The sequence below is a fragment of the Papaver somniferum genome, chromosome 8, assembly GCF_003573695.1.
Source record: "Papaver somniferum cultivar HN1 chromosome 8, ASM357369v1, whole genome shotgun sequence".
NCBI classification, from domain to species: Eukaryota; Viridiplantae; Streptophyta; class Magnoliopsida; order Ranunculales; family Papaveraceae; genus Papaver; species Papaver somniferum.
This window is the reverse complement of record NC_039365.1, coordinates 115,985,435-116,057,523: the sequence shown is the minus strand read 5'-3', so window position 1 is coordinate 116,057,523 and position 72,089 is coordinate 115,985,435.

The window sequence follows — 72,089 nt, the reverse complement described above, 5'->3', positions numbered from 1 at the left end:
TATTAGCTTGAGTCTAATCAGGTTTTCATCTGACGGTGAATATTGAATACTTTGTTACCAAGGTAACATTGATTGCAAACCCTGATTTGAAGACTATATAGTGGAGAACTCTAGAAACTGGGAAACCTAATCCCCACCTCCTGTGTGATACTGGTTGCGACTAGAGTCGATTCTCCTTTAACCTTAGGTTTTTCCAAAACCCTGTAGGTTAACAACTTGAAGCCTGCATTGGGATTGTGAAGCCAGACCCAACTATTTTCTCTGTAGTTGCATGTTATGATCTTGCTGTTTTCTATCGTGATTGAGTACTATCTTCTCTAATATTTTCTCGAGATTTAATCTCTGATACGCAATATAAAAAGTAGTCACAAACATCTTCATCTCATCGTTTGTGATTCCACAATATCTTGTTTCGCTACCATACGATTAAGATTATTGTGAGGTGATTGATATTTCTAGGTTGTTCTTCGGGAATATAAGTCTGGTATATCAATTGGTTCCTGTTCACCTTGTTTTATCAAAAGACGGAACAAAACTCATAGGTATATCTGTTGGAGACAGATTTATCTATACAATAGACTTTTCTGTATAAGACATATTGGTTTATCAAGTCTTCGACTTTGGGTCGTAGAAACTCTTAGTAGTGGGTGAGATCAGCTAAGGGAATCAAGTGCATAGAGTCCTGTTAGGATTCAGAGACGTAAGGAGCGCAGCGGTACCTTGATCAGTGTGAGATTTGTTAGAGCTCAACTACATTCCAGTACGAAGTTAACTTGGAGTAGGATAGTGTCTGTAGAGTCTTAATACAGTGTGGTATTCGAATATGGACTAGGTTCCGGGGTTTTTCTGCATTTGCGGTTTCCTCGTTAACAAAATTTCTGGTGTCTGTTATTTCTTTTTCGCATTATATTTGTTTATATAATTGAAATATCAAAAGTTGTGCATAAGTTCAATCAATTGTGAATCCAACCTTTGGTTATTGATTAAATTGATTGACACTTGGATATTGGTTTTTGATATCGTGCAAGTTATTTCTTATATTCAATCGGGCTCGCAAATTCTTATTTGTTTGATTACAGATTGAATTGAGAAATAGAGATATAACTCTTTGATATACTTTTATTAAGCTTGAGTTTGACTGTCTAGTTGATTCTCTTGAAAGTATATTGGAGTTAGTCCATACAGATTGCTAAGCGAAATATTGGGTGTGGTTGTTAGACCCCCGCTATTTTAATTGGTATGAGAGCTGGCAAACACGTTTAACACCTTATAAGTCTGTGTTTATAGTCTATCTGACTATATGGACAATAGTGTTGTCTCTGAAAACGCAACACCAGTTCAGAAGCACTCTGATTTGGTTTAAAGTCTTGCCTATCCTGATAATTCTCTCATATCTTCTCCATTTACTGAAACTGTTGTTGATGGTGGTTTTTAGTTTAGGGATAAAATTGTAAAACCATGTATTTAATGCGTCGTCATTCTGCAAAGATGATTGAGCCATTTAAAAGTGATGAGTGTCCGAGTCTCTTTACTTACATATGTATTGAGAAATTCAGCATATTTATATGAAATTTATTCAGAATGGTGCATGTAGCAACAACCCCAAATATTCTGTAAATTTATGAGTATTTATTTTATGCCATGTTCTCCAGTTGAACTCTTAATATTGACATGACATGACGACTAATGCTCGCTCCAGCCGAATAGCATGAATCTCCCGAAGTGTCAGGATTAAGATGCGTGTGGAAGTACTCAATCAGAGGCACGCAAAGTTATGCTACCCTTTGATATTAAATTAGTGATTTTTTGTATAAGTATGAAAAATTCACCCAAAATTGATTGATTTCGCGGCAACTCGCAAAATTCAGTTCTTTAACCTAATTTATCAATTTGCAAAAAATTAGGTTTTTGCACCCTGCGCAATATCTCGAACCGTATTGGTCGAGACCAAACCTAGGTAAGCTAGGAAACTGATCCACCATGGAGCTAGTAGGAGCAAAGTCCTACCAAAAAACAAGAAACAAAAGAGGAATTGTGGCAAGTAAGAGCAGTGACAAAAGAGGCGCGACCACGCCACATAGCCGGACAATGCGCCCCAATGGGAGCCGCCTGTGGCCGTTGGCCACGCTCCATGTTTCTCTTGCCGGCCCCCTCTCCCATCGACCAATCAGGTCGCTCTAAATGCGCCACACACATTTAGAATGAGGCTGGCCCCATGCTGCTTTCCGACCCCCTTTCCATCGACAATTCAGGTCGCTCTAAATGCTCCACACACATTTAGAATGAGGACGGGCCCATGCTGCTTGTCAGCCCTCTTTCCATCGACCAATCAGGTCACTCTAAATGCGCCACACGCATTTAGAATGAGGCCGGCTCCATGCTACCTGTCGGCCCCCTTTCTATCGACCAATCAGGTCGCTCTAAATGTGCCACACGCATTTAAAATGAGGCGACCCGATGATGCTTTCCGGTCCCCTCTCCATCGACCAATCAGGTCGCTCTAAATGCGCCACACGCATTTAGAATGAGGCCAAACCGCGCCAACACCTAGTGGTCATCGCGTCAACATAGCCGCACACACTAATTAGGGATTTGACATGACAAACCCTAATTTGGTTAAGACCGCTATGTCGTCCCATGCCAAATAACATCACCTAGGCATTAATTTCGATGTGGCAATTAGATCTAATATCATTGAGCCGCATTTGAGTCTAACACCAATATGCCAAGATATAGTAGGCGCTACTTCGACACTATGTCACTGGAAGGTGCCACTTTGTCGTTATGCGCAGGCGCCACTTTGCCACCTTGCCACCACGCCATTGGCAGGCGTCACCTCGCCACTTGAAGACGCCACTTTGCCATTATGCCACTATGCAGGCGCCACTATGCCATTGTGCCACTATGCAGGTGCCACTATTCCATTGTGACACTATGCATACGCCATTATGCCATTGTGCCACTATGCAGGCGCCACTATGACATTATGTCGCCTAGCTTGCGTGCGATTGGTCATAATAACTAGGTATTGAACATTAGACCCACTCAGCAACTTGTTACACATTTTCCACGAAACACTCGAGACATCAAACATGTCACAAACTGGGGGATACTCATCAGGGTATTGGTCTGGCGGTTTACAGCGTGCGGCGTGCAACGCGGCCATTATAAGAAAGTGTCAGTAAAGCACAGACAGTTAAATAGCAGTAAGAGAATAGTGGGTGTATGGATGACCAGTTTCCCCTCACATTGGGAACGTGATGGTGAACCGCTTCTACACAACCCCACATCTCCACTACTTAACTGTCTCCACTTCCTACGAGATCAAGGGTACTCAATGACTTGTATAAATAGGTTTTCAACCTATTTCGACCAACAACAGAGTTTTGGTGTTAGAGCATAGCTCGGTTGAACCCACAAAGCGTTGGTATATCAAGCTTGGTTGTCATATTTTAGTGAACCAAAACTCATTTAAGAGTCGCTTGATTGAATGTACTAGAGTCAACTTCATATAGGTTAGCTTGAAAGTATCAGGGTATGAGACATTACAAGTATTGCGAAGACTTGAAGAAGTGAAGAAGTACGGAGATACAACCACAACATCATCCTTCCACTTGAGGTTAGTGATATTTGACTTGAACTGTTTCATTCCCTAACGTATCTTTCAAGTCGTGCATATTGGAAAAAAAAACTGTGAAGCATGAACACTCTAGATAGACATAGTATTAAGGAATACAATACGAGGTTTATTGCTTAACCATTAAACTTTGTAGATAAGACATCAACATAATCGTATGAATTCTATTGTAATTATGCATGGATATGAGATGAGGATTTCATCCTAGGAAATAATGTTCTTACATGTGTTCTAAGGAAGTAAGTTCATGAACTTTGTTTGTTAACCGAAAAGGAAATCGCCAGGCGTTATTGGGGATGTTCTTCATTGCATATCTTATGAACGACCAATATGTGTGATTAGTATAACCGCTCATGACTTGTTTGTGTTCTTGGTAAAACTATTCACATGAGGCCTGAATTTTGTATTGGTATGACTTTTATTAGTGAAACCGATCTTAAGTAATCACCTGATGGTATGATCGAGTTTGTGTAGTTTGTAAGGCCTAACACCGGGTAAAGGGGAACCGATCCTAGTAAGAGGTGCAACACATCACAAAGGGGAATCGATCCTTGTATGGGGTGCAACAAGGTTTATAGAACAAAGAGGAACCGATCCTATGGACATGTGCAACACGTTTTTAGGAAAAGGGAAACCGATCCTATGGACATGTGCAACACATATGAGTTAGATACCATATATTTGTGGGGAACCGATCCTAGTACCTAGTCAACCAAATTTTGGGAAGCTAGTGTGACTATGCATAATACTCACATGGAGGTAGAACCGAAACTTGTTTTGGTAGAACCGTTAAACCCATGATTTGTGATTGAGTGTTACTTGATCAATCACATAGTTCTTGAAAGTCAGATGAACAAATTCTAAACTTGTTTGGAAGTGTGGTAAATCGGTTTCAAGTGAGTAAGTATGAAACAGGACTCATAAAGAAAGGATGTCGACACACTTTGAACACGTGCAATAATGCGTATGTTTTTTATTGTTCAAAGATATTCCTTAACGGCTAAGAAGGAAGTAAATCCCAGGATCGAAATTAAATAAGTTAAGAATCTTTTAATTAAAGTTTTTAATTATATATGGAAAATAATAATTAGTAATGTGCATTTGCTAGTTAAATATTTTCCAAGGAGATTTTCGATCAAATATTTTGGACAGAGCATTCTCAGGAATTATGAAAACCGAATATGGAAATTATTATAGAATATCTTGAGAATATTTTAGGTTTTGGAAATTCCTTGGTGTCCAAACTTACTTGTCTATAAATACTTGAAGTTTGCATTTCGGGCAAACTAATCCTTCGTGACTGTAAACTTCCTCTGTTGTACTGTTATTGGTGAAGCCGCCTATTCGGAGAGAAGAGTAACCTAATTAGGCGAAATCTCTTACGGCCGCTCAGCTTAAAGTCTTCTTTGGGATTGAGAATCTCTAGCGCGTACCATTGGTGAGAAACTAGATAATTGCGGTTTATCTTTTGTTTTCATATTGATTTGATTGACTAATGGTGGTTGAACTTTGATTGAACCTACTTTGTTTATGCTTGAGAATCTTCTCTTCTGATATAAGATTCACTCAAACTAGTTCAAGGTTTGGACATGGTTCTTTAGACTGTTGTTAGTGCTATAGACGATCTTGTGATAATTCATTGTTAACAGACTCCGTTCAGTGCGTGATTGATCACAAGAGATTCAAGTAGTTGTGTGCAGGTGTTTATTGAATATCTAAGAAGATTTGAATACAAAGAAGAGATAGAAGATTTCTGACTTGGTTATATAAATCTTTGGTGTGCACAATACTTGTTTCGGTAAAAGAGGATCCAACTATAATCGATTTATCCTTGTGGTACTTTGATATAATAGTTGTGTAGATAGGCATCAATACGTTTCCTTGGGATTAAAGGTATTGATTGCAAAATCTTAACGATTACCTTTTGGTGATTGAACATAAGATAGATCTTAGAACCTGGCAAAGGAGTTTATGTTAAGATAAACAGAAGATCCTTTGTCCAACTCATATCACTTGGTTGAAGAGAGTTGATACCAAACAGATTTGTTGTTCCCTTACTGTTTGGAATACGAACCAAAGGAATTGGTCCAAGTACGTGACTTGTTTACAGGTCAGAGGAGTGGGAATACAAACGGAACTAGGTGAACTATAGGTTTAGTTGTTTGGTCTCAATTATACAAAGTTGGTTTATTTTGTATAGCGGCTTAATCCTGAGAGTATTCAATTTTGGACAAGGTCCCGGGTTTTTTTTTGCATTTGCGGTTTCCTCGTAAACAAAATCTCGTCGTGTCATTTACTTTATATTTCCGCATTATAATTGTTTTATTATAATTAAAGTAAATTACACAAACTTTAATTCCTATTTACTTGATAAGCAATCATATTGTGTTTGGTTAAGTTCGAACCTTTGTATCAAGTAAACACACTTCATCAATGTATTGTCTCGATCTCGTATCCATAGACGATCACACGAAGTGTGAACCGATTTGTTGTATTGTCTCAAATCAGTCCATAGACAATCACTTTCGGATAAAGGACTTATATGAAGGAAAATTTTTAGCTTGAGGTATATTTGGGTACCCTCGCCTTTTCAGTTGGTATCAGAGAAGGCAAACATGAAAATATCTAACAATCTGTGTTTGATGCGATCCAACCTATAAGATATGGGCCAAGGAAAAGTTAAGCGAGAGCGAAAACTAAAGAAAGGCTCAGTTAACGTATCACAAGACTTTGAAAGTTTTGATTTTAAGAAATGCTTAAAAGGAGCTTCTTCATCAAGTTCTACTTGCTCTTCTAAGAATAAGTCCAAGGGTTCTCTAGAGGAGATTAAGTTAAGCCCTGTATTCATAATCAATGATCCAGACTCCGAAAAATCTCTTTTTGATAACAAGATATCCTTGAGTTCTATGTTGGATATTTCTGAAGAAAGATCAATTGTAAAAACATCTAAACTAAAGGAATTGAGCAAACAATTTCTTATTTGTTCTAATGATCTTCTTTCAACACTTGAAAGAGAACGAGATTTAACCTTAAAGTTTGAAAATCTCAATGAAAAGCATAACTTGCTGGAAGAAGAATACTCGCAACAATTGCTTATTTACAAAAAGGTATTTGAAGAAAATCAGGATGATTCTAAAGCAATTAAAATTGAATGTGAAAGGATGTATCAAAATCACAAGAAGTTTAGGGAAGATACTTCTCAACAAATACAGGGTCTTGAAGAAAAAATTGCTGAATCTGATGCAAGGATTAACTCTCAACAAAAGAGTTTCAAAGACAAGGAAGGGGAATATGTCCCACGAGAAAAACGCCTTGAGGCTGATCTAGCTAATGCTCTTGATAAAATCAAGATGTTGGAAGAAGAAAATTTGGAACTGAAAAAATCCAATGAAATCTCAAACAAGTTAACCTCAATGTTAGAAGCAAGTAGAAATCATCGTGATACACGAGGATTGGGCTATAAGGGAATAGATGCTTCAAATATTAGCAAAGAGGTAAAATTTGTTAAACTACAAATTCTTCTCAACCAGAGGCTTCCACTGATGACAAAGATGCTCATATTTCTTGTAAATAAGAAAAGTTTGTCAAGCCTAAGAATAGTGTTCAACCAGCAGTAATCAAAGAAATCTTTTCTACTAATGTGAAGGAAGCAACAACGTTGAACAAAGAGAAGAAGAAGAAGAAGAAGAAGAAAACTCGTCGAGCTTCAGTGCAAGGGGATCCACAAAAAGGTAACATTAAAACTCATACTTTGTATATTTATACTAAGCATTGTTTTTATTGTGGTAATAAAGGACACTTGCAATGGGGATGAAAAGTTCGTAAGATGAAAGATGAACTTTCTTTTGTATCAAACGAATTGGATAAGTTTTATCCACATAAGAACTCAGATATTTATTGCCCTAAATTTAGGCAAGAGAATTATTATAATGATATTCAAATTTTTCATATCACTCGACAAGGTCATCTCATGAAATACCTAATTATAGAAAGAGAGATGACGTTTCAAATGAAAAGACAAGATCGGATGTTCCAAATTGGAGAAATGATGTTTCGCAAAGTATTCAAAAGGACAATCGTCCTAATGGTATGAAGGAGAAAGCTTCTCCTCCGAAAACCAACTCTAAATGGGTCCCGAAGTCCTCCATAGCCAAGAAGAGACCAAAAGTTAGTCACAAGAATGACTCTCAGCTGTTAATTGTTGGTGACAATAATTACAAGAGTCTTCTTGAAAGGCTAAAGAAAGACATTATGTCTGAAATCTCTTGTACTAGTAAAGGTTGTGATAATAACACTCTACATCACAATTCAAAGAAGAAAAACAAGAAATGGAACAAGAGAAAAAAAACCACGCAAGAGGTCAAGAATGATGATTCAGTGTTAGTCACTCGTGAAGAACAAGACAAGGATCAACTCAACACAACCTAGTTGTGTTAGAATGTGCATACTCACCTCGGTGCTCAATTTTGAAAGGTGAGGAAGCACATGAAACTGAGAACATGATCTCTCAATTATTATATGACTAATTAACATCTTTAAGAGATTTCTTTTCTTCTATACTCATACTTTCTCTATCTATATTTGGGTTTTGAAAGAAACGGTAATTGAGAGTTTATGATGTTGATATCTACTGATCATATATGCATAGCTCTTGTTTTACGGTTAAAACGAGCCAAAAATCACTGAATTCGGACATCGTATGCAAAAGTTATGTCAAAAACAGTTTAGTGTTGTGATCTGTCACAAGTAACTCTTGGGAACCGATCCTAGTACCCTGTCATAGTGAGGGAACCGACCCTAGTACCATGTCATGGTGAGGGAACCAATCCTAGTGAGAGGTCCCCTTACGAAGATGTGTAAAAACTGTTTTGCGCATAAATTCTTCGTCCGAACTCGGAATGACCTCATTCTTTTTGCGTTGGTTTCGTAATTCAATTTCCTAAAAGATTGATATAATTGCAATACTTTATTTTATGTTGAATATTTATGTTGTATTGCAAATTGATTTATCGGATGTTTGATTTCGGTTTTACTACCTTAATATTCGATCTCATATATTGTGAACCCTTATGGTTTGGGTGACTTTTTGATTTAGCAGGATTAAGTTCCAGCCCATGTTGGTAGGCTTTATCAAAGGATCATGAGGGGTTCTGATAGAAACAATATGTGAAAAAGTCACAATATTTTGAATCGGTTTTGGTTTAGCATAAAAGCATATGTGTTTCGCAGGTTTTCAACTTTTGCTTGCAATAGTTAAAAACCGATTGTCAACTTTTCTCTGGTAAAGGTTGGTTTTTTTTATTTTTTTGTTTTTGCATAAGGATGACAACATAATGGTATTTCGATATCAACTCTCCCTGGAAGAAGATTATGCGATTTTATTGGAGAAGTTGGATGCGAAATTGAGGTAACAATCTTGTTAGTTAATTGTTTTCCTGTTTAAGAAAAACCTAATGTTATTGCTTATATTTTTTTGCTTTGCTTAACAAAATTTCGGCACAATTGATGTTTTTATTCCATTATGTGTGTATGGATGTGTGTGTGATTCAATTGGTTCCGGTTAAGAAAAACTATTGTTACCTTACTTTGTTGTGTGGTATCAATTGTTTAGGCTTACAAAATTTTACGGTGCAATTGCAGTGCTTTAATGTTTATGTTGTTTCAATTGCTTCCAGTTGAGGTGAATAATTATGCAAGTTGATTTGTTCTGATTTTTATGAATTATTTATGGCTTGACAAAAGAATATGTTGACGGGATGAGTTGTTTAATCCAATTCGATTCCGGATAAGAGAAACTAAGTTAATTATGATCTTAGTTAGACTTATCAAAGTGGAGGTTTCGGTTATTCAAGTCTAATCGAATGCCTAAATAAGAAATGATAGTTAACTAACCTAGTATTTGGCTTGTTTAAAAATTAAAGGCCCAAGTTATATGGATAATTAGAACCTGATGAGAAAAATAGAGTTTATATTTGTTTTGGTATTATAGAATGAAGTGATTGTATTCATACAACCGGTTTAGCAAAGGAACTAATGTGATTAGTTGATTTTTGGTTTGCTAAACTAGTTGGGAAAATTGCTTCGGGCAATTGTTCCCATGATAACATATCAAAACATAATTACTTTGTAGTTTCGGTTTTGATATTGGTTATCAAAAATGGTGTGTGGAACCTTCATGCTTGACTCAACAGGTTGCAAGTCTATTTTGAGATTTGTAAGATCCTTTTCGTGTTTTCCTTTATTTTTTCGTTTCTTTGTCATTTTGTGACAAAAAGGGGGAGAAATATATGGAGTAAACAAGTGATACCGGTGTCAATTTATATTGATTGGTGTCACTATGGAAGAGGACAATGGTGCTTGAACGTTTATCTAACGAAAGAGGAAAAGCATAGACTAAGGGGGATTAACATATCATATGATTTGGTATAACAAAGACGTGAGGATTGCAAATCTACCTATCTCACCTTTATGGGGAGTATGAGCTTTGTTATTATAATGTCAACAGCTGTTGCATTTTTAAGGATTGAATGTATGCAGGTTATGTGCTGTTGAATTCGGGAATCAAGCGTATGTGTAATGAATTCTTGTAATTTGTTTATCCATATGATTGTAAGAGTTTTGTCACTGAAATTGACAAAGGGGGATATTGTTAGAGCATAGCTTGGTTGAACCCACCAAGCGTTGGTATGTCAAGTTTGGTTGTCATATTTTAGTGAACCAAAACTTATTTAAGAGTCGCTTGATTAAATGTACTAGAGTCAACTTCGTATAGGTTAGCTTGAAAGTATTAGGATATGAGACATTACAAGTATTGCGAAGACTTGAAGAAGTGAAGAAGTATGGAGCTACAACCACAACATCATCCTTCCACTTGAGATTAGTGATATTTGACTTGATTGTTTCATTCCCTAACGTATCTTTCAAGTGGTGCATATTGAAAACAAAACTGCGAAGCATGAACACTCTAGATAGACATAGTATTAAGGAATATAATACGAGGTTTATTGCTTAACCATTAAATTTGTAGATAAGACATAAACATAATCTTATGAATGCTATTGTGATTATGTATGGGTATGAGGTGAGGATTTCATCCGAGGAAACAATGTTCTTACATGTGTTTTAAGGAAGTAATTTCATGAAATTTGTTTGTGAACCGAAAAGGAAATCGCCAGGCGTTATTGGGGCTGTTCTTCATTGCATATCTTATGAACGACCAATATGTGTGGTTAGTACAACCATTCATGACTTGTTTGTGTTCTTGGTAAAACTATTCACATGAGGCCTGACTTTTGTATTGGTATGCCTTTTATTACTGAAACTGATCTTAAGTAATCACCTGATGGTATGATCGAGTTTGTGTAGTTTGTAAGGCTTAAAACTGGGTAAAGGGGAACCGATCCTAGTAAGAGGTGAAACACATCACAAAGGGGAATCAATCCTCATATGGGGTGCAACAAGGTTTATAGTAGAAACGGGAACAGATCCTATGAACATGTGAAACACATTTTTAGGCAAAGGGGAACCGATCCTATGGACATGTGCAACACATATGAGTTAGATACCATATATATGTGGGGAACCGATCCTAGTACCTAGTCAACCGAATTTTTGGAAGCTAGTGTGACTATGCACAATACTCACATGGAGGTAGAACCGAAACTTGTTTTGGTAGAACCATTAAACTCATGATTTGTGATTGAGTGTTACTTGATCAATCACATAGTTCTTGAAAGTCAAATGAACCAATTCTAAACTTGTTTTGAAGTGTGCTAAATCGGTTTCAAGTGAGTAAGTATGAAAGAGGACTTACAAAGAAAGGATGTCGACACACTTTGAATACGTGCAGTAATGCGTATATTTTTTATTGTTCAAAGATATTCGTTAACGGCTAAGAAGGAAGTAAATCCCAGGTCGAAATTAAATAAGTTAAGAATCTTTTAATTAAGATTTTTAATTATATATGGAAAATAAAAATTAGTAATGTGCATTTGCTAGTTAAAGATTTCCAAGGAGATTTACGATCAAATATTTTGGACAGAGCATTCTCAGGAAATATGAAAACCGAATATAGAAATTATTATAGAATATTTTGAGAATATTTTCGGATTTGGAAATTCCTTGATGTCCAAACTTCCTTGTCTATAAATACTTGAAGTTTGCATTTCGGGCAAACTAATCCTTCGTGACAGGAAACTTCCTCTATTGTAGTGTTACTGATGAAGCCGCCTATTCAGAGAGGAGAGTAATCTAATTAGGCGAAATCTCTTACGGACTCTCAGCTTAAAGTCTTCTTTGGGATTGAGAAGCTCTAGCGTGTACCGTTGGTGGGAAACTAGATAATTGCGGTTTATCTTTTGTTTTCATATTGATTTGATTGACTAACGGTGGTTGAACTTTGATTGCACCTAGTTTGTTTATGCTTGAGAATCTTCTCTTCTGATATAAGATTCACTCAAACTAGTTCAAGGTTTTGACAGGGATCTTTAGACTGTTGTTAGTGCTAAAGACGATCTTGTGATAATCCATTGTTAACAGACTCCATTCTGTGCGTGATTGATCAAAAGAGATTCAAGTAGTTGTGCGCAGGTGTTTATTGAAGATCTAAGAAGATTTGAAGACAAAGAAGAGATAGAAGATTTCTGACTTGGTGATATAAATCTTTGGTATGCACAATACTTACTTCGGTAGAAGAGGATCAAACTATAATCGATTTATCCTTGTGGTACTTTGATAGAATAGTTGTGTAGGTCGGCATCAATACGTTTCCTTGGGATTAAAGGTATTGATTGCAAAATATTAACGATTACCTTTGGGTGATTGAACATAAGATACATCTTGGAACCTGGCAAAGGAGTTTATGTTAAGATAAACAGAAGAGCCTTTGTCCAACTCATATCACTTGGTTGAAGAGAGTTAATACTAAACAGGTTTGTTGTTCCTTCACTGTTTGGAATACGAACCAAAGGAATTGGTCCAAGTACGTGACTTGTTTACAGGTCTGAGGCGTGGGAATACATGCGGAACTAGGTGAACTATAGGTTTAGTTGCTTGGTCTCAACGATACGAAGTTGGTTTATTTTGTATAGCGGCTTAATCCTGAGAGTATTCAATTCTGGACAAGGTCCCGGGGTTTTTCTGCATTTGCAGTTTCCTCGTTAACAAAATCTTTCCGTGTCATTTACTTTATATTTCTACATTATAATTGTTTTATTATAATTAAATTAAATTACACAAACGTTAATTCCTATTTACTTGATAAGCAATCCTATTGTGTTTGGTTAAGTCCGAACCTTTGTAACAAGTAAACACACTTCTTCGTTGTATTGTCTTGATCTCGTATTCATAGACGATCACACGAAGTGTGAACCGATTTGTTGTACTGTCTCGACTCAGTCCATAGACAATCACTTTCGGATAAAGGACTTATAGGAAGGAAAAGTTTTAGCTTGAGGTATATTTGGGTACCCTCGCATTTTCATTTGGTTAATAACACAAGTATCCAGAAAAACACCAAGAACTGATAGCTTACATTTCGCAAGCCAGTTCCAAATTCTGATACAAGTCATAAAACAACCACACCCTCAAAATTCAATATTTTGATCTCAACACCTTCTTCGCTTTCCTCCCTAAGATCAACCCTTCTCCTTCACTTTGTGACCGAAGCAAGTCTGGAACAACCATTTTTTGGTTTAGGTCATAATTATATAGACTGATCTCTCGAATCTAAAGTACTCCCATGCAGTGCATTTGTTTAATGTTTAGATTCGTTTCTCGGCAGCACACCCAAATTTACCAATCCCAGCAGAATAAATTTTACCTCAAAACAACTGTGTACAACTGGGAAAAATGCCTAGATGAACAGTTGGATGATCTTTCAAATGAAAGTGATTCAGAAGAGGGACAAGGTGATGATGAGAAAGTCTCACAATACCAAGCTTTTTGGCCATCTCTTAGAGAAAAAGAAGTCAACAACTTGCTTGGTTGAATATCTGACACCTCTCTGTCAAGAAAATAGGAAATTGAGAAAACTCTTTAAGGGATATGACTGTGGTTACAAACTCTTACAATCTATTCTTAAATATCGTGAAGAAGATGTGCGTTCAAAAAATTCTGAATGTGATAATATTCGTCGAAATCTCTTTGTGTTGAAAGAAAGACTTGTAGAAACTGAAGAAAGATATGACTCTCAACAAAAATGTTTTAACGACAGAGAAATCAGCCTTCTTGCCAGAGAAAAACATTTGGAGGTTGATCTAACTGATTCTCTTGAGAAGGTCAAATCATTGGAAGAGAATCTGAAAAGATTCAATGCTAGCTCTACAAAATTATCCATTATGTTGAGAGCATGTAAAAAACATCGTGAAACACGTGGTCTGGGCTATAAAGGAATAGACGCTCTAAGTACTAGTAAGATCAATTTTGTTTGTGCTAATGACAAGTTCCTGAGTGAAAATTTCACTGACATCAAAAGTGAAAAACTTCCTTCAGCAGCTAATGTTCCTATGAACAAAGATTGTCCACCTTCGAAAATCGCTCATATGAGAACAGTCAAAAACATTCCCTGCAACTGTTATTATTGCTGGAACAAAGGTCACCTTGAAAGGAGATGTCGTTTTCGATTGCGGAATGAAAAACTTCATAACATTCTTGTATGGATGTCTAAAGAAGTAATCAAACCTGCTTCTCATTTTGCTGGAGTAAAAGGTCTTCTATGCAATCAAGAAAAGTGTTGTGATGAGCCAATTCGTAATTGTAAATATGACACAAAACTGGTTTACAATTGTAAAGGAAAGAATGTCATATGGACAACTGACTCTATAAATTATTCCGTGAAGAAGAAAAGTCATCGAAGGAAGAAGAAATGTTCAAATTCTTTGCCTCTCACTGAAGAAAGTCTTGAATCTAAAATAAGTGATCTAGATTACATTCACATCAATAACCATGTCTCGGAGCTCAATACAAGTATAAATAGACTCAAATGCAACATTAAGAAGGCGGGGAAGGTGGCAGTTTCAGGTATCTCTTGCCCTCATCTTGTTAATTCTTCTTTGACTAACCCTATTGGTTTTTCTGAAGATCTTCAAGAAAGTAAAAGGGAAAATGTCAATATCCTTGATGAGCAATATGCTCGTCAAAATGTAACTTGACTGCTCAAAAGAGCATCCTCGTTGAAACTATGTGAGGATGCTCATAATTCTCAAAAAGTTCTTTTGTCTTGAGAAAGTGGTCTTTGTTGTATTTTTATTGTTTTTATTAGCTTTTTTCTTGTTAAAATGATATTATTATTGTTGAGCCACGCTCCAGTATATTATTACATTTTGTAATATATTTGATCAATAACCCTTGAGAATATTTTCTTTGTTGCTTACCTTTAAAACTCTTGTGTTCTTCCCATTGACGGGTGAGTTGTTGTTTATCAACAATTATCTTATGTTCTTTTGAACTAAGATTTTCTGTCAACATGTTTATAATTTGTTTTTGATATTTTATAAAAACTACTTTTAAATTAGGCTCCATGCCTCTCTTGGTTTTGAACCTGGTTCGCAACCATGAGCGTACGTGCACCCGACCCTTACCGAACGTAAACGAGTAACCCTAGGGTTTCCCTATGAAGCACTCATATATATGTATCATGGTTTTCCTTTTTCTTGATACATACACGTTCAGTAACGTCAAAAAATTCTCTTAATCTTTGTGGTGTACACAATGGATGAATGCAAAAAGGAAGAAAAAGTTGAAAATGGCAAGGTTATTGAGTTTCACGAGAACCCTGTTTTCATAACTTGCTATCATGCGGTTGATCATGAAAACAGACTTCCAGTTCATATGTCATCTCAATTGGCAGGAAATCTTCTTCGAGATTTTTAAGTCGTAAGTGAACAACTTGGAATTGCAACAAAGAATCTTGAATTTTTGAAAAACGAACTGATGAACTTGTTTATGTTCGATCTCTGGTTGTTGGTCATGTCTGATGACTCTCGGTTTCGTTCTTCCTAGGAGTTATTTTTTTTTTGTCTAGGAAACTTCTTATGAGAACTTATTCTTGTGTTTTAAGAAGGATAACTAGGGTTTGGAATAGCCATTATTGTGGGTGCACATAGCTACTTCCAACGATTTTCATCTTGTAATGTTTTTAGATTTATTTATTTAAATTATAAAGTTTATTTGGAAGATGATTTTGAAGTATTAATCTTTATAGTTTTATATATTACAAATTGTTATGGGATATGTGTATTTGCGTCCGTGAACTATGATTGTCCCATATTTGCTCAAAAGTTAAGTCTATCATATGTCTTTATGCAAATATTGATAAAAGATTGAATGAACTTTTGACAACGAAAGTTAAGCCTATTATGTCATTATGCAAATATTGATGGAAGACAGGATGAACTTTTGAAAGATTAAGTCTATTACATGTCTCTATGCAAATATTGATAAAAAATAGAATAAATCTTTGAATATTCCGCAGTACTGGTGTTTCCCTGATCCACCCTATGTGAAAGTACCGTGTGGCTCCATAAGTTCTCTTATGTCGAGCATTTCCGATTAAATTAATCATGGGTTCTCTTGTGGTTAATTTAATTGAGTATTTTGGATACAAATTCATGTTTCATGTGATTTTTTAATGTCTAAAGAAATCCTTCTTTTCGTGAAACAAAGGTCGCTCTTGTTGTTCTTTCGGGAATGACATTTTATGGGGAGGTGGGTGGGGTGGGTGGAGGGGGGGTAGGTGGGGTGGGGGAAGGGGGGAGGGAGGAGAGAGTCCTTTTTGAACTTGTTCTTAATTTCCAAATCTTTGTGGGGAGTGCAGCTGTGGAATATTGTAGGAGTTTTCTTGTATCTTTATAAACTCCTTGATGAATACACTAGTTTCGAATATGTGAAATCATCGAAACAAAGTTGATATGATCTCTTTTGGTCATGAAGTATCTCTATGGAAATTTCATTAGGATCCCACTAGTTTCGTACCTTTGCCAATTTATATTGACAAAAAGGGGGAGAATTAATGTGTAGTTCACACTACAAATACATATGGTTTACGGATCATTATGTAAGGGGGAGCGGTTTTCATGTGAGATGAACTATTGACTAAGGGGGAGTGATAATATCAATATAGTATTGTTGTCAAAGTTGTGATACAATTGGACTTTGATGCTGTGTAATAATACTACGACATTGTATAACAATGATTAAGAGCTATTGTTTTCTCATTGTTATAGTTATGGATCTTCAACAAATATGATGCTGAGTTGAACACATTCAAATCACTGGAGTACTTGCAAGTGACGAAGATTTCGAGTAATGGTGAAGAACCAAGGAAATCAAGCATTTGGATTGAGAGCTACAAAGTTTATTTATTTTGTATTCCATATGTATTGATAGTTTTGTCATTAAAATTGACAAAGGGGGGGGGGGGGGGGGGGTGGGGGGGGATTGTTAGAGCACTGCTCGGTCGAACTCGCAAGCGTTGATATCTCAAGCTTGTTGTCAAGTTTAGTTTTCAAAACTATAAGTCTTGATTTCTAGTCTACTTATAGCTAAGTCTCGGATTATGATAAAAAGTGTAGTTGAGATTTAACCTACACGGCGTTCATTGATCAAAGACGAAGAACTACTAAGGGGAGCTTATGGAACTTCATCAAAAAAAGGTATGTGGAGACTTGAAGTCATATATCACTCAAAAGTCTATCTAATCTATCTCCTAATTGAGAAAAAAGTCGTATAACTATATAGACTTCGATTATACACATTTGATATTTCGAGCTGAGTTTAACTCGCTTACATATTTCTCGAAATATGTGTTCCTAAGATTTAGATTTAACCAAGTTCATCTTATATTCTTGACGAAAGTCAAAAGATGATCATGTGAAAATCACCTGGTAACATTTTACATGATTTGTGTGAGATAGTCATTTGATGTAGACTCGGAATGTTTCTTATTGATCATTCGATCACTTGAAAATTGCTTTTAAGCTAATAGTTTGTGTGAGACAGCTATTGTCGTCTTCCGAGAATGTTTCAATGGTTGAAATGAGAGTTTAAAACAATTGGATATAAGCATTGTATGTGTACTTGCATATGTGTAATCCAAGTCCGAGAACCATGGTATGCATACCCGTATACGTACTGATTGGTTTAGTTAGGTCCGGGAACTAAGTACGCATACCGGTACGCGTACTGGCATGAGGCTCAAATTCCGGGACTTTACTGAGTTTGGTGGTATGCGTACCCATTCGCGTACCGGCGAACCCAAACTTAGTCCGACCACTTAGGTATGCGTACCCGTTTGTATACTTGAGTAGGTTATGTTCTAAAATCAGTTTGTTCATGAGCTAATACATTTATATAATAATGAATGCAATCTTTTGAAAATCGTGGCTATAATGTTCATGAATTGATTCGAGTGAATCAAAATCGATTTTGCTTCAATTGTGTCTCGTATACTTCTATGAGAATATAAACAATTGAACAACTCTAGAACTAGTTTCATTTGAGTCATTTGAACTAGTTATGGTTAAGATGAATAAGGTTGATTGAAAGTGTTCATATGTCTAACTTCGGTTAACTATTGTTGAACCAACAAAGGTGCACACGTTTAGGTACAGTTACTCATATCTAAATTACGTCACTTTTCATTTGTGTGTAACAAGATAAGATTTGATCTAACGGTTGAAAGACATTAGCTTGAGTCTAATCAGTTTTTTATCTAACATTGAATATTGAATGCTTTGTTACCAAGGTAACATTGATTGCAAAACCCTGATTTGAAGACTATATAAGGGAGAACTCTAGCAACTGGGAAACCTAATCCCCACACCTCCTGTGTGATACTAGTTGCGACTAGAGTCAATTCTCCTTTAACCTTAGGTTTTTCCAAATCCTGTAGGTTAACGACTTGAAGACTTCATTGGTATTGTGAAACCCGACCCAACTATTTTATTTGTAGTTGTGTGTTCTGATCTTGCTGTTTTCTATCGTGATTGATTACTATCTTCTCTAAGTTTGCTCGAGATTTAATCTCCGATAGGCAGAATAAAAAGTAGTCACAAACATCTTAGTCTCATCGTTTGTGATTCCACAATATCCTGTTTCGCTACCATACGATTAAGATTATTGTGAGGTGATTGATATTTCTAGGTTGTTCTTCGGAAATATAAGTCTGGTATATCAATTGGTTCCTGTTCACCTTGATTTATCAAAATACGGAACAAAACTCATAGATATATCTATGGGAGACAGATTTATCTATACAATAGACTTTTATATGTGAAACAAAGTGTTTTATCAAGTGTTCGACTTTGGGTCGTAGCAACTGTTAGTTGTGGGTAAGATCAGCTAAGGGAATCAAGTGCGTATAGTCATGTTGGGATTCAGAGACGTAAGGAGCGCAACTGTACCTTGAACAGTGTGAGATTGGTTAGGGCTCAACTACATTCCAGTCCGAAGTTAACTTGGAATAGCCTAGTGTCTGTAGCGGCTTAATACAGTGTGGTGTTCATATCTAGACTAGGTCCCGGGGTTTTTCTGCATTTGCAGTTTCCTCGTTAACAAAATTTTTGGTATCTGTGTTATTTCTTTTCCGCATTATATTTGTTTATATAATTGAAATATCACAGGTTGTGCGTAAGTTCAATCAATTGTGAATCCAACCTTTGGTTATTGATTAAATTGATTGACACTTGGATATTGGTTTTTGATACCATCCAAGTTATTTCTTATATTCAATCGGGATCGCAAATTCTTATTTGTTTGGTTGCAGATTGAATTGAGAAATAGAGATATAACTCTTTGATATACTTTTCTTAAGATTGAGTCTGACTATCTAGTTGATTCTCTCGAAAGTATATTGGAGTGTCCATACAGATTTCTAAGCAAAATATTGGGTGTAGTTGTTAGACCCCCGCTTTTTCACATTGGTTGGGTAAGGCTATATATAGCCTTGAACTGAAATTTAAGAAACAAGAAGAAATTGATACAACTTCCTCTATTTTGATTTCCATACGTTTATTGTTGAAGTATCTAATATGTTGAAATCTTGAACAGGAACAAACATAGGAATTACCTTTGTTAGAGCATAGCTCGGTTGAACTCACCAAGCGTTGGTATGTCAAGTTTGGTTGTCATAATTTAGTGTGTAAAAACTCATCTAAAGTCGCTTGATTATAAACTAGAGTCAACTTCGTTTAGGTTAGACTAGAAAGTCTAGGAATGTTGAGACATACAAGTATTACTATGAAGACCTGAAGATTGTGAAGAAGTAGCGAACTACAACGACGACATCATCCTTCCACTTGAGGTTGATAATATTGACTTGAACTATTTACATCCTAACGTATCTTTCAAGTCGTGCTATATTGAAAACATAACTACGAAGCTGTATATAATATACATATTGTATAATACTCTAGTAATGTGACATGCTCATATTTGTATGATCATAGTATTGGGGAATTAGACTACGAAGTATAACGTTTATCTTTTGAATTTCGTAGATATGACATCGACATAATCTTGTATATACTGTTATGATTATGTGAATGGGTTATGGTGAAGATTTCGTCCTAGGAAACAATGTTTTACATTTGTTTAAAGGAAGTACATTCATGAACTTGTTTCGTGAATCGAAAGGGACATCATTAGGCTTATTGGTTCGGCTATTCGTTACAAATCTTTGGATTACCAATATGCGTGAGATGGTAGAACCGATCGTAACTTTGTTATGTATCTTGGTATAACTAATCACAATGCCTGACTTATGATTTGGTATGACTAGTTTTTATTAATTGATGTAACCGATCCTAAGTAATCACCATGAGATGGTATGGTCGATATTTGTAATTGGTGTGACCGATCCTAGTAATTGGTGTAACGATCCTAGTAATTGGGATGACCGATCACAGATTATTGTGTAATCGATCCTTGTAATTGGTAACCGGTCCTGGTAATTGGTGTAACCGATCCTGGTAACTGGTGTGACTTATCACAAGCAATACCATGGGAATATGGTAACCGGTCTGGTAACTGATGTAACCGGTCCTGGTAACTTGCGTGACCGATCACAAGTATTTCCATATTGAGGTATAACCGATCCTAGTGATTGGTAGAACCAATTGAACCCATGTATGTTGAAGAAGTTTTTTGCTTGTCGTTGTTGTAAATAAAGATTCAAACTCTAAGACTTGTGAAGATTAAATTTAAAGGTTTAAATAAAATAATAAACAAAGGCGAGAGCTACTGGGACTAGGATTCCACCAAATATTCAAATTCATGCGATTCACCTATTTATTCTAAACCATTATAGCTCATTCAATAAGAATTTTGACTCTAATTCTTTGACTAAGGTAGATTCTTAAAATATTAATTATAAATCTTATGCATGGCATATCAAAAGAATTAATCGTAAGCATAAACCATCAAACGAAATGACAATTAATTAAGAAAAATCTTTTTCTAATTTTAATTTAATGCAAATAGTCATATAAATAATTAAATGAATTTACCACATGACGAATTTTTGTTTCCTCCGTCGACCCAGTGTAGGGGTTTAGCTCCACATGGTGAAAACACTCTCAAAATAATATTTCATTGCTCAAATGGTGTTTACAAAGAAGAGAAAAAGAGAAAATCATTAAAACAGGGATTCACAACGTTTATAAGCGTTTCAAACCCACTGACACAAAGAATAACGGTAAACCGTCGTAATGGATAGTCTTATATCTTAAGCATAAACGACAGAGTTTAACGACTGTCTTTGTCTGTCTATTCTTCGTGTTCTTCACTATTTTTCTGCTGCTGCTGCAGAGAAATCTGCAGCAATTTTCTCCACTTTGTAGCCTCCCCAAACACTCGATGTCCTTATCTGCTCCCAGGCAACTCTATTTATACTCACATGACTTCAAAATCTTCGTAATCACTCCACAATATTCTTCCAATACTCGGAAGTAAAATAAAATATTCCCGAGAAGTTTTCTTCCCATTCTTGTCTTTTTCATGCGTCTGTCATAGAAGAACTTCATCCAAACACGTTTTTACGTGTCCCAAATGGTATTAAACACTCTCAGGCCGCACGCAGATCCCTCAAATAACTCAACAGCTCGTGACAGCAAAAGTATACCCGTGATATTCTCATGTTTTTACTCTTTCCGTGTGTTTGCACGTACCATTCCCTTTTATCTCACTGCATGTTCCGAGTCTCTCAATCAGTGCAGAATACAATCCCAGAATCTTGATGTATTTTATAGATAGTGGTATAAGTGGTTCGATTCTCAGACTTGCGAAGGATATAATATAGACTTAAATTCTAAAGCTAAAATAGAAAACTCACTAATAATTGTAGCAAACACAGACAAAGTTGATATCAATATTAAAAGACAACTGAGGCTAAGATTCCACTATTTTCCAAGTTCAAAGTGATTTAAATCCAATATTTATATTTATTCAATTTTTCCGTTTAATTTGATTCTAAGATGTTGCAACAAGTAGATTTTTAAAATAACAAGTGCAAATCAAAAGCATGGGATATCAAAAACCTAAGTCCAAGCATATACCATCAATGGAAATCATAATTATTGAATAAAAATCATTAAAACAATTCTCAAACAAGGCAAATAATTGTAATAAATAAGATAAATAGAAAATACCACTCTTTATTGGAAAAATAGCTTCGTCTATCGCCTCAGCAATGGGGTTTAGCTCCTCATCTCAAAAACAGGTTCAAAATATTTTTTCCATTGCTCAAAAGGTGTTTCAAAGGTGAAGAGACTCAAAGGGAGTAAAACAGTTCAATCGCAACGTTCATATGTGTTGCAGATCGACTGTTACAAGAGAAACAGAAGGAATAAGACTGCTACAGTAACGATAGAAGCGAAGTGCTGTAGAACAACGAGAGTTGGGCGTGGGTTGATGTTCTGCGTGTTCTTCAGCAGCACCAGCAGAACAACTTTCCTGCAACTCGTGATTTTTGTCTCCTCTGGTTCTCTAAACTACCACAAACTGTTCGTCCGCCTCTCTGACTTGCAACCAACCTATATATAGCCAACAGTCCCCAAGTAAACCCTAAACAACTCGAGTTTATCTTCATTCTTCTTTCACGACAAGTCACGGATTTTTCTATTTCTTCTCTTTTGTACGCATCAACTGGGTCAATCCCACCTCTACAATATTCCAGCAGGACCCTATTAACTCAATCCTGGGCGTTAAATTCTTTCCTAAATCTTCATGGATTCTAAAATCTCGATAATATTTCTCCATGACTCTGTTTTGGTCTAACACGATGGAAACTCCTTCTTTCTCGAATCTGGCCGCCATACATTCCCTGTTTAGACGAAACAGGGTTATACTAATCCATAACGCGAGAAAAATCCGACCAAATCTCTTCCAACTACCGAATCAGGATACCCGTGAAACTCCACACCTCTGTTTCCTTTTTTCGGCTTATCTAGCCAAATTCGATCGATCAAAACGAACATTCCAAGCCTGTTACGCTCTAGGAAGTCCAGCCCCATGAAAATCAGCGCTTGAATCTCTCTAAAACTCGCTTGAATCTCAAACCCTAAATCTGTTCACTTATGCCAAATATTCCCGCCAAAATGAATTTGAATTTTGGGGAAGAAGCTGGTTGCCCCTATCCAGAGTAGGGGGAGCCGATAGTAGGTGACTTGGGTGATGTGGACAAATGTGGGTGCTGAGGATAATTTTGGGCTATACATAGCCTCGATGCTCCTTAGCCAATTCTGGGGTCCGTTTAGCAACTGTCCTCCGGGGGTGCCCCGCGCAACTTTTCGAGCCGATTTTTCCAAAAATGTTTATTGGCCAAAAATACCTACACACACATAAAACACCATAATAAGTACAAAAATGAGCAGTATCAATATATAGAACCGAGACAAATAAGACACAAAATTGTGTCTATCAAATCTCCAAATCATAACGTATCTTGCAAAAATAACACCAACAGAATCTCCAAATATCTCCATCCTCTGTTTTCTTCACTGCCGATTATCTAACCAAATCCAGCTGATTTTGAAGACCATACCATTCCTGTTACACTGATTCAAGTTATCCCTAACAGTTTCAGCCATTTAATCTCCTTAAAACACGATCAAAACTTCAACCTTAATTCTGCCTGTGTATACTCCAAATTCCCGCCATTTTCTAATTTTGAATTTGGGAAGAAGATGTACTCCCCCTAATCCTGTACGGGTGTCCCTTTAGCACTTTCCTTATGTGGGGTGTAAATAGTAAGGAATATTCCCCTTATCCGTTAAGGTATCCCTTAATAATTGAGGTGCCCTTTATCCAAAACTGAGAGTCCGAATAACATGTGTCCTTCGGGGTACAAAAACCACTTTTCGAGCAACTTTCTCCATAAGAGCTTATTTTCACAAAAACACCTACAAACAAGTTTATTAGTGATAAAATGAGTCTCAGCTAATGTATTTATGGGTGAAAATGCGTCGCACGTGCGTGCTCATCAAATTCCCCCACACTTACATTTTGCTAGTCCTCGAACAAAACAGAAAACTGACCCTCTACACCGCTGGTCATAATTTATTTTTATTTTCGACCCGCTACACAGCTTGTCATAACATGCAAGAAAAAGAAAAGACTCGCTACACAGCTGGTCATAGAAGAAAAAGAAAAGACCCGCTACACAACTAGTCATAGAATAAGAGAGAGAGAGAAAGAGAGAGACCCGCTACACAGTGGTATTATAAAAAAATTTTAATTTTTAATTTTTTTTAAGACCCGCTCAACAGCTGGTCATAAACTACCTACAAACCTTCAATAGACCCGCTCAACAGCTGATCATGATTTGCAATAAAACTCCTGAAATAATAAAGTAAAAAGTTAACCACTCCCCCACACTTAAAAAATTACATTGTCCTCAATGTAATTGAGTTATCCAACGCAAAACTTAAGATGGGAAATTCATAATGCAAAAAGTAAACGAAAATATAAAAATAAATAAAATAAAAGTACACCTACTGGAATGTACAAAAAGGATCCCCATAAACTAACAACCTGAAAATTTGGGGATCAACCCAAAATACAACATTTACAAATGACAGCTTCACACTTATGTTATGAAAACGTGGAAACGTTGAAACTATCAAAAACCAAGATTTACCCCTAAACCAAGTTTTTACTGCACAAGGAAGTGCGTAAAGAACAAAATATGGGGATTCTATTGAGACTGGGGAATTATCAATCGGCTCATGCACTGTATCAGGAATAGGCAAGTCCTTTGGGTATTTAGATGCAAAGTACTCCAATAAAATTTTAGAAGCACACAATTCTAACCCTAAATTAGGTAACTTTTGGAAGTCTAGGGGTCTAGAAACAACCTCTAAGTTTGGTGAATTATCTTGTGAGATAGATTCATCTATGGAATTAGGCAAATCATCTACACAATCATCCACAGGGTCATCTACAAATTCCGTCTGGAACGGAAAGTTACTACAAGACTGATCATCATCATCATTAAATAATTTTTGGCATTCCAGAATTCTCAATATTTGTTCCAAACTAGGTGGTGTGTATTTGTAATACTTCTCATATATCATTAGAGGAGATTCTTTACTTACCTTATGTGGAGCAGAAACTCCATACCATTGCCTATGCTTATATTAAGCAAGCGTCATCTCAGATGAGGTTTCCTCATAATTTGACTTTCTACGCTTATATTCCGCCAGCGTCATCGTAGTTGACGTATCCTCAGAAGAAGTCATCATCCTAAAATAGTCCCTGAACATAATTACAAAAAGAAACGCATAAGAAGGAAAAAAAAATCTAAAATGAAATGAAAATACTGTAAAAAATAAAAATAAACCTAAAAATTAATCTAAAAACAAATCCGCGTCGGCGGCGCCAAAATTGATGAAGTTTTTTGCTTGTCGTTGTTGTAAATAAAGATTCGAACTCTAAGACTTGTGAAGATTAAATTTAAAGGTTTAAATAAAATAATAAACAAAGACGAGAGTTACTGGGACTAGGATTCCACCAAATATTCAAATTCATGCGACTCACCTATTTATTCTAAACCATAAGAATTTTGACTCTAATTCTTTGCCTAAGGTAGATTCTTAAAATATTAATTGTAAATCTTAAGCATGGCATATCAAAAGAATTAATCCTAAGCGTAAATCATCAAATGAAATGACAATTAATTAAGAAAAATCTTTTTCTAATTTTAATTTAATGCAAATAGTCATATAAATAATTAAATAAATTTACCACATGACGAATTTTGGTTTCCTCCGTCGACCCAGTGTAGGGGTTTAGCTCCACATGGTGAAAACACTCTCAAAATAATATTTCATTGCTCAAATGGTGTTTACAAAGAAGAGAAAAAGAGAAAATCAATTAAAACAGGGAATCGCAACGTTTATAAGCGTTTCAAACCCACTGACAGAAAGAATAGCGGTAAACTGTCGTAATGGACAGTCTTATATCTTAAGCATAAACGATAGAGTTTAACGACTGTCTTTGTCTGTCTATTTTTCGTGTTCTTCACTATTTTTCTGCTGCTGCTGGTGCAGATTTCTCTACAGCAATTTTCTCCACTCTGTAGCCTCCCCAAACACTCGATGTCCTTATCTGCTCTCAGGAAACTCTATTTATACTCATAGGACTTCAAAATCTTCGTAATCACTCCACAATATTCTTCCAATCCTCGGCAGTAAAATAAAATATTCCCGAGAAGTTTTCTTCCCATTCTTGTCTTTTTCATGCGTCTGTCATAGAAGAACTTCATCCAAACACGTTTTTACATGTCCTAAATGGTATTAAACACTCTCGGGCCGCACGCAGATCCCTCAAATAACTCAACAGCTCGTGACAGCAAAAGTATACCCGTGATATTCTCGTGTTTTTACTCTTTCCGTGTGTTTGCACGTACCATTCCCTTTTATCTCACTGCATGTCCCGAATCTCTCAATCATTGCAGAATACAATCCCAGGATCTCCAAATCATAATGTATCTTGCAAAAATAACACCAACGGAATCTTCAAATATCTTCATTCTCTGTTTTTTTCATTGCCGATTATCTAACCAAATCCAGCTGATTTTGAAGACCATACCATTCCTGTTACACTGATTTAAGTTATCCCTAACAGTTTCAGCCATTTAATCTCCTTAAAACACGATCAAAACTTCAACCCTAATTATGCCCGTGTATACTCCGAATTCCCGCAATTTTCTAATTTTGAATTTGGGAAGAAGATGTCCTCCCTCTAATCCTGTACGGGTGTTCCTTTAGCACTTGCCTTATGTGGGGTGTACATAGTAAGGAAGATTCCCCTTATCCGCTGAGGTACTTCTTAATAATTGAGGTGCCACTTATCCAAAACTGAGAGTCCGAATAACATGTGTCATCCGGGGTACAAAAACCACTTTTCGAGCAACTTTCTCCATAAGAGCTTATTTTCACAAAAACACCTACAAACAAGTTTATTAGTGATAAAATGAGTTCCAGCTAATGTATTTATGGGTGAAAATGCGTCTCACTTTCTGCTCATCATATGTGATTTGATATTTGATCAATCACATAGTTATTTTGGAATACTGGTCAACCAATTCTAAACTTGTTTGGAAGTGTGGTATAACGGATTCCAAGAATGTAAGTCCATGTAAATATGAATAAGGATTTACAGTGAAAAGATGTCAACATACTTTGAACATGTACAATAACTCTTCATTTATTGTTCAAAGATATTCCTTAGTACTCAAGAAGATCATGTGCCGAAATAAATTGAGAATCTTTTAATCAAGGTTTTTGGTTTTATATGCTTTAATTACCAGCAATTAAATGCATATCTCTATAGAATAAAAATTAGTAATGTGCATTTACTAATTGGAGATTTTCTATTGAGAGATTTTGGAAATTTTGGACAAGCATTTTTTGGAATTAAAAAAATCGAATTTTTCCATTCATTGCATATCCTGAGAATATTTTCGGTTTTGAAAATTCCTTAGTGTCCAAACATCCTTGATCTATGAATACCTAAGTTTGGATTTCTAGAAAACTATCTAAGAGCCAGGCAAACTTCATTTCTTGTTGTTTCTGGTGGAGTCATCTATTCGGAGAGGAAAGTACCCTAATTAGGTGAAATCTCTTACGACCGCTCGTTTAAAGACTTCTGTGGGACCAAGAAGCTCTATGAGTACCGTTGGTGGGAAACTAGATAATTGTAATGTTATTAGTTTCGATTGATTAACTAACGTTTGTTGAAACTTTGATTGCACCTAGTTTGTTTATTCTTGAGAATCTTCTCTTTTGATATAAGATTCACTCAAACTAGATCGAAGTATCGACGGGATCTTTAGAACTGTTTGTAGATCTAAATACATCTTATGATAATCCATTGTTAACAGACTCCGTTCTGTATGTGATTGATCACAAGAGATTCAAGTGGTGTTGTGCAGGTTATTATTAAAGATTAAAGAAGATTTGAAGACGGAGAAGATTTCTTATTAGTTATGTTATCTTTGTTTGTGCACAAACCTTGATCGGCTGGGATCCAACTAGAATCAGATTTATTCGGTTGATTAATTGCGTGAGATGGGCATCGCTTTATAGTTTCTCTTTGAGATCTATACTAATTGATTGTGAATCTAAACTTGAATACTTTTGTAGTTATTGGATATATTGATCTAACCAGGCAAAATAGTTTATTAGATTAAACGGAAGAGCCTTTGCGTATGACTTGAGATATCTTTATCTTGAAAGAATCAATAGAGTTGTTACCAAACATATTTGTTTTTCCTTTGCTGTTTGGAATACGATCCAAAGGAATTGTACCAGTGCGTGACCTTCGAAGTCGGAAGTGCATGGATACTGAGGAAACTAAGTGAACTAGGGGTAGTTGCTTGGTCTCAATTATACGAAGTTGGTGTAGATTTTGTATAGCGACTTAATTCTGAGAGTATTCAATTTTGGACTAGGTCCTGGGGTTTTTCTGCACTTGCAGTTTTCCTCGTTAACAAAATCTTGCTCTGTGATTTACTTTTGTTTTCCGCAATTATATTTGTTTATATAATTTTAAAGTAAATTGTACTTTACGTTAACTCCGCATTACTTGATAGTGATCCTATAGAATTTGATTAAGTCCGAACCTATTATCAAGTAACATACTTCGTTGTTGTATTGTCTCGATCTTGTATCCATAGTCCATCACACAAGTTATCTTGTTGTTGTATTATCCCGATCTTTTATCCATAGACAATCACACGAAGTGTGAACCGATTAGTTGTATTGTCTCGACTCTGTCCATAGACGATCACTTTTGGTAGAGGACTTATAGGTTGAAACAAAAAGATTGTGGTGTATTTGGGTACACTCGTCTTTTCAACCTTGTGATAGAACTCAATCCTAGTTAGTAAGTAGAGAACCATGCCACAAAAGCATTCTGTTTTTGGTGTTAGAGAACTGCACAGGGAGATAAGATGAGTCGTATGAGCAAATGAGCTTCCAAATGCGATCACAAAACTAATCCATACATTTCAGAAGTTCTCTTGGGGAAAATGACAGCATAATATGAATGTGTACCTTTCTGAAACATTCATCTTCACGTTCCCTTGATACCCTAAATAACTGTACTATATCTAAAGTATAATGTGAAGAAATGTAGTTAATTTCAGATTTCGGTTTATCTCGGTCTGGAGCGAGACACTGGTACGATTTGTATCGGGGAGATCTCGGTTCCAAATCTCGGTCTAATCTCGGTTTCAAATTTTATATTCATAATTTATGTAGGAAACATTTTTCCAACAACTCATCAGTTAAGATATTAAAAAATATCATCAATTGCATAATATCAACAATGATGAATCAAGTAATTATAATTACTTTGTAAACTTTGGATAAACCAACCTCCAAATCGGACGCTTATGTGCTTGGACTTGTTTCTTTTGTTGACATCTCATCATAATCCTCTCAAACCTAGCCTCCATTATCTCCAACTCTGGCTAGTCGTGCTATTATCAACATTGATCCATTGTGTGAAGAAAAAACCACAGGCAACAGTGGTTTATCTTCATTTTTCTTTATTTTTTTAGTTTCTTTTTCTTTTTTTTTTGGTGGTGTTCAAGTATACCAAGATCTGAACTAAAATCAGTGTTGATTCTATATGCAAAAATAGATCGAGATAAAAGGGTGAGATGGGTTTAAACCTTTTGATTTTTTTTCTTTAAATCTTGAACCTTATATAGATATCAAACTCTTTTCCTCTTAGGTTTTCTTAAAATAAAATAAAATAAAATAATACTCATAATAAAACGAAATTTTGCCTAAGTTTAGATGAGATATCCCGAGTTAAGACGAGATTCTTTCACGGATTTCGTATCGCCAAAATTGTTGAATCGTCTATTCAAGGTCCGAGATCGAGAAAATCGCTGGATTCTCGGTTGTTTGACCACACCGATGTGAAGTGTTCTTCATATACTTCTCTATCTACACCCATAATTAAAATTATAGAATGAATACCTCCTGATTTTGTTTTTGATAAGCACCTAGGCATAATATTCAACTTTAACCAGATATAGTTTTACGAAAGAGTATTCCATATAGTTTTACCAAAGAGTATTCCTTGGTATCTGAAAAGGCGGGGGTCTAACAATATCACCCAATATTTCGATTATCAATCTGTATGGACTAAATCCAATATACTTTCTAGAAAATCAACTAAACAGTCAGACTCAATCTAGATAAAAGTATATCAATGAGTTAATATCTCAATCTCTCGATTTGATCTATACTCAAGCAAATGGAAATCTGCGAGTCTTTATCAAATACTAGAGAGATAAACTTGGATGGTACCAAAGACCAATATCCAAGTGTCAATCAATTTTAAATCAACAACCAAAGGTTGGATATTCTAATTGATTGATCTTAACGCACAACCTGTGATATTTCAATTATATAACAAAATATAATGCGGAATAGAAATAACACAGACACAGGAAATTTTGTTAACTAGGAAACCGCAAATGCAGAAAAACGCCGAGACCTAGTCCAGATTGAACACCACAATGTATTAAGCCGCTACAAATACTAGCCTACTACAAACTAACTTCGGTCTGGACTGTAGTTGAACCCTAACCAATATCACACGGATTCAAGGTACAGTTGCGCTCCTTACGTCTCTGATCCCAGCAGGATACTACGCACTTGATTCCCTTAGCTGATCTCACCCACAACCAAGAGTTGCTACGACTCAAAGTCGAAGACTTTAATAAACAAATCTATATACATAGAAAAGTCTACAATGATAGATAAATATGTCTCCAATAGATAAACCTAAGAGTTTTCTTCCGTCTTTTGATAAAATCAAGGTGAACCGAAACCAATTAATAACCCGGACTTATATTCCCGAAGAGTAGCCTAGAATTAATAATCACCTCATAATAATCTAAATCGTATGGTAGTAAAACTAGATATTGCGGAATCACAAACGATGAGACGAAGATGTTTGTGATTTCTTTTTATCTTGCCCTATCAGAGATATAATCTCAAGTCAATTATTCAATTGAACTCGTACAATAGAAAATTGCAAGATCAGATCGCTCAATTACAAGAGAAGTAGTTTCGTCTGGCTTCACAATCCCAATGAAGTCTTTCAGTCGTTAACCTACAGGGTCTCGAGAAGAAACCTAAGGTTAAAGGAGAATCGACTGTAGCAAAACCAACTAGTATCACACAGGAGGTGTGGGGATTAGTTTTTCCAGTTGCTAGATGTTTCCTTTATATAGTTTTCAAATCAGGTTTTGCAATCCAAGTTACCTTGGTAACAAAACATTCAATATTCACCGTTAGATGAAAAACCTGATTTAACCAAGCTAATATCTTTCAACCGTTAGATCAAAACTTTGCTTGTCACACACAAATGAAATGTATTTCATTTAGGTTTGAGTAACCGTATCTAAACGTGTACACTTAGTTTGTTCACAATTAGTTAACCAATGGTTAGCCATATGAGTACTTTCATATTAACCTATTCATCTTCTTCACATAACTAGTTCAAATGACTCATAAGAACTAGTTTAAAAGTTTTTCAATTGCTTGGGTCTTTATGAATAGATACAATTGAAACAAAATCGGTTTTATTCACTTGAATGAATTCATCAACAATATAGCCATGGTTTGCAAAGATTGCATTCCTTATTGAATTATTGTTTATGTTCTTGAACTTCCGATTTGATAAATATAACCAGCTTGGGTACGCGTATGGGTACGTGTACCATAGCTACCGGATCCGAGTTTAAAAACTCAGCAGAAATTTTCGGTCGAAAACTTCCGTGGGTATGCGTACCTAAGGTGTCTGGTTTAACAGTTTGAAAACTTACAAACTCAGCAGAAATTTTCGGTTTGAAAACTTCCGCTACTACGCATACGGGTCGCGTACCCAACCTGTCTCCTTCACCAATATCATATGCACACACTTGGTTTCCGGCACATGGATTTATACACTAATGTGCGAACACACTATATATTCTTATATTCATAGTTGGTTACATAATATCAACTCTACATTTCAATTATTGAAACATTCTTCTATAATGTTATAACAGTCGTTATTCACAACTATCGTCATCAAAACTATTTTCAAGATTGAAACGTCATCATGACTTTCGTCACGGGTTAAGATGAAAAGTGGTTAAAGCGAAACCTTACCAACACATATTTCGAGACAAAGATAGGCGAGTAAACTCGGCTCGAAATAGCAAATGTGTATGTATGAAAACTATCATACTTATACGACTTTGTCTCAAGAGCAGGAGATAGAGTAGATAGACTTTTGAGTGATAGATAAGTTCAGGTCTCCACATACCTTTTAGTCGGATGAAGTTCCACTGGTTCCTTGAGTATTTCTTCGTCTTCGTAAGATGATCGCCATGGAGTCTGGAGCTCAACTACACTAAACTGTCCTAAACCGAGACTTAGCTATAAGTACTCTAGAAATCAAGACATATAGTTTTGACAACTAAACTTGGAAACATTCTTGAGATAGCAATGCATGCGATTTCGACCAAGCAACGCTCTAACAATCTCCCCCTTTGTCAATTTTAGTGGCAAAACTATCAATGCATATGGATTACAAAATAAATAAAACTTTGTAGCTTCTCGTCCAAATGCTTGATCTACTTGGTGCTTCAACATTACTCGAAAACTTCGTCTTTTAAAAGTACTCCCATGATTCCATAGATGTTCAATTCAGCATCATAGTTGTTGAAGATCCGTAGCCATAACAATGAGAAAACAAAAGCTCTCGATCATTGTTATAAAGTGTCATAGTATTACTACATAATATCAAAGTTCTTATATCACAACTTCGACAACAATATTATGGTGATATGTATCACTCCCCCTTAGACAATACTTTCATCTCAACATGAAAACCACTCCCCCTTACATAATGATCCGTAAAACACGTAAACCATATGTATTTGTAGTGTGAACTGCATATTAATTCTCTCCCTTTTTGTCAATAAAATGGGCAAAGGTACGAAAACGGGACCCTAATGAAATTTCCACGGAGATGCTTCAAGACTAAAGAAAAGTACATATCAACTTGTTTAGATGCAATCATAAAGTCGGAGCTAAATATATTCATCAAGGAGTTTATAAAGATACAAGATAAACCCCAAAATATTCCACACCCGCACTTCCCACAAAGATATGGAAATTAAGCGCAAGTTCAAAAGAACTCTCCCCCATTTGATGTCATTCCCGAAAGAACAATAAGAGCGACCTTACTTTTACAAGAAAATAAGGATTTTAATATAACACTAAGATACTTAGAAGATACATCTACTAGAAACAAATGTGCAATATAGCCTTACACCTCAAGACATTCCAAACTCAATTTCCCAAAAGTTCGAGATAATGACAGGGGCAAGAGTTATGGAAGAATAATGAACCAGAACGACACCAATAGACTGCCCTAAGTGCTGAAACGCAGCAGTATCTAATGGTTTGGTGAGAATATCAGCCAATTGTTGTTCCGAGGGCACAAACTCCATATTAATGATACCATTTTCATAAAGATCTCGAATAAAATGATACCTTATGTCAACGTGCTTAATCCTTGAGTTCTCAAATGGATTTTCTGTTATGCGAATTGCACTGGTGTTGTCGCATAAGATTCTCATTATTCTAGTGTCGATTACATAATCACCAAGCATTTGTTTCATCCATAGAAATTGAGTACAACATGAGCCTGCAACAATGTATTCTGTTTCACATGTTGAGAGGGATTGTGAATTTTTTTCTTGCTATGCCAAGCTACAAATTCATCCCTACATAGTAGAAACCCCCTGATATACTTTTTCTATCTTCCACACATCCTGCCCAATCTGCATCTGAATAGGAAGTAAGATCAGTGTTAGTATCGAAGGTGTAAGAGAGACCATACCCTGCAGTGTGATTAATATAGCATATGATCCTTTTTGAAGATGCAAGATGAGACTCCTTTGGATTTGCCTGAAACCTAGCACAACAACCTACACTAAAAGCAATATCAGGTCGAGTGGCTGTAAGATATAAAAGGCTTTCAATGATAGATCGATAAAGTTTTTGATCAACATTTACACCTTTATCATCTCGATGCAGTTTACCAGTGGTGGGCATAGGAGTTAGTTTAGGGGTAGACTTATCAAGGACAAATCTTGAAACAAGATCTCTGGCATATTTCTCTTGAGATAAGTAAATTCCATCCCTGTGTTGTTGAATTTGTAAACCCAAAAAGAATTTTAATTCACCAACATTGATCATTTCAAACTCCATTCCAAGAGACACTTGAAACTCTTGTGCAAGTTTCTCCGATGTTGATCCATAGATGATGTCATCTACATAAACTTGAGCAATCACAACATCTTTTCCACTCCACTTGATACACAATATTTTATCAGCTTCTCCTCTCGAAAAACCTTTCCCAAGAAGAGATGAGGTCAATTTTTCGAACCAGGCACGAGGTGCTTGTTTCAACCCATATAGCGCCTTATTAAGTTTAAGAACGTGATCTGGGAAGTCAGGGTTTTCAAATCCCTTAGGTTGGGCTACATAGACTTCTTCCTTTAAGTTTCCATTTAGAAAAGCGGATTTGATGTCCATTTGAAATAGCTTTACCTTAAGAAAACAAGCATGAGCTAATAATAATATGATGGACTCAAGGCGTGCCACAGGAGAAAAGGTTTTTTCAAAGTCGATTCCTTCGATTTGTGAATATCCTTGAGCGACAAGTCTTGCTTTGTTTCGAACTATAATGCTAAACTCATCAGACTTATACTTAAATATCCATTTGGTGCCAAAAATATTGATATTTGGAGGAAAAGGTACAAGCTTACATACACCTTGTCTTTGAAATTGATTTAACTCTTCATGCATTGCATTCACCCATATGGCATCACTGATAGCTTCATCAATATTTCTTGGTTCTACATGTGACAAATAACAAACAAAATTGCATAAATTTTGAAGTTGTCATCTAGTCTTTGCAGTAGAATCTCTTCCTCCAATGATACTGTTTGGATCATGATTTCTTTGAACCCAGAGATATCGCGGTGGGACACGTTCTTATTTAACATGCATGGTCTGATCAGTGTTTTTCTCCTCGTCACTAGAAAGATCAGGATCAACAACAGTAGGTATAACTTCAACTGAATCCGGAATTTCTTTGAATTTCTCAGTAGTCTCGGTTGGAGACAGCTCAGCAGGAGAAAAATCATGGTGAAAATCACTAATGTCATCAATGATAACGTTAGCGGATTCCACCATTACTTGGATTCTGATATTAAATACTCGAAAACCACGACTATCAGACGCATGGCCCAGAAAGATACCTTCATCACTTTTAGTATCAAATTTCCCTCTTTGTTCTCAATCTTTCTGGATGTAGCACTTACTTCCGAACACTCTAAGATAGTGTAAGTTGGGTTTTCTACCATACCACAACTCACATGGAGTGTTTAGGGTTTTATACCGTAGGTAGACACGGTTGATCAAGTAACATGTTGTAAAGACAGCTTCTCCCCAAAACCTTAGACGTAAGTTTTTGTTGTGGAGCATTACCCTTGCCATTTCCTGAATATTCCTATTCTTTCTTTCAGCAACTCCATTAGCTTGAGGAGTGATGGGTGGTGAGTATTGTTGAATAATCCCCAGTTTATCACAGAATTCAAATACTTTGGTGTCTTTGAATTCAGTGCCGCAATCGCTTCTAATTTTCTTTAATTTACGACCTTGTTCGTTCTGGATCCTATCAAAAATAATCTTAAATTCACCAAGGGTTTCATTCTTATGATCTAGAAATGCTACCCAAGTGAATCTGGTGTAGTCATCTACCATAACTAAGTCGTACTTCTTTCCTCCAATAGTGGGTTGTTGAATTGGTCCAAAGAGATCCATATGAATTAAATCAAGTGGATCCTTAGTGAGATTATCTCGAGATGACTTATGGTGAACTTTCGTTTGCTTACCCTGTTGACAGGCACCACATACACCGTCAATCTTTGCATTGATTTTGGGAACGCCTCTAACAAGTTCCTTGTTAATGATCTTAGTTAAGAGACGATAATTGATGTGACCAAAAGGCTCATGTCAAAGATGTGTAGATTCCACCTTAGTCAAATTGCAACAGTTACTAAACTGAATATCAAGAAGATAACAGTTATTTTTGCCACGAGTTCCCTGAAAAATCACTTTTCCAGTTTTTTCTACAATGTCACATCCATTTGCATTGAAAACAACTGGTAGGTTAAGAAAGAGTACCTACGACTATGTCAAACTTCGAGTGCACGGCTGTTAGAGCATTGCTCGGTCGAATTCGCATGCGTTGCTATCTCAAGCATGTTTGTCAATGTTAGTGATCAAAACTATAAGTCTTTATTTCTAGTCTATTATAGCTAAGTCTCGGACTAGGATAGAAAGTGTAGTTGAGCTCAAGGACTTCATGGAGATTCATCATACAAGTAGAAGAACTACTCAAGGAACCGGTGGAACTTCTCAAAAAAAAGGTATGTGAAGACTTGAACTTATCTATCACTCAAAAGTCTATCTACCCTATCTCCTACTCTTTGAGACAAGAAATCGTATGTTATATACATAGACTTGGATTATACATATTTTGTATTTCGAGAAGAGGATACCTCGCCTATCTATATCTCGAATTATGTGTTGGTATGCTTTTCGATTCGATCAAGTTTATCTTTACCATGTGACGAAATTCATGATATGTTTCAATCATCTTGAAAATTGCTTTGACGAGAAATGGTGTAACAACTACATAACGTCCTCTATGAATGTTTCAATGATTGAAATGAGAGTTTAGATTACATAACCAATGGTGGACATAAGCATTGTTGTGGAAACACATTTATGTATAAGTCCTATTCCTTGAACCAAAGTTTGCGAACTTTGTTGATCAAGAGAACCGGAAGAATGGCGTGAGCCAAGTCCGCGAACTCAGTCCGCGAACTGCCGGAGTTCTAAAACCCGAGAATTTCTGTTGGAGTTGACAAACTACTTGCGTGAAGCTAAGTCCGCGAACTAAGTCCGCGAACCGGCGAAGTTCTCATACCCGAGAATTTCTGCTGGAGTTTGTAAACTCTACCCGGTAACTTAAGTCCGCGAACCTAGTCTGCGAACTTGAGAAGGTTATATATCTAAAGATGATTTCTGAACTTAAACTTAAAAAGACTAAGGAATGCAGTTTGCAAACCGTGTCTATAAAAGTTCATGAACCGATTCAAGTGAATCAAATCATCTTTGCTTCAATTGTGTCTTGTGTAGTACATAAGGTTTCCTTGCAATTGAAAAACTCTCTAACTAGTTCATTTGAAGTCATTTGAACTAGGTTTGGTGATGAAGAACGTGGTTGATATGAAATGCTCATATGGCTAACCATTTGGTTAACTATTGTTGAACCAACAAGTGCATACGTTTGGGTACGGTTAACAAACCTAGAAGCGTGCATTGTCAAGTGTGTGTAACAAGCTAAGTTTTCGATCTAACGATTGAGAAATATTAGCTTGAATCTAAATCAGGTTTTCATCTAACGGTGAATATTGATTGCTTTGTTACCAAGGTAAATTAATTGCAAACCCTGATTTGAAAGACTATATAAAGGAGACATCTAGTATTGTGCAAAACTAATCCCCACACCTTACGTGTGATACTAGTTTGCGTGCTAGAGTCGGTTCTCCTTTGACCTTTGGTTTTCTTCTTCTAAAACCAGGTTAACGACTTAAAGACTTCATTGGGATTGTGAAGCCAGAACGATACTACTTTTATCGTAGTTGTGTGATCTGATCATGTATCTTCTATCGTACCAGTACAATCAGATTGATTGGGTTGAGATTGATATCTCCGATAAGCAAGATATAAAAAGTAATCACAAACATCTTTGTCTCATTGTTTGTGATTCCGCAACTTCTTGTTTTGCTACCATACGATTAATATTATTGTGAGGTGATTGATAACTCTAGGCTGTTCTTCGGGAATATAAGACCGGATTATCAATTGGTTCCTGTTCACCTTGATTATTATCAAAAGACGGAACAAAACCTTTAGGGTTTATTTGTGGGAGACGGATTGATCCTTTGATAGACTTGTCTATGTGAGACAGATTTGTTTATTATCAAAGCCTGCGATTTTGGGTCGTAGCAACTCTTAGTTGTATATGAGATCAGATAAGGGAATCAAGTGCGCAGTATCCTGCTGGGATCAGAGGCGTAGGGAGTACAACTGTACCTTGGATTGTTGGGAGACTGATTGGGGTTCAACTACAGTCCAGTCCGAAGTTAGCTTGGAGTAGGCTAGTGTCTGTAGCAGCTTAATACAGTGTGTGTTCAATCTGGACTAGGTCCCGGGGGTTTTCTACATTTTCGGTTTCCTCGTTAACAAAATTTCTGGTGTCTGTGTTATTTTAGTTTTCGTATTAATTTTTTTATGTTTATAATTGAAATAATACATGTTGTGCGTTAGATCATCAATTAGAGTAATCCAACCTTTGGTTATTGATTGTCATTGATTGATCCTTGGATATTGGTTTTTGGTACCATCCAAGTTATTCCTTGTGTTTGATTAAAGACTCGCTGATTTCTATTATCTTGAGTAAATCAAAACAAGAGAGAGATATTAACTCCTTGAGATAATTTTACCTAGATTGAGTCTGAATATCTAGTAGATTCTCTAGAAAGTATTTCGGAGTTAGTCCATACAGATTGCTAAGTGAAATATTGGGTGGTGTTATTAGACCCCCGCTTTTTCAATTGGTATCAGAACAGGCAAACACGTTTAAGACCTTACAAGTATGTGTTTGTAGCGATCTAACTCTATGGACAAGAGTACTATCTCTGATAAACGCTTTACCAGAAACTATCTCGTCTAACTCTATTAAAGAGAAGGGTTCTACAATCTCGAATATAGATGAACCTTATGTACTGACGAGACAGACTAATACTGACATGTGTACTTCCGATTACCCTTCAAATGTGAGCCTCTCCATTAATGAACGGGATTCAGCTGAAGAGGGTGAATTGATTCTAAATCTTGTTAGAATCCAAGCTGATAGATTCAATCGGTTGAAGCACCATGTCAATGTTCTACTTGGTGTAATAAGAGATTGCAAACCCAAAGGTAATACTGAAGCTTATTCTTCGTGTACTCCTCTTGAAGATAGCCTTAGAAGAGATTCCTTGGAAATTGAACATCGCTTGGGTAAGCTCTCTATTCAAGGATGCTCAAAGCAATCTAATATTCCAAGTACTTCTGACATAACCAAGGATGGTTCATGCTCAGAAGTAAAAAAAGAAGCCCCTTCTAGTAAAACGGATGTGCCTGAAGTCACTATTACTCAAGGATGTTGCACATCAAATGGAGGCAAGAAATCTTCTAACGATGATATTAAGACTGTACTATCTAATCATTCTGATGATCAGAAAGTATGTCTTGTCTGTGAGACAAAGAGTTCTGTTAAACGAAATGGAACCTCTAGGTTGAAGAAAAACTCCTTGGTTCAACTTCAACACACCTTAGATTTAATTCTTAAAGGTGTAACTGACATTCGTATGACTAAACCAATTGGTTTTTGTACCTACCCTATGTATGTTACCAGGAAAGTCAGTTCAATGAGTTCCTCGAACACTCAAGAACAAAACAGACGTCTTAATAAACATCGTCTAAAGGAAGATAGTGTCGTGGTCTATGAAAATAACGCTGCTCTTGTTGAGAAAGGAAGTGCAGAAGAAAGAAGAAAAATTGATGAAATAAGAGATAATTTGAAAAAGATAATTGAAGGGTATAAAAAATTCGTCAACAGGTTGTCCTCCTCCTCAAACCAAAATTCTTCTGGTAAGAACTCAAACTATGTATCGTATTTTGATGACAATAAATTTTATGATAATTTCTCACAAAAAAAGGAGTCCCTCTCTAGATTCAGGAGGAAAAGAGACTTGACAAGAAACAAAAATCTCTTGATGAGCTTGTGGATCATAATTGTGCTAATTAATCACAAGGGTTGAAGAGCTTACTCATAAAAACCATGTTGAGTAAGATGTGTTAATATTTAGGTATACTTTTGGCATCTGCGTCTGTTAAGTTGAGCTATCTTCTTATCGTCCATAGCTAAGCTTTTTGATTGCAGACTTACTGTGCTTAAAGCATTGTTTATGTATAAAGTATCCTTATCTTTAGGAAGTCTTTTTCTGAATCTTGTTTCTTGCTACAACTTTGCTCAAAAATTGTCTTCCTGAGTTATGGAATTTTTCGAGTCTTTTGTTGCAAAAGTCCCTTTTGGGCTTTATTTTTTTTTGGGCGGGGCCATGTTGTACTCGAACGAATATCCGTGTTCTGGAACGATTCAACTGTTCAAGAAAACCCTAGAATCTCTTCCCTAAGAGACCCTTAAATATCAACCTATTGAGTTACGAAAGTCACGTACGCATACTCTAGGTTGGCTTCTAGGTTGTCAAGAATGTATTCTTCTTCATCATCCTATGGTGGTTTTGCAAGAGGATTCCTTGACAAAGGTTGTGTTGTTGAGTCCAAGAAGAAAAGAACCCTTATAGATGAAGGTCATCCTAATGCTTCATGTTATTTTGCCTATGTTCATGAGGATGCTGAAAAGATGATATGATTTCTGCTGAAGTTGTTCATGACTTTCTTAAGTACTTTGGGGAAGCAAAACAAGAGCTCATTGTTACTCTGAAAAATCTTGATACATTGAAAACTGAGTTGGAAAAGGTTAGTGATGACCTTGGTCTCATAAAGTCTTACATCAATGATCTTCGAAAAGAGGATCATCTCTCTAATGTTGTAATGAATGCTTTTGTTAACAAGCTCAAAGACCCGTTGTCTCATGAGGATTCTGAACCGTCCATATGATCTTAGTTCGTGTTTGGAATAAGACTGGAGTCTCTTTTCCTTTAGCTTGTTTTTTATTTGCCTAGTATGTCTTATTTTTGGTTTAGTTGGAAGAATAACTAGTGCTTTGAATAGTAATGATTGTGACTACACATAGCTATTATTTTTCATCTTCTTGTTCTTTTTTTAGGTTTACTGGTTTAAATTCTAAAAATGTTTGGAGGATGATGTTTTGCAGTATTTAATATTTATGATTTGTTATATTGCAATTTGTTATGGGATATTGGTGTTTACATCCATGAACTATGTTTTTCCCATACTTTGTCAAAAGTAAAGTCGTTCGTACTCGGTATTCACGTACTGGCAAAAGAATGAATGGACTTTTGACAAATAAAGAATTTAATCCTATATTGTCAAATATTTTGATGGAAGATAGGTTAAAATATTTTGTTTTCAAGGATTATGTCTATTAATTGTCGTTTTATGCAAATAGTGATTGAAGATAGAATGAATCCTTGTGTATTCCGCAGTATTGATCATCCTTGATCCATATTTTATGTATTACTGTGAGGCTCCGTAATGTATCTTATGTTGAGCACTATACAACCAAGTTGATTTTTTAGCTTAGTTGTTGTTCCGTGAGATATGTTATGTCGAGCATATTGAACTAAACTAATAATCTTGTTTGGTTATTTAGTTATTTCTCCGTAAGTTTTCTTATGTCGAGCAAAATAAACGACAATTAAATTGATTACTTTTGTGATTAGTTTGGTTGTGTATTCCAATTAGATTAATTATGGGTTCTCTTGTAATTAATCTAGTTGAGTATTTTCGTGTCTCCATAGTTCTCTTATGTTGAGCACAATCAATTGAATTGATCACTTTTTGTGTTTAATTTGATTGCGTATTCCGATGAAATTAAACATGGGTCTACTTGTGATTAATTTGATTGAGTTTTTGGATATAGAAAATCATTCTTATGGTTTTTGGTGTCCAATAAAAATCTTTATTTTATTTCGAAATTAAGGTCGCTCTTGTTGTTCTTTCGGGAATGACATCAAATGGGGGAGAGTTCTTTTGAACTTGTGCTTAACGGTCATATCTTGAGGGGTGTGCGGCTGTGGAATTTTAGAGGGGTTATCTTGTATCTTTCAACTCATTGATGAATGCATTTCGCTTCGGCTTTATGATTGCATCTAAATTAGTTGGTATGTATTTTTTCCTTTTGTCATGAAATGTCTCTATCGGAAATTTCATTATGATCCCGTTCTTGTACCTTTGCCAATTTTATTGACAAAAAGGGGGAGAATTAATATGTAGTTCACACTACAAATACATATGGTTTTCGGATCATTGTGTAAGGGGGATTGCTTTCCATGTGAGATGGAGTATTGACTAAGGGGGAGTGATACATATCACCATAGTATTATTGTTGAAGTTGTGATACAATTGAAATTTGACGTTGTGTAATAATACTATGACACTGTATAAAAATGATCGAGAACTATGTTTTCTCATTGTTATAACTACGGATATTCAACAACGATGATGCTAAACTTACAACCTTTGGGATCATTGGAGTACTTGGAAGTGACAAAGATTTCAAGGAATGTTGAAGATTAGTCACGTGGAATAGGAGCTACTAAAGTTTCTTTATCTTTTTTGTATTCCATATGTATTGATAGTTTTTTCACTAAAATTGACAAAGGGGGAGATTGTTAGAGCATTGCTCGGTCGAACTCGCATGCGTTTCTATCTCAAGCATGTTTGTCAATGTTAGTGATCAAAACTATAAGTCTTGATTTCTAGTCTATTATAGCTAAGTCTCGGACTAGGATAAATAGTGTAGTTGAGCTCAAGGACTTCTTGGCGATTCATCATACAAGTAGAAGAACTACTCAAGGAACCGATGGAACTTCTCGACAAAAAGGTATGTGAAGACTTGAACTTATCTATCACTCAAAAGTCTATCTACTCTATCTCCTACTCTTTGAGACAAGAAGTCGTATGCTATATATATAGACTTGGATTATACACATTTGGTATTTCGAGCCGAGTATACCTCGCCTATCTATATCTTGAAATATGTGTTGGTAATATTTTCGCTTCAATCAAGTTTATCTTTACCATGTGACGAAATTTATGATATGTTTCAATCATCTTGAAAATTGCTTTGACGAGAAATGGTGTAACAACTATATAACGTCGTCTAAGAATGTTTCAATGATTGAAATGATATTTTAGATTACATCACCAATAGTGGACATAAGCATTGTTGTGGAAACACATTTATGTATAAGTCATATTCCTTGAACCAAAGTTTTCGAACTTTGTTGATCAAGAGAACCGGAAGAATGGCGTGAGCAAAGTCCGCGAACTGCCGAAGTTCTCAAACCCGAAAATTTCTGCTGGAGTTGACAAACTACTTGTGTGAAGCTAAGTCCGCGAACACAGTTCGCGAACCGGAAAAGTTCTCATTCCCGAGAATTTCTGCTGGAGTTTGTAAACTCTACCCGGTAACTTAAATCCGCGAACCTAGTCTGCGAACTTGAGAAGGTTATATATCTGAAGATGATTTCTGAACTTAAACTTAAAAAGACTAAGGAATGCAGTTTGCAAACCGTGTCTATAAAAGTTCATGAACCGATTCAAGAAAATCAAATCATCTTTGCTTCAATTGTGTTTTGTGTAGTACATAAGATTTCCTTGCAATTGAACAACTCTCTAACTAGTTCATTTGAAGTCATTTTAACTAGTTTTGGTGAAAAAGAACGTGGTTGATATGAAATGCTCATATGGCTAACCATTTGGTTAACTATTGTTGAACCAACAAGTACATACGTTTGGGTACGGTTAACAAACCTAGAAGCATGCATTGTCAAGTGTGTGTAACAAGATAAGTTTTAGATCTAACGGTTGAGAAATATTAGCTTGAATCTAAATCAGGTTTTCATCTAACGGTGGATATTGATTGCTTTGTTACCAAGGTAACTTAATTGCAAACCCTGATTTGAAAGACTATATAAAGGAGACATCTAGTATTGTGCAAAAATAATCCCCACACCTTACGTGTGATACTAGTTTGCGTGCTAGAGTCGTTTCTCCTTTAACCTTTGGTTTTCTTCTTCTAAAACCAGGTTAACGACTGAAAGACTTCACTGGGATTGTGAATCCAGGCCGATACTACTTTTATCGTAGTTGTGTGATCTGATCTTGCATCTTCTATCATATGAGTACAATCAGATTGATTGGGTTGAGATTGATATCTCTGATGGGAAAGATATAAAAAGTAATCATAAACATATTTGTCTCATTGTTTGTGATTTCGCAACATCTTGTTTCGCTGCCATACGATTAAGATTGTTGTGAGGTGATTGATAACTCTAGGCTGTTCTTCGGGAATATAAGACCGGATTATCAATTGGTTCCTGTTCATCTTGATTATTATCAAAAAGTGGAACAACTGTACCTTGGATCGGTGGGAGACTAATTGTGGTTCAACTACAGTCCAGTACGAAGTTAGCTTGGAGTAGGCTAGTGTCTGTAACGGCTTAATACAGTGTGTGTTCAATCTGGACTAGGTACCGGGGTATTTCTGCATTTGCGGTTTCCTCGTTAACAAAATTTCTGGTGTCTGTGTTATTTCGATTTCCGTATTATATTGTTTTATCTTTATAATTGAAATAATACAGGTTGTGCGTTAGATCATCAATTGTAGTAATCCAACCTTTGTTTGTTGATTGTCATTGATTGATCCTTGGATATTGGTCTTGGGTACCATCCAAGTTATTCCTTGTGTTTGATTAAAGACTCCCTGATTTCTATTAGCTTGAGTAAATCAAAACAAGAGAGAGATATTAACTCCTTGAGATACCTTTACCTAGATTGAGTCTGACTGTCTAGTTGATTCTCTAGAAAGTATTTCGGATTTAGTCCATACAGATTGCTAAGATAAATATTGGGTGGTGTTGTTAGACCCCCGCTTTTTCAACAACGTCTATAGCAGACAGGGGAAATACAGGTCGATCCCACAGAGACAAGGTTGGTGTAATCTGAAGCTATTGGTATTACTATACTGATTCAAACAAGAGAGTAACACAAGGGGTTTTGTTTGCCGATACGGCTAGATGATTTTCAAGTAACACGAAGTAGAAAACGAGAATGCATATTGAAAGTCACTAGGGTAGTCGAGTCCACCACTAACTTACGCTAGTTATTTTCTTAATGATACTAACCTTGTCCTTATAACTGATAAAAGAGGAGGTGTCAATCTTCTGTATATCTAAGGTGACTATAATGTGAATAATCCAATCGCAACTAAGGTATCTTCCCTAAGCATTAAATGTCTGTTTAAGGCACAACTAATCAAAAGGTCAATATATGTGATGAAGCATGAGATGCATTTCCACAACACAAGATTGCTCTAACTACAATGGATGCATGACATACACTGTGAAAGTAAAGTTTTGAAGCCCCTAAGATTGAATTCTATTCTAAATCATTTAAGCACAACAAGATCATTATCAAGAGCATGAATAACAAGCAATAAGATAGGGCTTCATCTCAACCCTAGCAGATGAATTTAGAACATGATGATAATACTGAAAACAAAGATAAACTTCAGCTTGGTGCACCGGCTAATCCGGGCATGAGTTTTACATCACAACCTCCTCTCTATTTATAAACAATTACACTCAATTCTCCATCAATTCGATAATTAAATGAAAACCCATTCACCAAAACGCGTTTTCCATCTTTAATTCATCTATGCAACTTCATTAATTTGATGTTTCCTCCACTGTAGAAGATAAACCCTAACCCTAGCTTTCCCAATCTTATCTTCTAGGTTTACTATTCCTGATAAGAAAATAGATAAGATTGAGAGAGGTAGCGATTAGAGGTTTAATTGTTGCTCAGGGAGGTGGTTGAGTGCTGAGGCGTGGGAGATGGAGAAGATGAGGTTCTGCTTGATAAGGGAAAAGGGAGAAATAAGAAGGGAGGCTCGGGTGTTGGGAAAGAGTATCAAAATTGATGTCTCGAGTGGATGAGTCGTTGGATGCTGATTAACTAAGTCAAATCTGATGGCTCAGGTTGAGAACGGGTTTGGATCTTGGGTTCTGGGTTCTCTACCAATCCCACTGCTTGAGTAGTTCTTGCAAGCGGCTTGCGGATGAATTGCAAGCGGATTGCAGCTGCTCTTTGCGCAACATTTCTTCTGAGTTTCTCTATCCTTTACGCCTCTAGCCACCAATTGCTTACTCTTCTGGCTTATCGAATCATCCAAGCTTTATTTAGTACCTAAAAACACAAAATTAATTAGTAAAAGCATTTATTCTTGAAAACAATGAATATACAGAATTTGGGATAAAATAGGGAATTAAAGCACAAAAGATGAGATAATTGCCAATAAAATGGTGTAGAAATATGCAATATTTGGCACTCATCAACAACTTTATGGCATTTATCACAAATTTGACTCATAGAAAGAAGATTTGCAGTCATACCTTTGACGTATACTACGTCATGGATTTCTGGAACACCGGGAAGCTTGATTGTGCCCTTCTTGCTAATGTAGAAACATCTCCCACCTACGAAAGTAACTGGTCCTCCTTCAAAGTCGCTTGTAGAAATAAACCATGAAAGATCTCCAGTCATATGTCGGCTACAACCACTGTCAAGAAACCATTGAAAGGGTGATGTTGATTTTAAGGAAAAAGCTCTCATACTAACACTACTTTCCTGTTCAGAATTTCTTGTTAGTATTGTACACCTTTTTAGACGAGTAAACAGTTGTTCAGTTTTCTTGAGAAGATTACTCGCAACGTTTATACTTTTCTGAAAGCGTGTACACGTATGTTGAGTGTGATTGTGAGACTCACAAAACATACAGGGGACAACATCAGTAATCTTATTTGAGAAGTTCTTCCTTCTATCAAGTTTCTCAAAGCATGCACTTTGTTTAACACTTGACTTACTATGATTCACTAGAGAGGAATCAAAGGGATTATTCATTACAACTGAAGGAGTTTTGACATATTTCAAATCCATATGTTTTGCAATTTTTGCAATAAGATCAAGGTTGATCTTGATTTGTTCATCCAACTTCCTTTGGAGCATAACAAGATTTTTTGGACATTCTCTGAGATTTTGATTTATTCCTGGTGAAGCATTTATGGAGACTTTACTGTCCATCAAGTCGGATCGCTTATAAACACAGACTTTTGAGGTCTTAAACGTGTTTGCCTGCTCTGATACCAATGGAAAAAGTGGGGGCCTAACAATCTCACCCAATATTTCGATTAGCAATCTACATGGACTAACTCCAATATACTTTATAGAGAATCAACTAGAAAGTCAGACTCAATCTAGATAAAAGTATATCAAAGAGTTAATATCTCAATCTCTCGATTTGATCTATACTCAAGCAAATGGAAATCTGCGAGTATTTATCAAATACTAGAGAGATAAACTTGGATGGTACCAAATACCAATATCCAAGTGTCAATAAATTTAAATCAACAACCAAAGGTTGGATATTCTAATTGATTGATCTTAGCGCACAACCTGTGATATTTCAATTATATAACAAAATATAATGCGGAATAGAAATAACAAAGACGCCAGAAATTTTGTTAACGAGGAAACCGCAAATGCAGAAAACCCCCGGGACCTAGTCCAGATTGAACACCATATTGTATTAAGCCGCTACAGACACTAGCCTACTACAAACTAACTTCGGTCTGGACTGTAGTTGAACCCTAATCAATATCACATTGATTCAAGGTACAGCTGCGCTCCTTACGTCTCTGATCCCAGCAGGATACTACGCACTTGATTCCCTTAGCTGATCTCACCCACAACCAAGAGTTGCTACGACCCAAAGTCGAAGACTTTAATAAACAAATCTGTATACACAGAAAAGTCTACAATGATAGATAAATCTGTCTCCCACAGATAAACCTAAGAGTTTTCTTCTGTATTTTGATAAAATCAAGGTGAACATAAACCAATTGATAACCCGGACTTATATTCCCGAAGAACAACCTAGAATTATCAATCACCTCACAATAATCTATATCGTATGGTAGCGAAACTAGATATTTCGGAATCACAAACGATGAGACGAAGATGTTTGTAATTTATTTTTATCTTGCCCTATCAGAGATATAATCTCAAGTCAATTATTCAATTGAACTCGTACGTAGAAAATGGAAACATCAGATCGATCAACTACAAGAGAAGTAGTTTCGTCTGGCTTCACAATCCCAATGAAGTCTTTCAGTCGTTAACCTACAAGGTCTCGAGAAGAAGCCTAAGGTTAAAGGAGAATTGACTCTAGCAAAACCAACTAGCATCACACAGGAGGTGTGGGGATTAGTTTTTCCAGTTGCTAGATGTCTCCTTTACGTCTTTGATCCCAGCAGGATACTACGCACTTGATTCCCTTAGCTGATCTCACCCACAACCAAGAGTTGCTACGACCCAAAGTCGAAGACTTTAATAAACAAATATGTATACACAGAAAAGTCTACAATGATAGATAAATCTGTCTCCCACAGATAAACCTAAGAGTTTTCTTCTGTATTTTGATAAAATCAAGGTAAACATAAACCAATTGATAACCCGGACTTATATTCCCGAAGAACAGCCTAGAATTATCAATCACCTCACAATAATCTATATCGTATGGTAGCGAAACTAGATATTTCGGAATCACAATCCCAATGAAGTCTTTCAGTCGTTAACCTACAAGGTCTCGAGAAGAAGCCTAAGGTTAAAGGAGAATCGACTCTAGCAAAACCAACTAGCATCACACAGGAGGTGTGGGGATTAGTTTTTCCAGTTGCTAGATGTCTCCTTTATATAGTTTTCAAGTCAGGGTTTGCAATCCAAGTTACCTTGGTAACAAAGCATTCAATATTCACCGTTAGATGAAAAACCTGATTTAACCAAGCTAATATCTTTCAACCGTTAGATCGAAACTTAACTTGTGACACACAAATGAAATGTATTTCATTTAGGTTTGAGTAACCGTACCTAAAAGTGTACACTTAGTTGGTTCACAAATAATTAACCAATAGTTAGCCATATGAGTACTTTCAAATTAACCGTATTCATCTTCTTCACATAACTAGTTCAAATGACTCATAAGAACTAGTTGAAGAGTTGTTCAATTGCTTAGGTCTTTATGAATAGAAACAATTGAAACAAAATCGGTTTGATTCACTTGAATCAATTCATGAACAATATATCCATGGTTTGCAAAGACTGCATTTCTTATTGATTTATTGTTTAAGTTCATGGACTTCCGATTTGAGAAATATAACCATCTTGGGTACGCGTACCATAGCTACCGGATTGGAGTAGGCTAGTGTCTGTAGCGGCTTAATACAGTGTGTTCAATCTGGACTAGGTCCCGGGGTTTTTCTGCATTTTCGGTTTCCTCGTTAACAAAATTCTTGTGTCTGTGTTATTTCTTTTCCGCATTATATTTTATTATATAATTGAAATATCACAGGTTGTGCGTTGCTCAATCAATTAGAATATACGACCTTTTGGTTGTTGATTTAAATTGATTGACACTTGGATACTGGTCTTTGGTACCATCCAAGTTATCTCTCTTTGATAATGACTCACGGATTTCTATTTGCTTGAGTATAGATCAAATCGAGAGATTGAGATACAAAACTCTTTGACGTACTTTTATCTAGATTGAGCCTGACTGTCTAGTTGATTCTCTAGAAAGTATATTGGAGTTTGTCCATATAGATTGCTAAGCGAAAGATTGGGTGTGGTTCCCCGCTTTTTCAGAAAGGACAAACCATTATATTCCATTCGGCCAACCACTTCCGAGTACCTGGGTATTACAATACCACCACCTTAAATTGGATCCGTCCTCAGCTCCGATACATATTCAAGCCTGGATTTCCGGCGTTCCCTGCCCCCCATGAGACAAGCACCTGGAAAAACTCCATCCAGCGTACCTTCCCACCCTCAGTTGGTGACCCGTCGTCGGTTCTGATACCGTTGGTAATGATCTGAACCTCCACCGATACTGTCCCCACTTATCCACTACGGTCATCCAGCAGTGTGGGGTTTTCAATGGACATCACTGCGGTCATCCAACATTGCCCACTTAGCAAATGCAGTCATCTGAAAGTGTGGGGTTTTCAATGGACATCGTTGTGGTTATCCAACAACAACTTCCCGGGAGGTCACCCATTCCTGGATTACTCCCTCCCGAGCACTCTTAACTGAAGATTTTTCTGCCAACTATAGAGCCAATTGTGCTGGAAAAGACTTGATGTTAAGAAAGGATAAACCATTACTTATATTCCGTTCGGCCAACAACTACCGAATATCAATATATTACATTGTCAAAAATCATTTAGTTGGTCTACTTGTTATTGTATTAAATTTTGTCTATACAGGTTGTCGAACGAAAAAGTTGGGTGTATTAGGTATCCCCTGCGTTTTCAATATAGATGACAAAATATAGTATCTACCAAAAACTGAGAGCTTAATCTTCACATGTGAGCTCTACCTCCACTTATGAGATCTATCTTCACTGATGAGCTAGACCTCTACCTATGAGCTCAAACAAGAATTGATATTTCATATGAAAGGCAAATATCAAGTTCAGGTCGTGAAGATTATTTGGCGACAAAGTAAAGTCTTAATGATGTCGAAAACACAAGTCCAGACACGGAAACGGGAAAAAAAAAGTGCAATTTTATAAATAACCACCTTGTAATTGGTATAAAGACCAACTTGCAAGGAAAAAGGATTTCTTCCCTCCAACTCATTTATCTTTATAATTTTGTCTCTCCTGTTACTAGAGAAATGGCATGATTGCTAAAGGAGATACCGATATTAGCAGGGGAGGTACCATTTGAGTGATCAAACGGTCAGGATCTTTTTTTATCTATTTGTCTTATATGGAATGGTATTCCTCCTGAAAGATTTGGCATCAGCCTTTAGAAATCGTGGAGAAATAATGTGAATCTCTGTACCTCCAATTTCTATTAATGGAAAACACCAAAAGCTCACAGTAGTCGTAGATCTTTAAGATCGAACCACTTAAATGATTGTCTTCTTTACCTTTATGCAATTTTACTCCTAACAATCAAACCTAACATCATTAAGATTCCGAAAAATGCATTTTTATGATTTTCCACCTACCAAGATGATGATGAAACTTGATAATTACATATACCTTTTTGGTATACCTTCTAACCAAGCAGTTTTTCTTCCTAACAAAATAAAGATGAAAATTGGTAGTTTCCTATGTCAAGTATACATGTTAATGTGGTGCAGCCGTTGGATGGATATGAAAGAAGATTTCCATTGGAGGGACGAAAATAACCTAACAGAAAGATGATAAAAATCGATAATTGCCGGTCTCAGGTATCCAAAAACATGAAGATGAAATTGATAATTATCCATATGTATTGTTAATACCCACCTTCCAAGATTTCTTTCTTCCCGACAAAATGATGATGAAAATTGATAGTTGCATGTCCCAGGTACATACTTTATAGAAATTTTGATAAAGTACCCCACTTTTGAATTACAGTAAATAAAATGTCCCCGTTTTTTTTTTTTTTGCACTTTTCAAAAGTGACTCGTTTTATTCAAAAAACGGCTAATGGCCGGTTAAGAGTGTTAAGCTCCAGCTGGCAAGAAAGAAAGGTCATTTAAGCCCTTCAATATAAATGAATCGCCGAGTTGAATCCCTGATTTGCTTATGCACTGAGTTAATGATTATTCCTACAATCCTGCCACCAAACATTACTTTGATGAGTTTAGCTGATCAAAATCTCAAAAAAAAAAAAAAATCAAGAACATGAAGAACAAGCAATTCAATTAATCGCAGTTAACCAATTCTGAACATCTGAAACTGTTTTAGCCATATATTTATATCCATATCTATAATTCTTCAATCCTTATTCAGAATCCTACAACTCTTTAGGTCCAACTTAGAGCTAATTCAAAACCTAGGGAGGTCAGAACTACAGATGGAGAAGTTAACTGGAAGCTGAATTACAGTCAGTAAAATAGCCATAGCTTCATAGATCAAAATGAAACAACCAACATCAATTCATAACCGTCGTTTAGTTTTCTAAGATAAAGTCTAATTCAAATACCAAATTTTAAGCTGAGCTTTAATATGAGCATCAGTTTGCACCCCTAGACGTGATCAGAAAGAAATGGAGATTCAATCACGAAATTGTAAATGTTCCTTTAGAATGACTTAACCTATTGATTCATACCTAACATGCACAAGTGTGTGTGTGTTTTTTTTAAATTTATTGAAGTAATAAATCTAAATACCTATGAACTGCACTACACGGCTCTATCACATGTAATTCCCCATCTATCTTCCCCATCTCTTATTCAGGCAGTAGGCTCAGTACAAGTCAAGTTCACCGAACTACACCATAAACTGCACTACACAGCTCCAGTTCAACCTGCAATCCATCACCTGCAGCTGCAATACCAACTCCTCCTGCATCCATTCCATAACATCCATTACCTACACTTCCCCATCCATCTTCAACATCTCTTGTTCAGGCAGTAGGCTCAGTTTAGGTCAAGTTCAACCTGCAATCAATCATTGGAAACTAAACCAATAGACTCATCTTCACCACCATTCCTGCTTCAATTCATAACACAAGCAACCATTTCTCTCAGCTCCACCATTATCTGCACCTGCATTCACCAGCAACTTATAAACTGAGCTAACTGCACAGTAACAGCTCTTGCATGCAGTAATCAACACCTTCCCTTCTAGTATCTTCAGTTCAACACCATCCCCTCATCTCAGCTTCATAGCCACCTTTGTCAGTTCATACCAACACCACCACAACACCATCATTCCATTGTAGTCTCAGTACCAGAATCCCTCTCTGTATCTCAGATTCAAGCTCCTGCCATACATTTATCTAATGCACTTCCCAAACCCACCAGCACAACTCAAATTCAGCTTCTCCACTCCAACGTCATCTTCTCCGTTGCTTGATTTATAACTCAAAACTACCACATAAATATATCTTCTCTCTGTCTCAGCTTCGAATTAAACCCAATTTCATATCCAGTTCCAATCCCAACAAAACCATTCAATCATCAATCAACAACACCAACTCCAACACAACAAAGAGTCTGGTATCACCACCAACAAATCAACCAATGCATCTGCAACTTCAACTTCATCACTGCCAAAACCCATTCCACATCAAACCTATCTCAGATTCAGAAACAAATCCATTAGCAATTCAGTCATACCACCTGAATTTCAACCCTGTCCTAACAAGCATCTAACCCTAGAATTTACAATGAACTCAGCCACCAAATCCATCTCCTCTTTTTTCTGAAATTAACAGCAAATCAAAAACCCTAAAGTCTATTTCTGCATCAATTTCACCATCAACAACGGAATCACCATTACTGATCTCATTTCTTCTTCATAACCCATCTCTTCCATGAGCTCAAACAATAACCCAACTCTCTGAATCCTCTCAGTTTCGATCTATTTCTCTCAGCAGCAATATCTTTTCAATCTCAGAAATCCAATTTCCCCATGTCTTCTTCTTTATCTTCTCTGCCTGATCTGCAAATTTGATAAACTGCCCCACTTCCAATTTCGGGTATAATAAGTTGACCCCGTTTTTTCAAAACTGCCCCAAAGTTACTTTCTCCATCCAAAGTCAAAAATTTTTGGTCAACACGTGGTCAACACACCCAGAGAAATTACGTGTTTATCCTTGGTTCAGAGGTAAGCTGTCGAGAGAGATTCATTTTTCAATTTTTCCCATAGTATTCAAGGAATCGATAAATACTCTGGAATCATTAAAAGTTTTAGCTAAATGTGTAGTGTACTGTTAGAAACTAGAAATACATGAGTTGAAGACTAAAAATCAAAAGTACAATCCGAAAGAAAAAAATTCACAACAAAAATACTCATGAAAATTATCCATGAAACTTAACCAGTATACTAAATTTATGCAATTATAACACTTGTGATCAAGGTTCATCTCATAAATGGCTCACTGTATGCATGTAAAAGTGAGTAACCCATAAAATAATGTGAAATATCCATCATGTAGTAGGTCAGTTTCTTCGCTATGTATTATAGTCTCATGGTTGGTGGTCAGCCAATTGGGCAATACGACGATATGAAAAAAGATTATAGTCGTTAAAAGAAGATTGAAACTTTGAATAAATAAAAAAAGATCATGGCAGTCAAGATAAAGTGAACATCACTCTTTGTAAATGAGTCTTTCCTGATATATTTATATATTTGATGTAAATGAAGTATAATTATTTTATTAGAACAACCGTTTATATAGCGTTTTTTCATCATCCTAAAATATTTTTACTTAGGTAGTCATTAATATTCTTTCTTTATAAAAGGCTAATTTTATCTTTGAGGTATTTTGAATCGACATGGTACATTAAAAAAAGATAGAGTAGGTTTTGAGGGATCTGATATCACCTATTAATCTTAAATTGGCGATCCAATAAGAGTATCCACACCACTACTTTTTTCCGAGCACAATATATTCTCATCCTTTTTTTGATACCATTTGTTAACCTAATATACTATTAATAGATTTTATTTTCATTGAATGGCTTGAATGAATAATTTTTGAATCTTGCTAACCACGCATGCATTATTTCCTCAAAAATGAATGGGAAACCACACAAGTGTTCATGTATGTACGCGCTCTCAAAATGTCTCTCTGGATCAATATAAATAAGCTCTATATGTATCAGATTGGTGGTTAATTTAACTTGGATCCTTATACACACAAGAAAGAACCAAAGATATACCAAAAAGACCAATTAAGGGGTGAAAATAATGGCAAACACAAAGATGGTTGTTGCATTGATATTCATGGCGACTATATCAACGATGATGATATTTACAGCAGCATCTTCTGAGGCGTTAACATGTGCAGAAAATTGTTCGAAGGATTGTGGTGCAGAAGGAGATCCACAAAAATGCCTTGATTGCAATCTTCAGTGTATGGATCGTCCCCGTATTTTTGGTAGTGGTCTTTAATCTTCGTCATCAATCTTTGCTATTATTTAGAATCTCTAAAGTGGAAGCGAAATTCTTTGCGAGGAGTCTTTCAAATATGAATTTTTATGGGGATTCTTAATAGTAAGCTGTTATTTCAAGCTTACATTGTACATCGGTTAATAGTGTCATTAAAGATATAGAAAAGAATGATAGATGTGAGTTATAATTTAGTGTATATATTTATTTTTTCTTGGTGATTAATAGCATTGCACATTCGTATGACTATGATTGTGTATAATCATATCTCTAGTAAAGGCACGATTGCTAATAGGGTACTAATTTGCTTGAGGTTTATCATTTTAAATTTGAAAGGTAAATGATATTTTTTCTTATACGGAATTGGTACACTTTCAAATAATTCGGTACCCATATTAGTAATTTTGTGGTGATTATTACTTATCAGTAATACATGGTTGACGTGAGGGAGACTAATTTTTTCTAATTAACAGGGGTGTATTGGATTAGGATTTAGATAGATATCTAACGATTCTAAAAACTTTTAGGTATTCAATTAGCATATGTCAAGATTCATTAAATATCTGAAGTATTCAATTAGGATTTGTCAAGAATCTTTAAATATTCGAGGTATTCAATTCATTTAAGTTTTCTTAGGATAGTTGAGGAGAAGGATATATAAGGATTGTTATGGATATTTGTAGACAAATTATGCATATTATTATCTCATTATAATCTCAACCCAAACCACAAGAGTTACATGGATTGTAGTGGACAATTTTTCTTCTTCTTTTTTTTTATCATATCATACTATGTTTTTTCCCTCACCACTACCACACACCACCATCGCCACCGACCACCAACAACTACCCACCACCACCACTACTAACCACCACCATCGCCACCACACACCACCAACACTAGCGCCGCCACCACCAACAACCACCACTGTCGACCATCGTCACCAGCCACCACCAACAACAACCACCACCGCCACCACAAATACCATACACCACCAGCCCCACACACCATCACCATCACCTCAATTTTATTGATGGGTTTTATTTTTTGAAATAGAAAAATGATCTTCACTTTTTATAAATCTAAATTAATCTTAACCCAATCCAATATAATCCAAAATTATATATCTATAAGATTCTTTTAAGAAACCTTATAAATCCACTAGATTCAGGTAAACTAGCATCTGTTTTTATCCATATAAATCATGATCCAATACACCCCTGTAAAGAACCAAATCAATCACCCACTATAGCCCATGTTAGCTAGGTTGGTAAGGTTGGTCGTAACGAGCACTACTATACAAGGTTGGTAAAAATGATCTACCACATGTTATAATTGTTATAACGAGTTTTGATGAGTGTGAGCATGTTCTGGATCAAAAACATAGTATTCAAGGAAAAACACGTTTTTAACGTTTTTACCGTTATAACAATTAAATAGAAAAATAAAAAAATTATGATTTGAGATTCCTATTTAAAGGTTTTAATGTGCATGAAAATAACCATAAAAAGTAAAATAACGTTGTTACCAAGTTTTTTTTATTTTATTGTAAGTTTAATATGTATTTTTAGAAGAAAAAAATTGTATAAAAAGAATACTAGTATATTATTCTATTTTAACAAAAACAAAATTGATTATAACGGGTGTGAGAACGAGAAAACACTCTAAAATAAGTCACATCAAAATCTTATTTAGAAAAAACCTTCAAACTAATATGTGTAGACGGGTTTAAATAACACCGTTATTTCTTATTTAGATCAAGTCTTATGGTGTAATCCATCCATCTTCCATGCCACCTCAACACTTTGCGTTTGACTTACGCTATTTTGATTAGCTTTCAACGCTATTCATATTAGCGTTTCTTGTCCTCTACTGCGCCAATCTTGTTGGCGTTCAACGCTATTCTTATTGGTGTTTAGATGGATTCCACGGACCCTTCCACCAAACCATGGAACCTTGCTTGGATTTTTTGTGGAAAACCCCAACTTGGAAGCCACTAGACTTGACATTCCATGAATTTTCCACACTTGGAATAGGTCGGATTCCACCATAAGACTTGCTCTTAATAATATTATATGGAGAAGGGTATGGGTGATCCTTATGGGGGCGCACTATATGAGCGTGAACTTTTCAACACTAATACCTTGTTATTACGCAAAATTAGGTAAACAAAAATTGAAAGGAAAATGAAGCAATCAAAATTGACAAAGTTACTTATTCAGCAGTTACTCTGTAACATAATATTGCCCGGTCGCACATGAACAAAGTGATGTTGATGACCCTACATAAAGGTCGTGTTTAAAGTAGAACCGTATATCTTGATACAAAACACCTGGCTTAGGTATCTAGATATCCGGATGTGCACAAGGGCATAACTCTGTACGAGGGCATAACTATACTCAAAATATGTATGAATAGTCTCCAAGTCATAGTCCCGGGGAATTCCTATTTAAAAACTGAGGGTCCAACCTTTTAACACAATATCTTTAAAGGCTATTTCTTCCGGATGCCTATAAATAAGACACTTAAATCTAGGTTACTTGGTCTAAAGCCTTGTAGATATCATCTAACTGCTTTAGACGTGTCGTCATCTAAACGAGCATGGACAAGTTAACCATATAGTCCCAATAACGCTTGGGTACCTGAGAAGTAGGGGATCCCTCCTTTACTTAATTTATATCATCACGAGGAAGTCGAAATCAATGGTGGAGAGGAAAGACTAGGCCTTATCCTAGGGACGTGGCTATTGTCGGCAAGTCAAAGACAATTGAGGCGTCCACTCAGCATTTAATGTAAAGGCTATCTACTTAGGCGCGTGGTCTTCTGGCACGTTGAATGAGCTTAGATATCATAGTCTGACTGGGAAGGTCCACGGTTGACGAAGGTATAACATGTATGGAGGAGTGGCGGATATCGATGGGTCAAAAGACAACATGAAGTAATCCAAGGTGGCAAAGTCTGACTAGGGAAAGTCCACGGTCGACGAAGATGCAAAAATGTATAGAGGAGCATCAGTTCTCGATGGACCAGGAGATATCGAAGATGTCCCAGATGGGGAAGGCGCTATAAATGCTGAGCTTCACTTCCAAAGAAGGGACACACAATTAGTGAGATAGACATAAATATAGAGCTTATACTTATTGAATGGAAAGAGAGAGAGAGAGTTCAAATTTTTAACTTCTAGTTTTATTTAACACCTTGGAGAGCATTGAATACCTTGTAACCTTACTTAAATCTTAATAAACTCAACTACTCATTCCCCGTAGACGTAGACGAATGTCGAACCACGTAAATTTCTTATGTTCATGATAACTTAGTTGCACTTATCTTATTATTGCATTTATCTTCATCTTGATTTATATCTTGAATACCTTCTTTTACTTAGTAGTATCAGTTCATCTGAGGTATCTTTACTACTTAGTATATGATCCTCTGAGTTTTTTATATTACATAGACTACCGGAAATATAGTAGTCACATTTTGGCGCTAGAAACAGGCTTTGCAGCTTGAGTTTTCCGTATTTTATCGTTTCGTTTTCTTAGAAATCTTTGTTAAAAGTGTAGATCTACGTTGAAGAAGGGTGGATCTCACTTTCTAGTGATACATTCATCTTTCCTTGCACAAGTTTTTGGAGTTCTAAATCTAAAAGAAACTTGTAAACGCATAGATCTATAAGAATCTTTGAAAACACTCTCAAAAAAATGTAAATATTTGTTTTTCTGTCTGAGAACGCTTTGTACGAAAATGTATCCTTTGGATATGAGTATCTATGACTACTAGGGAACCTCAGTAAAACTCACTTATGAACCAAGGGTCTTTATGAATCTGACGCCCTTTTTCTTTCCGACATTTTCTGTAGTCTTCTTTATCCGAGAGTCATTTAAGAACTCAGTCCTAATCATTGGGAAGTTCCAGTAAATTCGAACTCAGAAAAACGGTCCATAACCATCTTTGGGAACAAACCATTAATTATTGTTCTTAACGAAGGTACTCGAAAAATGTACCTTAGCACTCTTCTCTTTATATTCAGGAGCAAAAACGAAGGTATGGATAAACCAACCAATATACATTCCAACTCAAGACCTGCCAACACACATGAGAGATCTCAAACCTTAACAAAAATGAACCATAGGAATGACACAGAGGATGTTCAAAGCGAATCATAGAGAAGGTTAGTGTTGATGGTGCTTTTTAGTTCAGGGCTAAAACCCTAAAACCCTATATTTATGTGCCTTCTTTCTGTAAAGAAGTAGAGCCATTTAAAGCCGAAGAGTGCCTGTGCCTCTCTGCTTACATGTATACTGAGTAATTCAGTATTTATATATACGAAATTTATTAGAATAATATTGGTGCATGTTGCAACAATCCCAAGTATTCTGTAAATTTTATTTAAGCTTCTAGTTGCGTTATTCAATAATGCAGTGCCCGCTGAGTATCTTTTCTATGCTATGTTCTTAGCTGAACTCTCAATTCTGACATGATATGACGTTTAATTCTCAATCTTACCTGAGTAGCATTAATCTTCTGAAGTGTCAGAATTAAGATATCATAAGCGCGCCAGTGAGACCAGAGCTGCGGTAGTAAAAATTAATAATTTTGCATCAATGTGCAAAGTTCACCAAGATTGATTAGTTCTGAGTCAATTCACAAAATTCAATTTTTTTTACCTAATTTTGTCAATTTACAAAAAATTAGGTTCTTTCCCCAAAACAGAGCATGCACAATATCTTGATCCCTATTAGTCGAGATCAAACCTAGGCAAGCTAGGAAACTAGCTAATCATAGAGCTAGTAGGAGTAAAATCCTAACAGAAGTGGAAAATAAATAAAAAAGGGGATCGGTAACTGATTTGGGTCAGTCATGGATAGGGCACGGCCACGCCACTTGGTCGTTCGGTTTTCCCTATCTCATGCCCCTATGGCCAACCAGCCTTGCTCCATATTAGCCTCCTAGCACTCCTATTTCCCATCGACCAATCACATCGCTACTATGCTACAAGCTCCGCTTTGAATAATTAGTCAAAGTAGGCTAGTCGAGTTGTCTCTTTATGTAAAAAATTAAATCTAAACCATCCAAGTCAGTTGCGGAACGATCACGACCACACGACTTTTCCGGTCAATTTAACAAGTTTGCCCTCTCCCGGCATAACCGAGCAGGCTCTATGATAGCTACCCATGGGCCCTCTATTATTTAAGCCAATTAGAATGCTCACAGCCTACATGCTCGGTTCTAAAGCATCGACCAAACTAGGCTGGTCGAAGCTGCTTCAAGCATCTTAATTAGGTCAATAGTTTTCCATGACAGACTTAAATTGATATTGATCGTCCGACTTAGCCGACCATAAATCATAGACGACAGCAAGGGGCCTTAGATGTTAGTCGTCGTCCCTCTTCTTAACGGGCAAATCCCAAAGACTATAGCTTACGTGCTTAACCACCAAACGATCGGTCAAAGAAGGGTGGTCGCGCCACTCTTTTAACCCTAAAATCCGCGACTGATTCAAACAAGCTTTATACAACGATACATTACATGCGTCGAATATTTTTGAGTTGCTTGCTTAAAAATGATGCTTTACATGCATCGTTTACAAACGATATTTTTAAGATATCGTATTAATAAATAATTTAATTACTTTATTATTTAACCTAAAATCGCCATATGTTATTTTTGAGTGCTAACTCACGGCTATCCCCATTCATACGACTTGACTTGTCACTTATAACCACCTGCTGCCCAGCTTGTGAATGATTTGTCAAAATATTTAGGTTTTACAAACAAGACCCGCGATATATGATTAGTTGCTATAATATTCATGATTACTTCTCACATGTCATGATGGTGGGCCCATTCAGAAACTACCGTACGGTACTTGCTCCTATTTTCGTTAGTCGGGGTGTAACTTTCTCTGTATCATATAGATTTTACCATGCAAGTAGCACGACTATGCAAGTCACGAATAGGTATTTTTTTTAATGAAAACACTCGAGACATCAAAAATGTCACAAACTGGGAGATGTACATCAGGGTATTGGTCTGGCGGTTTATAGCATGCAGCGTGTAACACGCTCATTATGAGAACGTGTCAGGGAAGGCAGACAGTTGACAAGAGTAAAGAAGTAGTGGATGTAAAACCGACCAGTCTTCCCTTCACAATAGGGACATGGTTCTTATCACTTTTACATGATATCACCTCTTCATTACTCAACTACCTCCACTTCCTACGAGATCAGGGTGTTCGATTATGGCTTGCTATAAATAGATTTTCAATCTATTTTTATAGGGGATATACGCAAGAATCCAGAGAACTTACAACTTCAATTTTACAATCAAGTTCCATTTTCTGAAACAAGTCATAAATAGTCACACCTTATGGAGCCTGTCTCTCTGATTTCAACACCTTCTCTGCTTCAACCATTCTCCTTCATTTTGCGACCGAAGCAAGTCTGGAACGGCCATTCCTTGGTTTAGGCCAGAATTGTACAGATTGATCTCTCGAATCAAGTACTCCTGTGCAGCACATTTTTTTAGGGTCTAGACTCGTTTCTCATCAACCTACCCACTTTTACCATTTTCAGCAGAATCAATTTTTACCCTACTACAGTTAGCAGCCGACCGAACACCTATTCGTGTCGAAGGAACGAGGCAAACATTAGGAGCACAACCACCTTACGGAACGCCGCTGCATGATCCAGCTCTTGTTACGCAGACTCCTGCTCGCAACGAAGGACAAAATCCTGCCTTTGTCCATCCCTCAAGAGGACTAGGAAATCTCACGTTGTTACCCGTGGATTCAGACACTCCCATTATAGAGGACGAGGTAGAAGATTCGCAGAACCCAACGGATATCACACCACAAGGAGGGAAATCTTCTAACGAAGATCAGATGATAGCACAAGTGGCGGATTTGTTGCAATAAAACAAGAAGACCGAGGATGCAATGCATGCCATGGCTCAGGAAAATCAAAATCTCAAAGATCTTCTGGATGGTCAATACAGAGGTCCCCACGCTAACATCCCTCAGGAGAGATCTGATCAGGAAGCCGTCTCAGGAAACCACAGAATGATCCTATACAAAACAAGGGTCAATACATCAAGAGAAAGGTGAGCCATCGGGCACGACCCCCAGGAAAAAAACGTTAGCAACAAACCCGAGTAAATCTTATTATTCGTAGACACTCTCAAGAGGCACCAACAGAGTGGGTAATGAAGCAAATGGAGAAGATGCAAAAAGAAATTCAAGGCTTAAAGATAGGATGCGCAGGGGCAAGATTGGAGGAGGTCTTGCAGGAGGCCACCACATCCCCGCTGACAATGTACCTTCTGAGGGATCCTATTCCTCCAAAATGTCCAGTACCTACGTTTCAAATGTACAGTGGCACTACAGACCCAGATGCGCATCTAAGATACTATACTCGTGTCCTATCCCATTGGGAAAGAAATGAGGTGGCACTATGCAGACTTTCTGGCGAGCTTAGCAGGATCCGCACTGATGTGGTATGGAAATTTACCAGCAAACTCAATAGATTCGTTTGAGCATCTATCAACCGTGTTCTTGGAAATTATATGTGTACATTAGATATTCGTCTTAGCTATTCGACCAAGGGAAACATTTATGCAGTATACGGAGAGGTGGCAACAATCTTCCAAGCAACCGGAAAAGTCAATCCGAAAATCAGCATCAACTTATACAAGTATGGCCTCGACATGACCTCATCCATCTTCGTAGAACTCCACAACATGACCTTAGAGTCCAAAGGGGATATTTTTGTCATCTAAGATCGCTACATAAGACTAGAAGAGATCCAATAACACAATCCTAGGGATCAGAGCAAAGGAGTTACTGCACCACAAAGAACACAATCCTAGGGATCCAATAACACAATCCTAGGGATCAGAGTAAAGGAGTTACTGCACCACAAAGAACCAATTCGTTGGAACCAATTCCAGAATCGACTGAAAGGAAAGGTGAAGGAGGGAGCAGATCAGGTTCTAGAGACAAAAGATCAAAGTTTGGAGACGGGCAAGGAAAACGAAGGGGGAGAGAAGACTTCGCAGACAATGTTTTCACAAAGCTCAACACACATGTGACTCAAATCTTGCGGCAAGAAGGAACGAAGCCTGACTTTCCTCACCCAACACTAAACGCAAACAATCAAAGAGAACAAAAAACTCGAAAGACTACTACGATTAACACCAGTACTACGAACATAAAACCGACAACTTCAAACACCTAAGGCAAACCATTAATCAAAGGATGACTGATGCAGGAAAGCTAATAGAGTATGTTCAACTACCACCCGCTGGAACGGAGGCAACATCGCATAAAAGCACACAACTTACATAGTACGGAAAATACCTGAACATGTTCAACTACCACTCCAAAAAATTCTGCCAAATAGTTAAAGAAGTTCATTCCTCTACAGGCTCCAACACCAACCTTCATACCAGTGGAGCCAACAAAAAAGGTAAATATAAGATCTGAAGCAGAACCAAAGCTCTTAAGCATTGGTACATTATTAGAATATGAGGAGGAAGTGAACTTACAGCAGCTACTCAAGGAATACGTGGATATCTTTGCATGGTCCAGGGAAGATATGCCAGGAATTGATCCGGAAGTGATCTCCATAACTTTCACATAAAGCCAGAAGAAATACCCTTCAAGCAATTCATAATAAAGGTCACAGATGTATACCATGACGCGGTATAAAAGGAGTTGCAAAAACTCTTAAAAGCATGATTCATCAAGGAAGTGAAGTACCCTACTTGGGTATCCAACATGGTCATAATTACCAAGAAGAACGGAGGGGTACGCATCTGCATCGACTTCAGCAACTTGAACAAGGCATATCCCAAGGACAGCTATCCATTGCCTAACATCGACCAACTTCTCAATGCTACCGAAGGACATAAGCGACTATCCTTCATGGATGACTATTCCGGCTACAATCAAATCGCGTTAGCAGAGGACGATCGGGAACATAATGCGTTCTTCACCGCACACGACCTATATTGCTACACTCGAACGCCTTTTGGGATGAAGAACGTGGAGAAACATACCAACGACTAGTCGACAAGATCTTCAAGCAATGGATAGGAAAAATCCTAGAGGTTTACATAGACGACATGCTCGTAAAAATCAAACAAGCAAAGAACCACCTATCAGATCTACAAGAAAATTTTGAATCAATGAGAATCTTCCATATGAAGTTCAACCTTGAGAAATGTATGTTCGGGGTAACGTACGGAAAGTTCTTAGAGTACCTAGTAACCAAGAGAGGAATAGAGGTGGATCCCGAGAAGGTCATGGCGGTGATGTAGATGCCTTCTTCAACAACCTTGAAAGGAGTGCAAAAGTTAAACGGGATATTAACTTCCATTGGAAGATTCATTGCAAGATCATCCGACAAATGCAAATCTTTTTTTCGACAAATTTAGAAAAGGGAGTCGATCCATGTGGACTACGGACTGCAAAGATGCCTTCTGTAAAATCAAACCGTACCTTGCTTCAGTACCCATCCTACAAAAACCGGAGCCGAGTGAGATGTTGACCTTATATCTTGATGCAACCAGCAACGCCGTAAGCGTAGTTTTAGTACCGACACATGAGCGAGAGGAGAAACCTATCTACTACATAAGCAAATCACTCAACTCATCCGAACACAACTACACTAAGGTGGAGCAACTCATATATGCCTTGGTATTCGCAACTCAAAAGCTACAAACTTACTTCGATGCACACACATTCCAAGTCTTAACTAAGGATCGGATAAGTCAAGTTCTCGACAGCACGGAAAGGGTAAGCAGGGTAGAAAAATGGAACGCCCTGATCAGGCAATTTCAAATCATCTTCGAAACGAGAAAGGCCGAGATCTCAAGTTTTAGATGACTTTCTCGCTGACTTACCTGTGAGTGACGAGGTAGAGGTGTATGACATCCCAGGCATGAAATAATAAAAGGAGGATGAAAATGCGGGGGTCTAACAAACACACCCAACATTTCGTTTGGAAATATGAGAGGACTTACTCCAATATACTTTCTAGAGAATCAACTAGACAGTCAGACTCAATCTAGAGAAAAGTATATCAAAGAGTTTATATCTCTGTTTCACAATGTAATCAGCAAATCAAACAGGTAAAAATCTGCGAGCCTGATTATTATGTGAAACAACTTGAACGGTACCAAAGCCCAATGTTCAAGTGTCAATCAATTTAAATCAACAACCAAAGGTTGGATATTCTAATTGATTGATCTTAACACACAACCTGTGATATTTCAATCATATAACAAAATATAATGCGGAAAAAAAATAACACAGACACCAGAAGTTTTGTTAACGAGGAAACTGCAAATGCAGAAAACCCACGGTACCTAGTCCAGTTTGAACACCACACTGTATTAAGCCGATATAGACACTACCCTAATGAACTTCGACTGGACTATAGTTAAACCCTAATCAATCTCATACTGATTCAAGGTACAGTTGCGTTCCTTACGTCTCTGATCCTAGCAAGATACTACGCACTTGATTCCCTTAGCTGATCTCACCCACAACCAAGAGTTGCTACGACCCAAAGTCGAAGACTTGATAAAAAAATCTGCCTCACACAGAAAAGTCTATAGATTGAATAAATATATCTCCCACAGAAACACCCAAGAGTTTTTGTTCCTTCTTTTGATAAATCAAGGTGAACAGGAACCAATTGATAAACCGGACATATATTCGCGAAGAACAACCTAGTATTATCAATCACCTCACAATAATCTAAATCGTATGATGGCGAAACTAGATATTATGGAATCAAAAACGATGAGACGAAGGTATTTGTGATTACTTTTTATCTTGCCTATCAGAGATTAAATCTCGAGAAATCTTAGAGAAGATAGTACTCAAACGATAGAATTGGTCAAGATCGGAACACCCAACTACAAAGAAAATAGTTGGGTCTGGCTTCACAATCCAAACGAAGTCTTTGAAGTCGTTAACCTACATGGTCTCGAAAAAACCTAAGGTTAAAGGAGAATCGACTCTAGTTGATGCAACCAGTAACACACAGGAGGTGTGGGGATTGGGTTTCCTAGTTGCTATAGTTCTCCTTTATATAATTTGCAATCCAAGTTACCTTGGTAATAAAGCATTCAATATTCACCGTTAGATGAAAAACCTGATTCAACCAAGCTAATATATTTCAATCGTTAGATCGAACTTAGCTTGTTACGTACAAATGAAATGTACCCTCATTTAGGTTTATGTAACCGTACCCAAACGTGTACACCATGTTGGCTCAACAATAGTTAACCGAAGTTAGCCATATGTTTACTCTCATATCAACCTTATTCATCTTAACCATAACTAGTTCAAATGACTCAAATGAAACTAGTTAAAGAGCCGTTCAATTGCTATATTCTCATAGAAGTATACAAGAACACAATTGAAGCAAAACCGATTTGATTTACTCGAATCAGTTCATGAAAATTATAGCCACGGTTTGCAAAGATTGCATTCCTTATTTTATAAATTTTTAAATTCATGTACAACCAATTTTAGAAAGTAACCAACTCAAGTATGCAAACGGGTACGCATACTTAAGTAGCCAAACCGAGTTTGGTTACGCCAGTACGCGTACGGGTGATCATAACAATTCACACTCCAAACTCCAGCAGAAATTCACGGACGTGAGACTTTCGCCAGTATGCGTACGCGTACGCATACTTTCCCAGACATCCAACAACCGCCAGTACGCGTACGAGTACGCATACTTCAGGTTCTCGGTTTTGGACTTACACAGAAATGTGATAACACACTATGTTTGTATACAAACATGGTTACATGATTCTAAGCTCTTTATTTCAATTATTGAAACTTTATTAGAAGATGACAATAGCCGTTTTCACACACTATTAGCATCAAAGCAATTTTCAAGGTATTGAAATAATCATAACGGAACATTCCAAGACTACACCAAATGATTATATCACACAAACCATGTAAGATGTTAGTCGGCAATTTTCTCATGATACAAGATGAACTTGGTCGAAGCGAAAGCTTGCCAACACATATTTCGAGAAATATGTAAGCGAGATAAACTCAGCTCGAAATCTCAAATGTGTATATAGAAAACTATATCGTAATACGAATTATGTCTCAATATAGGATATAGAGTCGAAATAGACTTTCCAAGTGATATATGAGCTTCAGTCTCCACATACCTTTTGTCAATGAAGCTCCACAAGATCCCCTTAGTAGTTCTTTGTCTTCAAATGATGAACGCCGTGAAATCTATGCTCAACTACACAATCTATGTCCTAGTTCGAGACATCTATAAATAGGATAGAAATCAAGACTTATAGTTTTGATCACTAACATTGACAAACATGCATGAGATAACATCACATGCGAGTTCGACCGAGCAGTGTCTAACAATCTTCCGCTTTGTCAATTTTAGTGACAAAACTATCAATGCACATGGATTACAAAATAAATAAAACTTTGTAGCTTCTCATCCAAATGCTTGATCTCCCTGGCATCTTCAACACGACTCGAAATCTTCGTCACTTCCAAGTACTTCATGATCCTAAACGTGTTCAACTCAGCATCATAGTTGTTGAAGATCCGTAGCGATAATAATGAGAAAACAAGTGCTCTCGATCATTTTTATACAGTGTCATAGTATTATTACACAACATCAAAGTTCAATTGTATCACAACTTTGATAATAATACTATGGTGATATGTATCACTCCCCCTTCGTCAATACTTCATATCGGCATGAAAACCACTCCGCCTTACATAATGATCCGTAAACCATATGTATTTGTAGTATGAAAGTACACATTAATTCTCCCCCTTTTGTCAATATAAATTGGCAAAGGTACGAAAACTAGTGGGATCCTCATGAAATTTTCATAGAGATACTTCATGACCAAAAGAGAATAACATACCAACTTATTTAGATGCAATCATAGAACTGAAGCTAAATGCATTCATCAAGGAGTTTATAAAGATACAAGATAACCCCTATAATATTCCACAGCCGCACTCCCCACAAAGATTTGGCAATTAAGCACAAATTCAAAAATAACTCTCACCCATAAAATGTCATTCCCGAAAGAACAACAAGGCGACCTTGCTTTTACAAGAAAAGAAGGATTTTTTTGGACATAACCAAATAACATGAAAACATGGATTTGAGTCCAAAAATCTCAATTGAGTCAACCAAAGAATGATTAATTCATTTAGTCATGCTCAACATAAGAGAACTTACAGAACAACACAGTATATGGACTAAAATGAGGATCGGATATCGACCAATACTGCGGAATAAACAAGGATTCATTATATTTTTCATCACTATTTGCACAATGATATTTAATAGACTTAATCCTTGTAAACAAAAGTGTATCCTTTCTTCCATCATAATAACATAAAAGGCTTTAACTTTTGTTTGTCAAAATTTCATTCTATGTTTTATCAATACATTCATATCGACATAATAGAGATAACTTTTGAACAAGTATGTGGTGTGCAAATGGAAAACACACAAAAACTTGCAAGTATACAAGGTCAAGCTTTATAATATAGGGATAAGAAAGGGATCAGTCCACAGGGAGTAGGAGTGCTTAAAAGAAATTTTCCTAAGCTATCAATGGGTGCAAAGCACTATGGCAGTGAGCAGTGATGGATGAAGGCAGATACAAAGAACTAAAACAGTTAACACAAGATGGCAGCACAGCAAGGATTAGATGGCAGATGATATAAAATAACAACAGCAAGGAACCAAGGCTGTAAGCCAAGGGCAGGGGTGAGATTGTGCACTGACTTCAGTGCACAGAGACTACAAATTGCAAGACAATAGGCGAGCAACACAGCTAAGAAATATAAACTGAATTTGAAGCAAAGCAAGACTGAAAATGTAAGTAACTGAGAAGGATATTGTGGCTAAGCTAAGGGCTTAGAATCCACCTTGGTGTCCTAGCCAAACAATGTAGTTCTAGGTTGAAATTAAGACCCTAAGCATACAATTGGAATGGAAAGAAAATCAGCTTGCTCAACTAATGTGCTCCTAGCATTGACTGTCTTTTGACAGTACAATCAATCACAAGCACACAGATGAGCACTAATCTCTCCCAATGCACAAGAAAAACAAGCATTAAGGCTCTAACCTAGCAATTCATCATCCAACAATGCACTAAGACTTCATCTGAGCCTTAGCTGCAGTAACTTAGCTCATGAAAAACATGTTAACAACATCAACATTCATCATGCAAAATAATTCAAACATAACATACACACAACAATCAACTGTTAACTGCATAAGAAGAATGAAATTGGAATTGCATAATATTTTCGTTTAATTCTCTACTGGCTAGTCCAGAGATCATCCCCCTCAATTCACAACCCTTAACACCTATTTATACAAATAAACAAAATCCCCAAAAATCAGGACCACATCAGTCCAATTAGGGTTTGGTGAAAATACAAAATAAATCAAAGAAAATCCTACCTAACTATGATAACAACCCTAATAGACTAACCCATGCTTCAATTAGACGTACAATTGATTTCCCCAAAAAGTTCCCAAATCAGAAAAATTAGGGTTCTTATAAAGATTATTAAAATTTACCTAATCACTGTTGACACTGGTAGATGTCGACCCATGCCTCCAATCCTTCTCCTGATGCTTCTCTTGTTCTTCCCATGCCCTAATTGCTTTTCTAGCTCATCTATTTCATCAACCCCTAACCTAGGGTTCCTGTGAGAGGAAAAGATCGAGGAATTGATGTTATAGAAAGCTAGAGGAGTAGGGGAATGATGGCTCGAATGGTGATGGTTGAATGATTTGGGGGGGAGAAGATGGTGGAGTGATTTGTGGGAGAAGATGGTGGAGTGATTTGTGGGGAGCGTCACTGTTGCAGAAGAGGGGAAGAAGATGGATTAGGTGGTTTTGGGATAAGGGTGTGTTTGGCTAATGGGTATAGAATGGGGTATTAGGGTGTTGAGCGGGTTCAGCGAGGTTTGATGATCTGCGACAAGAAGCGATGGATGGGAAGATGGTAGGTGGATCCAACGGCGATACGGAGGTAAGCGTGGAGCGACCGTCGGATGAAGGGATGTAGCAAAACGGACGACCCAAGATGGAGATGGGTGTTGCGATGTAAAGCGGGAGCTTCGGAGTTTGATGTGCGATGATGGAGCGACCGTTGGATGATGATATGGATCCAATCTGACGGCTACATGAGAAACGGGTATGGATATAGGAAATGGACTTGGGTGAGGGTTTTGGGCATTGGGTATGCCAAGCCCATATCTTCTTTAAGAACAATTCTTCCTTCTTGAGCCCATTCCTAGCTTTTTGGACGTGCGCTCCATTCTTTGCGGCTTCCTTGCGTAATTCTTCCCGTCTTTTCACTACTTTTCTGCTCTATTCCGCTCCGCAATTCATCCAACTTTATTTATTACCTAAAAATGCAAAATTAAGTAAGAAAAATATTTATTCTTGAAAACAATGAAAATACAGAATATGGGATAAAATGTAGAATTAATGCGCAAAAGATGAGTTAAATGCCAACAAAAAGGGATAAATATATACATATTTGGCACTCATCAAATACCCCCAAACCTGAATTTTACTTGTCCTCAAGTAAAACAAAACTAAGGAAATCCTACCTATACCACTGTCGCTGGTCTCTCGAATGCATTTAGCGTATGCACTAAGCCTTTTAAACCACTAAGTGTCCCTAGTGGACGAGTTGAAGTCTCGTGAAGGTTTGCTTAGAACGTACCTACAAAGTTCTAGGTCAAAATATAAGCTCAGATTCCATCAAATGTGACATGTGCAACAGTTTAAGCTCACAGCAAAATGGAGATGTCAATCTAGCTATCAAGGCACAATCCTAGCACTGATAACAAAAAAGACATGTGATAAGAGTGTAAAGTGTATCTACACATGTGTAAAGAAAGATCTGAAGTTATGACTACTAATCACCAAGAGATAGTTTCTCAGGCTAAGAACCAAGGTCGAAATCTAGCTAGCTGTCCGGACTTTACGAGAATTGTGAATGAGTTGGAGGTATTTCACAATTACTCGCGTTGTACATCAATGGCATACACCCTCCTTGCTTATTACAATGAAACAACAAAATGACTATTTACATGACTCTTATTTACATTGACTACTCTTTTATTTTTGGAACAAGAGAGATGGAATTGATAAATACTTGATTTTTTTGTATTTTTCTGATATTTTTTTTTTTTTTTTTTTTTTTGAATATACATCGTTTTTTTTTTTTTTTTTTTTTTTTTGAAAGAAACCTTTTGATACAATACAAAAGGAAACAAAATTACATGACACTTTGCAAGAGGTAGCCCTTTTTGATGCACCCAGTTAAATTCGATGGTTGTCTTTCTTAATGTAACCTCCACCTTCTATCCCAACCAACCAAAGAACAAGCTAGTCAAGTTTCGTTCAGTATTCTAAAGTGATTGGCAATCGTAACTTCCTATCAAACACCTTGAAGATCGAGGCCATACATGTATTGGTAGATCGTGCGCGTGCAAATTTCTTATCACTATGTGAATTGTGCTAGAATCAGGGTGCCTAAATATCTAGACTAAGACTCCTAATAATTACATATTTGCACAAGAGTCAACATTTCAAGGTAAATGAGCTCCATTTTTATGATTTTTTTAATTTTTTTTTAATTTTTTTTTTGAATTTTTCAATTTTTTCAAAAGAAGGAGTTCGTTTTCAATTATAGCATATTATCATGGTATCTACTCTATACCCCCAAACCTAAACTAAACATTGTCCTCAATGTTTCAAAATATGGAAAGAATTATAAAACAATATATGAAGAGGAACATGCTGAGTAGAGTAAAAGGAGAGAGAATACCCGATTGTACGGCGAAAGCTCGATTAAAACTCCGTTATTCAAGGCAAAAATCCATCATATTAGGAGTCACAATGGATGAGCACAAAATATACACAAAAGGAAATTTAACTAACACATTATCTACAAGAAAATTTGG